The following is a 66,999-nucleotide window of genomic DNA, read 5'->3' on the forward strand; positions in this document are numbered from 1 at the left end:
TTCTATTTCTAGTTTTAAAATATTTTGTGGTTCCCAACATAAAAATGTTGCTGCTGGCCTACTATGAAACCTTATTTAATCAAAGAGTATTTTTCTTTTAATTTTTTAGCCTACAAAATAAGTTTATAGGAAATATAAAGTCTGGGGAGCCTTGTTTTCCATTTCTTAACTTCCCTCATTTTTGGGTCTCAATTATTTCCTCAACTGTTAAATAATTGCTAAGATGCTTCAAGTGTTAACACTCTAGGATTCTATAAAGGAATAGAAATCTGTTGAGAAAAAAGTACTATTTGATACTGCAAAAGTAGTTTCAGAAAGTCTCAGATTTTCTTTGTTTCCATAAAAGAAAAATGCAGAAAACACTTATTTGAGGTTTTATTGTTGCCATATAACAAGGTGAAAACAGGTGAAAGGCTAGGATTAAGAGTCTGAATATTAGCTACAATACATAGAAGTGCATGGTTATGGAATTGCAATTTTGAGTTTGTTAGTTTTTCTGGGGCAGCGGGAAGAGGGAAGATATTTGTACTATCTACCTCAGAAGACTGTTGTGTGCAAAGCACTTTGTAAACCTTAAAGCACTATAAAAATACAAGTTGTCATTATTATAATTGGAGAGTTGTATCTTAATAAACAAACCAATGGTACAACTCAATAAAAGTTTGAAAAAACTCACACAACAAATTCTTTATTCCTTTTTGTTGCAGAAAATAAATACAGGTGCATATTTTATATGCTTTTCTATAAAAGCATTTCTACAAAATGTCCTTGTGTACAACAGTATAATCTTTTGGTTTTTAAAGGTCAAATATCACACAGATTAATTTATTAACATCTTAAATCAGGGGTCCTCAAACTTTTTAAATAGGGGGTCAGTTCACTGTCCCTCAGACTGCTGGAGGGCCGAACTATAGTAAAAACAAAAACTTTGTTTTGTGGGCCTTTAAATAAAGAAACTTCATAGCCCTGGGTGAGGGGGATAAACGTCTTCAGCTGCTGCATCTGGCCTGCGGGCCATAGTTTGAGGACCCCTGTACTTAGATCATCTGAATCAAGCAACTTTGAAAAAGGGGTGGTGTATGAGCCTAAAATATTTTTTTTAAATAGTGACCTAAACTAAAACAAGGTATTTCCTCCTACCCCCTTCTATTCTTAAACATAAGGGAGTAGGGAATGCGTTTTTTAAAAAAATATTATACACAAAATCCCCCTCCCCCAACCCCACCTAACTGTTAAAAATTTGGTCTATCCTTATAGATTAAGAAATCAAGAAAAAAAGGGGGAGTATGGGAAAAAAAAAGATAACCCTCTCCACTCCCCCAAAAATGTTCCTTTGAAATATTTAGAATCAAGCATGATACTTCACAGTACATATTCTGTACATTTCCAGTTTGGCCCTTGTTAGCTTAAATGAAAAACAAAACAAAACAACAACAAAACATCAGTCATCCAAGCCTATATTTCTGAACAGGTAAGACATAGATTCTCCATTGTGAATTCGTCGAATGGCTTCAGAAAGGATCATGCTAATATCCACGGTCTTAATTTTGGGGCACTGGAGTTTCTGTATTTCATGTGGAATTGTGTTGGTAACCACTACCTGCGAAGAGAAACAAACCAAATATAAGACCAAGAAAATTACTTAATTTACTCTTGAATGATAGTCTTATTTTTTATTTTCAAGGGTAGCCTTAATGGAAGTATATCAACGTCTTCTAATAAATGACTTATTTATATCTTTATCAAGTTTGTATTCATTAAATAATTGGTTCCAAAATATTTTCAATTGAATGTTGGAGGGGATGCGGGAAAACGGGGACACTGATGCATTGTTGGTGGAGTTGTGAACGAATCCAGCCATTCTGGAGAGCAATCTGGAATTATGCCCAAAAAGTTATCAAACTGTGCATACCCTTTGATCCAGCAGTGTTTCTATTGGGCCTATACCCCAAAGAGATACTAAAAAAGGGAAAGGGACTTGTATGTGCCAAAATGTTTTGTAGCAGCCCTGTTTGTAGTGGCTAGAAACTGGAAAATGAATGGATGCCCATCAATTGGAGAATGGCTGGGTAAATTGTGGTATATGAATGTTATGGAATATTATTGCTCTGTAAGGAATGACCAGCAGGATGAATACAGAGAGGCTTGGAGAGACCTACACGGACTGATGCTAAGTGAGATGAGCAGAACCAGGAGATCATTATACACTTCGACAACGATATTGTATGAGGATGTATTCTGATGGAAGTGGATTTCTCTGACAAAGAGACTTAACTGAGTTTCATTGGATAAATGATGGACAGAAACAGCTACACCCAAAGAAGGAACACTGGGAAATGAATGTGAACTATTTGATTTTTGATTTTCTTCCTGAGTTATTTTTACCTTCTGAATCCAATTCTCCCTGTGCAGCGGGAGAACTGTTCGGTTCTGCAAATATGTATTGTATCTAGGATATACTGCAACATATTTAACATATATAGGACTGTTTGCCATCTTGGGGGGGGGGGGAGGGGAAAAAACGAAACATAAGTGATTGCAAGGGATAATGCTGTGTAAAAATTATCCTGGCATGGATTCTGTCAATACAAAGTTATTATTAAATAAAATTAAATTTTCAAAAAAAATATTTTCATTAAGACTTTACTTATAGACAGACACTGAACAGGCACACCTAGAATCTCTGGCAGCAAGAGAAAAAGAACATTATCCCTTCTAACACCTCTAGGTACTGAGAATATCTGATAGGAAAACTGAATTTTCCCAATACCTAATGCTTAAAAGTTTCATACTTCACCATTTTTTGGTGGTTGCAGAAAATTGGAAATAAAATGTGTGCCCACTAATTAAGAGATAGCAAAATACATTTTTAATAGCTATAAAAACTGCATTGCTACACTGTAAAAACTCCCAACAAATGAGAAATTCTGAGAAACACTAAGAAAACTTATATGAACTAAAACAGAAGAGGTTGAAACAAGAACACAATATATACAATGTCTATAATTACATAAAAGAAAACACAATCAAAAGGCAACAAACTACAGGTATAATGCAATGATAATATTGTTTCCCAAGAACTTATCAGTCTTATGAAGAACAATTCTCTCCTCTCAGTAGAGAGATGGAGATTTACAGAATGTTGTTCTAGAAAAAGCTGTACACATTTGTTGCTTGCATTTTATTATTATCCACTCACTCCTCAAACCTTCTGTAGACTAATGCTATGCTTTTTAAGGACACAAAGAAATCTTTAGTGTTAAATCCAATGGTCTTTTTTTATTCTTCTTGACCTCTCACCCTTTTGGACACACTCTTACATGCGTTTTCGGTTCTCTTCCTATCAAACATCTTGGTTCTGTTCCTATCAAACATCTTTCTTGGTTTGCTTTGTAGGATCTTCACTAATGTGCCATCCATTCTGTAACATATGTCTCAGAGAAAGATCCTGGATTCTGGTGTCTTTCTATTATTTTTTTAGTGATTTCATCAGGTTCCATGGATTTTTTATTATATATATACATGGATGACAACTAAATCTGTTTCATCCATAAGTCATTCACTACTTAGTCAAACCACTCCTCCAGCTATCTTATGAACATCTCTGAGTGTCCCAAAGCACCTCAAAATCATTAAGTCACAAATTAAGCTCTATATCTTTTGCCCTAAATTGTTTCTTCTTTTCAACTTCCTTATTTTCTGATAAGGGAACCATCATTCAAATCAGAAATCATTCACAACTTACTACTCTCACTAATACCCAAATACCATCAGTTGACTAATCCTTTCTTCTACCTCAATATGGTAAAAGAACATTTATGACCTTTTCTCTATTCAACCCCAACCACTTTTGTTCAGACCCTCATCATTTCTCGAATTTCATCTGAATTATTTTCAGTAGCGTCCCAATTGGCTTCCTTTCATCTATTTGTTCTCCTCTCCTACTAGTTTAATTCTCCAAAGCTGATATTCTGAAACCAAAGGTCTAACTATGTTAAAGAAGTGTTAGTAGCTCCCTGCTACCTTTAGGATAAGCTATAAACTCTTTTTGACATATAAAATCTCTTCTTACATTGACTCCAATTTATCTTTCTAGGTGGATTACACTTTATTTTCCATTTCACACATTTGCTCCAGTCAAACAAGACCACTTACTCTTTCCTCTGTGTTCTCTTCTCATACTTACTTCTAAATATACCTTTTAGCTCTCCTATATAAAGAACCATCCTTTACTTAAAAAATTTTTTTTAATCTGATTTTTTTTGGGGGGAAGGCAATTGAGTTTAAGTGACTTGCCCAGGTTCACACAGCTAAGAAGTGGTAAGTGTCTGAGACTGGATTTGAACTCAGATCCTCTTGATTTCAAGGACGGTGCTCTATCTAGATGCCTATCTTCCCTTCCTGCCCCCAAATTTTTTAGGAAAACAAGAGAAAGCAGTAAAATAAAACATATTATTATGTACTTTTCCATATCTACAGACCCCAACCTTTACAATGTTTCTCAGCTCTTTTTTTTTTTCAGACAAGCTTGGTCATTATAAATAAACACGATTCAATTTTTCTTCTTTCTATTCACATTCTTGTAATCTTGTCTTTCTGTTTATTTGCTTCAGTTTGTAACAATTCACATAATCTCATGATTCTAAGAATCCTTCCCATTCATTACAATGTAGTAGTCTTATTATATTGATGTACCACCAATTTGTGGTAGGCATCTGCTTTGTTTCTAGTTTTAAAGAAATGGTTAGTTTTCTTAGTCCACGTGAGATTTTTCTTTTTGTCTCTGACTTACGGTTAAGCTAGCTATGGAATATTTAGTCAAAATGTACAATCATTTTAGATATTTTCACAGCACTATTATAATAAACTACATTCTAGAATACTATCTAGTCCTTAATCATTACTACAAATTTGCTGTGGGTTAGGAAACCAGTTAATCAAATTTATCAGAGTACCAAACATTTAAATAAGTATCTGGGCAAGGGCCCAAGTGGCTCTTGTAGAAGTTCTCTCCAGTAGTTCTTCCAAATGTAGAAGCTTCATCCTGTGACAGTTTAGCTGCTCAAGCGTTTTTTAAAAAAAAACTTCCTTCTGCTTCTCAGTTCAGATAAGTTGCCAGATAAAAGAGAGATTGCTATGACTTTGCTATCCATTAACACTGTTTTTCTTTTTATATTTTGTGTAACAAGATTTGTTAGACCAAGGGAAGAGAAGTACTTTTGCCAAAAATAACCTTTTCTGATTCTTAAAAAGGAACTCAACAAAACCTTTGAATGTATTCTGAATAAATAATACAGATTTAAGTTAATACAAATAATACAGGACAATATAGATTTTTCCACATTACCTCAGTTGAGATTTAGATTAAACAAAATGTTGAAATACTATTCTCAATTTGTGAAGCAGATTTATTTACCTCATCAATAGCAGATTCTTCTATTAATCGGGGAGCATCTGAAGATAGGAGACCATGGGTTGCCATCACAAAGATCTTATAAGCTCCTCTTTCCTTCAGTGTTTCTGCTGCTGCAAGAAAGCTGTCAACATCATCAATAATGTCATCCTGTAAAATTATACATAAAAAATGCATATTAGTACATTCTTTGTGATGAAATCAGAGAAACAATTTGGAAATAGCTTGTTTTACAATTATTTTAAGACAAAATATTTTATAACATCTAGACAGTCTCCACAGGAGTCTACATGGAACTTCAGTTATCAAAAATGCTACTATAATTTAACAAGAACACACAAACACTACTTTAACTTAGCAACATGGCATGTTTATTTGAAGTACCAGGTAGAATGTATATAGAACAGTGAATCAGTATCTGATAACTCAAAGGAAAAGGAATTAATAAACTAGAATTAGCTCAATCATATTGAGCATTAGTAGAGTAGATGTATGATCACAGTAGGGATCTAAACATATAGAGAGTAAATAAAGGAAAGAATTTTAAAAGGTAATCACTTTAATACATTTTTTCTTGAAAGAACTATATATAATTATTGTTGTTTGTCCTTCGAAGATAACGTCATGACATGCAAATGAGTTGTCTCTTAAGTGAGAGTGGGCTGTACAAAGTCACCAGCCTCACTTTCTCCTCTTATCTGGCTACATGAGAACTGTCCCAACTTTGCAGAAAATCTTAAAGAATATTATAAGACAATGAAATTAATTTTTGAAACAATGTTATTTCATATTCATGTCATATCATGTTATTTTAAAACTTATTTATGTTTTTAAAAGTAATTTGTTTTGGAGTTAGAGTATCTTGAAATTTCAAAGAAAAATACATTGGTTTTTATAAAATCTTTCTTTTGGTAAGAATGAGCAAAACTTACATTTATCAGAGCTCATACTGCTGGATAGTATCATACTAGTCGAGTCAAAACTAAATAAATCAGGTCCTTCATTAGAAATTATAAATTAGCAATAGAAATTGTTTGAAATATCATGTATTTTTATCAATAACTTAGTTATTGCTTTAAAATTTATGAAAATGGCTTCCTCACAACAACTCTGTCAAGTAAGCAGAATGTGTTATTTTTTTCTGTCCAAAGAACAAGGGATAGACTAAAAAGGGAAATTGAATTTGGAAGCCAGGAGAGACGGGTTTGAATCCTGACTTCTCCACACTCACTGGCTAAATGAACACAGGCAAGTCATTAAAGCTCTGAGTCTGAGAATCCTTAGATGTAAAATTTTTGCTGTCAGGCTCAAGCGAAATAATGAGGTATGCAAATCATTTTGTAAATCTTAAAAGCAATTAATATACACCACCTACCATTGTTACAGCTGACTCTCAGAGAGATTAGGTGATTTAAGATGAGTTGGCCTATTAATAAGCTGGGGCTTGAGCTCAGATCTTCTAACTATAATCAATGCTTTTGCCCATTGTACTATATTTCCTTCTAAAAAAGTTTTTAAACAACTTCATACAAGAATAGTGTAAGAAAAACAACATCTTTTTCCTAAAGAAATTTTTTTTTAGCTGTTTATTCCTCCTAAAAAACAAAAACACAAACACAAACACAAAACAACTAACACCAACACCAAGTCTAGGCCAGTGATAACCATAATCATGGATTACTACATTTCAGTTACCCAGCCGAACAACCTGGGACTTGGCTCATATTCTACCCTCATATCCCAATTTCAAGGACAAGGGAATTAAAAATATAAGAACAGACTCCTAGCTAGGGATATAATATACCTAAGAAAAATTGGCAAGATATATTCATTGGTGGTATTAAAATCTTATCAACTGAGTTTTAAAATAAAAGGGATGGAAAAACACATCTCTATCTATCTTTCTCTTCATTAAACTGTCATAAAGAGTAGCTACAATGAAGGAATGTCTATAAATGTCCCAAGTTTAGGCAATTAAAAAGAAAAACTAGAGAACCTAATTCAAGGGTAGGTAGGATCCTGTGGACTAAACTGCATATATGAAGACATAGCCAAATGAAAATTTATCAAGAATAAAATCCTAAAATTCAATGGGAACTCCCCAAAGATTTCTAAAAATGTGTAGATAAGATGGAAGCAAGGGCAGGTAATCAGGATGAAAATGAATGTGGTCCTGCAAAAACAGTATCAGAACTGTTAAAACTCAGAAAAACCTGAGACTGGCAATGGAAGCTCAGAATAACATAAAAGATGGGTTATGTGGTTGGTGTTTTCTTTGTTTGTTTCTTTGCTATACTGGGATAAAGAAGATGACAAAAGAAGAAAGATGCAAGTTTGCTGTTATTTAGCTTCTGTTTTATTTGTTAATGAAAATGACTTTAAAACTGAAAATAAAAAAATAAAAATGCAAAATAAGGACCTCATTGTCCTTGAACAACTGAAGTTACCAGGTCCAACTGAACAACCATCTCAGGTACTAAGAGAATTGGCAGAAGAAACTGATGAACCAATCGTCAATGACATTAAAGATGAAATCCATACCACCTCCTCCCCCGTCAATGAGGGAAAGAAAGCAAATGGTGTTTGCCATTTCAAAATCACCTTTAATTTATAGGCAGATCAAAGAAATCTAGAAAACACAACAGTGATTATGTCACGAATAGGTCACAGAAGATCAGTCTTATTTCCCTAAAAAAAGTTACTTAACTAGCAGATAAGAATAATGCTAAAGACACAGTATATGTAAATACTGACAAAAGTATGTCTTGTTATTTTTGTGGAAAAATGAAAGAATAGAAAGTAATATAATATGGTAGAGAATAAAACACAATAGAGAATAATATAATGTGACAGCTTTCCACTTTGATAAGCTAACATAATGTAATGGTAAGGCTGAATCCTGGATAGTCTACATGTATAAGAAGAGAAAATAGCTTTGTGATAATGCTGGAAGACAACTCTTAACCAAATAAACAAAAGTTATTTACCTCAGCAAGCAAACCTGTCAAAGACTAAGTCTGGAGATTCAGATATATAACAAAGACTAAAGGTAGCATAGATGGAATGTGGATATAAAAATAAAAGGGCATCTATATTTTCAATATATGATTTCTTTAAAAAAAAAATCATCTATATTTATCATTATTATTTCCCTTACTAGAAAGTCATCTCTTTTGACAAATACTTAAAGAGGCCAGGGATAGGAGTTTAAGAATAGTTCTGCAAAACTAATCAACACATAAATCAAATTTGGTAGTCCAAAGAAAGTAAGGAGAGATGTATTTTTACATCTTTTTGGTGAGGGAGAAGAGGTGCACAGATCAGTGTGGGGTCATTATCATTTCAAAGCATTCAGTTTCCATTTCTTTTGAGATATTCTTTCCATTTATGTTGCTGTAGTCATTGTCTATATTTTTTCTCCAGTTGTGTTATTTCACTTTACATCAATTCCCTTAAGTCTTGTCTTACTTTTCTGTATTCATAACATCATTCCATTATATTCATGAACCATAATTTGTTTAGCTATTTATTCCCAAATAATGGGTACCTACTGTTTTTATTACTTTGCTACTATAAAAAGTCCCATATCAATGTTTCGAAATATAGGAATATAAAACTGAGGGTACTGTGGGAAAAGGTAGTTTTCATGAAGTTCTAGAATTTTCAGATAACTATCATCTGAGTCTTTTTTTATGACTGAGTAGTGCTTGTAATGTTCCTATATCAATTTCTCTCTCATTTCCTATCTTTTACATATTTATATTATAAGATTAGTAATGAAATGACTGTGAGTACATCTTCTATTGATTGCAATCCGTTTCTTACTTAAGCAAATGGCTTTCAGGTAGTTGGTATAGTTAAAAATTTTCTATATTCAACTGAGTAAGAAGTTTCCTCAAATTTAGCCTGAGTTAATCCTCAGAATATACACACAAACCATCACTGGGTCCTTAACTTTAAACTTTTCCAGTCTGTAAGACTTGCCAATGCCTAAGCCATAACAGGTCAGCTACAACAATCAATAAGGCATTTTGAGTAGGACTTTAATGAAATATAATGTATGCAATATTTAATTAGGTGAATCTATTATGTATACATATAATCCTTAATCTCTAAGACAATTACATATATTTCTAAAAATTTTAAATTATAAAGGGCCTTCATCCACATACCACAATAATCGCTATTCTTCCGCCTACATCACCAACAACTGTGATGGGTGGTTTTTCTTTTGGAATCAACACTGAAAAAAAGAACAAAATCAAGAATTAAAAACAGAACTTCAGAAGAATAAGAAATATACTGGTATACAAATGTTGTTTTCCTCAACCAATTTTTTGTACAACTGATTTCCTTTCTTATCACAATTTCAATTTTACAAAATATAATAAGTAATGGTACTTACTGCACCAAAATGAAATAACTAATGGTACAATAAATTAATTTCAACCCTCACAATTTATTTCATCAGAATTTTTTGCTAAGGATATCAACTAATACATTTGTCACCCAATCATCCATCCATCCTTCCTCTTTCTTTAATACAATACAACTCCAGAAATACTAATTTAATAATCATTCTTTTAATTCAGTTTTCTAGATAACTTTCAAAAATGATTTTTCTGTCATAGTGCTATAAGAAAACATAACTTTTAAAATGAAATAAACTAAGATCAACACTTAACAAAATTGTTAGAAGAAAATGAAGACCTGAATATGATTATGATAGAATGCTCTTGTTCTATGAGAGATTATTAGGAGGCTCTCAGAAAAACCTAGAAAGTCCTCCATGAGCTCATGCAAAGTGAAACATACTGTCTACAAAGTAAGAGTAATGTTGTAGGATGAACAACTGGGAATGATAGCTATTCCCAGCAATACAATGATCCAAGACTACTCTGAAGTACTAATGATGAAAAATGATGTCCAAAGAAAGAATTGTGTCTGAACAAATTGAAATATGCTTTTTTTTCTTTTTTAAACTTTAAATTTTTTCTTGATGTTTTTCTAGGGGGAGGAGAATGTGTTTTCTTTCACAACGTAACTTTTATAGAAATGTTTTGCATAATTTCACATGTGCCTTCCCAAACAGGGTTGTAAGGGGGGTGGAGTAAGAAAGGAAGGGAGAGAATCTGGAATTCAAAGTTTTTTTTCTTTCATCATATTTTATATTTTCATATACATGTATAGTTTTAAAAATTCATCTTTGTAAAACTCCATTCCAAATTTTTCTCTCCCCCTCCTTTATGTCCTCTCTCAAGACAGTAAACAATCTGATAAGTTAGCTATATGCAATTCTTTTAAACATATTTTCATATCTGTCATATTGTGCAAGAAAAATCATATCAAAAGAGAATAAGAAAAAAAAGCAATCAAACAAAAACAAAAAGTTGAAAATACTATGCTTCAATCTACATTTGGTCTCCATAGTTCTCTCTGGATGTGAATGGCATTTTCCATCCCAAATCTATTGGAACTGCTCTTGAAACATCTCATTATTAAAAAGAGCCAAGGCCATTACATTTGAACACCATATAATCTTGTTGCTATTGTGTACAATGTTCTCTTAATTCTGCTCACTTTACTCAGCATCAGTTATATGAGTATTTCTAGGCTTTTCTGAAATCAGCCTGCTTATTATTTCTTATAAACAATAATATTCCATTACATTCATATATCAAAAAAATTTAAGCCATTCACCAACTGATGGTTATCCACTCAATTTTCAGTTCCTTGTCAATACAAAAAAAGGCTGCTGTAAACATTTTTGCACCATGTGGGTCCTTTTCCCTCTTTTATGATCTCTTTGGGATACATACACAATAGAGATACTGCTGTATTGAAGGATATGTATAGTTCTATGTCCTTTGGGAACTGGAACTCAAAAAATTTTAAAAACGAATGTAAAAAAAATTGTTTTGTATGTAATTGGGAAAAATGAAATATATTAAAAAGAAAGAAAGAGAGAGAGAAAAAGAGAGAAAGAAGGAAGAAGGAAGAAAGAAGAAAGAGAGAGAGAGAGAAAGAAATAAAGAACAGGGGAGGGAGGGAAGGAAGGGAGGGAGGAAGGGAAGGAAGGGGGAAGGGAGAGGAGAGGGAGGAAAGAAGGGAGGGGGGAAGGGAGGAAAGAAGGGAGGGGGGAAGGGAGGAAAGAAGGGAGGGGGAAGAGAGGAAGGAAGGGAGGGGGGAAGGAAGGGAAGAAAGGGAAGGAAAGAAGGAAGAAAGGAAGGGAGGAAAGGAGAACCAGAGATAGAGAATGATTTTTTTCCTTGTGGTCACTGATTTAACCTGTGGCCCAGAAAATAAAAAAGAACACAAAATGATTTCATAAGTGGAATTAAACTGAGATTTGCATACATGTCCTTAGAACAAGGATTTATGTCATAGTTTTGTAATTCTAGTCATGTACTTAATCTGTACTTATCATTTAGTACATATAAATATTTGCTAGATTGACACTAAAATATTATTTTTGCTTTTTAATAAATTTGGCAATATAGGGAAAGAAAGGCATTTTCATTAAGCATCAAATATATCATGTGATAATGAATTATAAATTGATTTTTTCCATTTAATTAAATCTTTATTCAACGAAATAATGTATAAAAATAAATCTGAGAACTCAATTATACATGAAAGATGATGGGATATTCAGCCTTAAATATATACACAAAGCACAGCTATTAGATGTTATTCCTCTCTCCCTTGCCACTTACTCCTGTCATTCCTACTTTGTCCCTTGAGCCATTCCTATTATTGGCCTAAGGGAATGATGGATATTACTATTTTCAAGCCAATGAGAATTTCAGGCACAAAAACAAACAAAAACAAAAACAAAAACCCCCACAAAACACCAAAGCCTTCCCCCCCACTATAAATTGCTTTAAACAAGCACATATTTTCTATTTCTTTATTCTCTTCTCTAATTGACTTTCTACCTGACTCACTAAAGCAGCTATATCAACATTATCTTCTTTTCTCAAACTTCCCATCACATTTCTTTTCCCATGTCCTCTCAGCTGAAGACCTAGTTTCACCAAAAATAAAGTAAAATAAAAATTACATAAACTCTTTCCTCTTTCCTTTTCTAATTTACATCCTTTGGCCAAAATCTTCCACTACCTCTTCTTTCCCTAAGGCCTCTGATGGCCATTTATTTTGCCTACCCCTCTATAAGGCTGTTAGGTTAGTGCAGTAAATAGAATGCTGGCCCTGGAATCAGGAGGACTCATTCATTTTCATGAGTTCAAATCTGGCCTCAAATATATACTAACTCTGTGCAAGTCACTTAACCCAATTTGCCTCAGCTTCCTCGTCTATAATTTGATCTGGAGAAGAAAATGGCAAACTACTACCTCTGTCAAGGAATCATGAAGAGTTAAACACAACTGAAACAACAGAACAGGTACTCTCACATCCATTTATTCTTATCTTGCTATCAAACTGTCTCTATTATCATTCTATCCCCAAAGTCTTTGATTGTCTCTTGTGTAGAAAAACTCCCTAAGTCTCTCTCAACTTTGAAAACCCTACTATACTTTTCCTTGTCAACTAAACTCTTTGAAAAAAACTCACTATTTGATGTTTTGTCTCATTTCATTTTTTCCTAAACTCTTCATAATCTTATTTCTGACTCATCATTCAACTGTCACATTTAATGGTCTTTTTTCAATCTTTACATTTTTCAACCTCTCAAAGTTTTTGACCAACTCTTACATATTTCCTCTTTTCTTGAATTTTTGTCATACCATTCAGGGTTTTAAAAATTTTTTTAAATATGTCCGACAATGCCTTCTTAGTCTATCTATTTTGCTGGATTTCTGTCCATTCATTATCCCAAGACTCTGTTCCAGATCTTCAGTTTTTTTCTTTCTATATTCTCTCTCGGTCACCCTTTGGCCCATTTCCCATGGCCTCAATAATCGCTTGTAATTTGATAATTTGCATACCTATATATCCAATCAGTCTTTCTTGTGAGTTCCAGTCTTCTACCACTAGTTGTCTATGTAACATTTTGAATTAGATGTCCTATTTAAGTACCTAAACTCAAGATGTTCAAAATAAACTCCATATCTGCAAATTTCCCTATAATTGTAGAGGGTACTCACTGTCCTCCCAATAAATATGTAATCACATATGTAATCAGTTGATAAATATTGCAATTTCATTTTTTTTTAAAATTATAACATTTTATTGACAGTACATATGCATGGGTAATTTTTTATAACATTATCCCTTGTACTCACGTCTGTTCCGACTTTTCCCTTCCCTCCCTCCACCTCCTTCCCTACAGACAATCTTATACATGTTAAATATGTTATAGTATATCCTAGGTACAATATATGTGTGCAGAATCGTACAGTTCTCTTGTTGCACAGGAAGAATTGGATTCAGAAGGTATAAATAACTTGGGAAGAAAAACAAAAATGCAAGTAGTCCACATTCATTTCCCAGTGTTCCTTCTCTGGGTGTAACTGATTCTGTCCATCACTGATCAGCAATTTCATTTTCAAATCTCTTATACTCATCCCTTATTTCTACCAACACAAGTACTAACCTGGTTCAGGTCTTTATCTAACCTCTCAGACTCTTTACCTCAAGTCCCTTCCCACTGTATTCCATCCTCCAAAAATCTGACAAAGTAATAAAGCACAGGTCTTACCATTTCAACCTTTTAATATAATAAACTCCGAGCTTTCTTATCAACCCTAGAATTAAATAAAACACTTCTGTTTGGGCAATTAAAGGTCTTCATGATCTGACTTTTTACTGTCTTTGTGGTCTTCTCATACATTATTCTGTTCTACACACACATGCTATGGTCAATTCATCTTGCTGATCCTCATACATGACACTCCATCTAGCATCTCTGTGCTTTTGCACTAACTGTTCCCATGCCCAGAATGATTTCTCCTCAATTCCACCTTAAAGAATAACTGGCCTTTATCACCATTTAGCTCCAAAATTAAATTCTACAAGAGGGTTTTCTGCTTTCTCCTCACTGCTGCTTTTTCCCCATTTTGCTTTTTCTTTATATCTCCAGTATTTAATACAGTTTCTGGTATTTATACAAGTAAATGCTTGTGGACTGCCAATAGAACATAAGATTCTTGATAAAGACAGAGGCTATTTAATTTTTTACTTCATATAGAATAATGCTTGAAAAACATTATACTTGCTGCCCAAAGGAAGGAATGATTAATATATCAAGAATCATATGAAGCCTTTTAAGAATCCCACCCTTGAACTATGCTCAAAAAGTTATCAAACTGTGCATACCCTTTGATCCAGCAGTGTTTCTATTGGGCTTATATCCCAAAGAAATCTTAAAGAAGGGAAAGGGACCTGTATGCACAAGAATGTTTGTCTCTTTGTAGTGGCCAGAAACTAGAAACTGAGTGAATGCCCATCAATAGAAGAATGGCTGAATAAATTGTGGTATGTGAATATTATGGAATATTATCATTCTGTAAGAAATGACTAGCAAGGCTTATATCCCAAAGAGATACTAAAGAAGGGAACGGGACTTGTATGTGCCAAAATGTTTGTGGCAGCTCTGTTTGTAGTGGCTAGAAACTGGAAATTGAATGGATGCCCATCAATTGGAGAATGGTTGGGTAAATTGTGGTAGATGAATGTTATGGACTATTATTGTTCTGTAAGAAATGACCAGCAGGATGAATACAGAGAGGCTTGGAGAGACTTACATGAACTGATGCTAAGTGAAATGAGCAGAACCAGGAGATCATTATATACCTCAACAACGATACTGTATGAAGATGTATTCTGATGGAAGTGGATTTCTTTGACAAAGGGACCTAACTCAGTTTCAATTGATCAATGATGGACAGAAGCAGCTACACCCAAAGAAAGAACACTGGGAAATGAATGTAAACTATTTGCATTTTTGTTTTTCTTCCTAGATTATTTTTACCTTCTGAATCCAATTCTCCCTGTGGAACAAGAGAACTGTTTGGTTCTGCATACATATATTGTATCTAGGATATACTGCAACATATTCAATATATATAGGACTGCTTGCCATCTAGGGGAAGGGGTGGAGGGAGAGAGGGAGGGAAAAATTGGAACAGAAGTGAGTGCAAGGGATAATGTTGTTAAAAATTGCCCTGGCATGGGTTCTGTCAATAAAAAGTTATTTAAAAAAAAAAAAAAAGAAAAAGAAATGACCAGCAGGATGATTTCAGAAAGGCTTGGAGAGATTTACATGAACTGATGCTGAGTGAAATGAGCAGGACCAGAAGATCATTATACATGTCAACAACAATACTATATGATGATCAATTCTGATGAATATGGCCATCTCCAGCAATGAGATGAACCAAATCAGTTCCAATAGAGCAGAAATGAACTGAACCAGCTACACGCAGCGAAAGAACTCTGGGAGATGACTATGAAGGGAATTGGGGGAAAGAAGGGGAAAATTGGAACAAAAGGTTTGGCAATTGTCAATACTGTTTAAAAAATGCATGTAACTTGTAAATAAAAAGCTATAATAATAAAAATTTTAGAAAAGAATTCCACCCTTGAAACTGATTAAACAAGTTGTGACACATGAATGTAATGAATTATCAAAATTATCACAGGACTACAAGGAACAATGAATATGATGAATACAAAAAAGAACAAAATAACTTCCACAAACCAAAGTATGATGATGTTACTTTGCAGATGTAGGAAAAAATTATGACTGCATTATTACAGATGGAAGAATAAACAAAATTTAAATTGGCATGTTATGAAATTATAATAACTAAGACTGGTCTCTAAGAAAAGAAATGAGAATGTTAACTCCTCTTCTATGCAAAAGAAGGGGAGTAAATATGGAAACCTGTGTATAATGCCAGATTTACTTGATATGTTATTTAATTTTGCTGAACTGCTTTTCTTTCTCTTTTTATTCTTGTATTAAGAGATAGCTATTTAGCAATTTGGAACTATGCTCAAAAAGTTACCAAACTGTGTATACCCTTTGATCTATCAGTGTTACTACTGGGCTTATATCCCAGAAAAATACTGCATGTGCCAAAATGTTTATGGTAGTCCTTTTTGTAGTGGCTAGAAACTGGAAAATGAATGGATGCCCATCAATTGGAGAATGGTTGGGTAAAATGTGGTATATGAATGTTATGGAATATTATTGTTCTGTAAGAAATGACCAGCAGGATGAATACAGAGAGGCTTGGAGAGACTTACATGAACTGATGCTAAGTGAAATGAGCAGAACCAGATCATTATACACTTCAACAACAATACTGTGAGGATGTATTCTGATGGAAATGGATCTCTTCAACAAAGAGAAGATCTTATTCAGTTCCAATTGATCAATGTGGACAGAATCAGCTACACCCAGAGAAGGAACACTGGGAAATGAGTGTAAACTGTTTGCATTTTTGTTTTTCTTCCTGGGTTATTTTTACCTTCTGAATCCAATTCTTCCTGTGCAACAAGAGAACTGTTCGATTCTGCAAACATATATTGTATCTAGGTTATACTATAACATATTTAACATGTATAAGACTGCCTGCAATCTAGGGGACGGGGTGGAGGAAGGGAAGGGAAAAAAATCGGAACAGAAGTGAGTGCAAAGGATAATATCGTAAAAAATTGCCCATGCATATGTACTGTCAATAAAAAGTTATTAAAAAAAAAGAAAAGAAAAATTATCCAAGTTAAAAGAGAGAGAGAGAGATAGCTCTCTGGGAGAGAGAGGAAGATGGGAAATGTAAGTGAAGAAAAAAAACAACCAATATATCAAGAATAATTTAACAAATTATTAATATTCATTAATTATTTAACCAACTGGCTTGATTTGATTATTTAATATTTTAATAAAATTAAAAATTAAGTATTTTTAAATGGCCATTTTTTGTTTAATATCCTAAGCCTGATTTAAAGGCTGGATTCTTTCCATATAATATCTAAGATGTGAGGATCTCTATGTCAATTTTTAAAGTAGGGCTACAAGAATTAAAAAAAGACTATTTAAGGTCGAAAAGATAATAAACCTAAATAATATTCTTTCCATCTAGAATGTTCAAATAAGTCATTAAGGTCAGATTTTTGTGGGGGCAAATAAGAAAATACTGGTAGTGCAAAAAAAGAACAGCTTCATTTTACTTAAGTTATTTGAGGTTTTTAGACTACTCAATTCTGCTTCTTTAAATAATTCTCTTCCCAGTGATTGCTTTAGGGACCTTAGCACACAACAGGGTATAAACAGTGGAAAAAGGACAAAGTTTAGAATCAGAAGATCTGAGTTTAAATTCCATTTTTGTCATTGCTTATGTGGCTGTTCAATGGAAATTATAGTCAGGAGATCTGAGTTCAAAGCCTACCTTAGACTTACTTCCTTTAGGACTTTGAACAATTCATTTAACCAAGTTTCTTCTACTACAAAGGGAGAAGGCTATTTTGAGGTTCGGATCAGCAAAAGTGACGAAAAGAGAGAGAGAGAGAGAGAGAGAGAGAAAGAGAGAGAGAGAGAGAGAAATAAGATGTCTGTTGGAGAAGCTATAGAAAGAGGCTCAAAAATGCACAGAATGGATCCAACCATTTAGGAAACAAATTTGGAACTCTACCAAAATCACTAAATTTGTGCATACTTTTTGACTCATTACAACATCCCTAAAGAAATCAAAGTCAGCAAGAAAGAGCCCAAATATAGAAGAATTTGGCTTTCTTTGTTAGACAAAAAACTGGAAACAAAGTAGGTATCCATCATTTGGAAAATAGCTAATTTTATAATGTTGGTTGGTTGGTATCCTTTATGCTCAGAGAAGACCAAAATGGCATCACTATAACAGGGTCAATATGTAGTGTATCTGACTGCTGCTATTCAAACCAATACAAAATCAGAATGCTCTACCCCTTATGCAGCAAGAGAATTAATTATATAAATATGTTTATACATATTGGATTTAACATATATTCTAACATGTTTTATCACATATAGAATTGCTTGTTATCTAAGGGAGGAGGTGAGGGGAAGGAGGAGAAAATCTAAAACACAAGGCTATGCAAGGGTCAATGTTGTCATATTATCTATGCATATGTTTTAGTAGGGAAGTAAGGATGAGAACCCAGATTGCAAAAATCTGAGTCAGTGTGTTGTGAGGAAATAGAGTGAGTATATTAAGAAGTTTGCTATTGAAGAAGAAAAGACCAATAAAAAGATAACATGAGGAGGAAGTAGGGCAATTAAGTTTCTGGTATAGCCAATGAGAATGAATCCAGTTCTTTTTCCTCATGACAGCACATCAAATATTTTAAGACAATGATAATATTTTCCTAGCTTCACTCTAGTAAATCTTCTCTTTCTGGAATAATTTCAGAAATTTTCTTCTTTGGGGAAGCTAGCAGAAAGGGCTAGATAGATAGGGCTTGGGGTGGGAGAATGTAAAGTAAAACAAAGGGAATAATTTATCATTAATGAAGCTAAATCTTAAACAGACAAAAATGGGTAAATGGCATCAAGAAAATAAATAAGGGAATTACTCTGGCGCCAAGTCACGTTTTGAAACTAGAAGTCAATTAAAGGTAAACAAGCACATATTAATGAAATCACTGTGACTGGAATGATTTAAAGAGGTGGGGTTTACACAAAAAGGCAAAAACAATACTTCCTATCAAGGAACTAATAATATAATAGGATAAAAACATGTAAATATGGTACATACCACATACATAGAGTATACAAAGGACATGACAGGCTCATACTTCCTCTTAGGTGAAAGGCCACTTATAAAAGGTAACATCTGAATTGAACCCAAAAAATTCCAGGAATTCTAAGAGGTAGAAATAAGAACAGGAACATTCTAAAAGTGACTGACAGCCAGTCATAGAAACGTCACATTTTAAGGAACTACAAGAAGAGTGTAGCTGAATTGTAGAGTATGTAGGAGGAGGAAGGTATACTTGGGAAACAGGTTTAAGAATACTGGAAAAATAGGATAGGGCCAGATTTTATCAAGATTTAAATTTCACAAAAAAGACTTTATATTTGATCTTGGAAGTAACAGGAAATCACTGTTTGAGCAGAGTAGATGACATGTTAAAAACATATACTTTGGAAAAATCACTTTGGCAGATGAAAGGAGAGTCTTTATGATAGGGAAACCATTTAGAAGATTACTGAAATAATCCAGATCAGGAAAGTGGGGGCCCTAAAAAAGATGGTAACTATGTCAGTGGAGATTTATTACATAAGGAATGTAATAAATATAGAAACAATAAGATTTGGCAAATGAATTACAGATGAATTTCAGAACAAGAGTGAAGAATTTGAAATGACACCAAGATTAAATAAGCCTGAGAGGACAGTATTGAGTTTGATAGTAATAGGAAAATTTGGAGGAGGTGGCTGGAGAAAAGGGGGAGAAATTTTGAGAAGAAAAATGAATGAGTTTGGATATGTGTGTGGGGCCTATGAGACACCTAATTTCAAATGCCCAAAATAGGGTTCAGGAGAGAGATTAAGGCTGTATATAAAGATGCAGTTATCACTTCTCCAGAGATGATAATTGAACCTCTGGGAGCTCATGAAATCATCTGGAATAGAACAGTACTAAAAGACAGCAATATAACAAAAACCAGGAGAGGAAAGCTATTCAAGAGAAAAAGGGGATCAAGTGTAAAATGCTACCGAGAATCAAGAAAATGAGAGCTGAGAAAAGACCATGGCATTTAGTAAGTAAAAAGATCATTATTAACTGTGAATAAAGCTAGGAACTACTGAAGGATTTTTAAAGAAGAAAAGACATATTTGAAGGTGAGAGCAAAGCAGTAGTAGATAAGAGGCTGAAGGTTAGAGAGAATGGGGATGATAGTGGATGATATGATAGACAAAAATAGGAACTGAGATCAAAGATGTAGATTGTGTCCGGCCATGGCAAGAAAAGTCTCTTCAATGAGGGAGGAAAAAGTGGAGGAAGAAGTCTGAATGACTGAGATGAGAAGAAAGGAAGAACTGAGGGTTTCAGATGAATGGACTCAATGTATTCAGTAAAAAGGTAAAGCATGAAGCAAAGTTCTCAGCTGAGAGGATCTGGAGAGGGAGGGACATGGAAAGCTTGAGAAGAAAGTTTAGGAGTAGCTGCTATGAAGAATTAAAGTAATAACAAATCATTAAGAAAAAAAGCAGAAAGATTACCTTGTTGCAATAAGGGCCCAATCAGCATGGTTTCTTGTCTGTCTCCAGATGCAATTAGCAAGTAGAAGGTGAAAAGGATGTTACAGACATCCTGAGATGTTGGCAAAAGGGAAAAAAAAGTCTAAAAGCATTCAGTAGAGGTAGGAAGTGAAATCATTTACTGAGAAAAAAAATAGCTGATTGAAGATGAGGGCTTGAAAGAGAAAGTTTGAACAGCCCATATTGTGTGAACTGTGACAAAGACTTGGAGATGAACAGAAAAAGTGCCATGAAATCGTTAAGGCCCAAATGTGATCAGAAAACATATAGGACCAAATCAACATGTCTTCATGATAGCTCAAAGAACAAGATGATAATTGAAATCTAAATCCTTGGAATTCAATATCCCCCATGATCTTACACAATTGGAATCTTTCTCTTACTGCTCCCCAACATGAAATCTTAGGTCTTTTCTTCTGTTCTTAGTTCCTCTCAGTTAATCTAAATCCCAAACTATTCTTCTAAGTCAGCTCTTCCACAAGAGTCACCCCAATAAAGCTTCCTTGATTATTTAATACTACAATAATTTTTTATTCTTTCAGTTTTTGTTACACATAGCCTTAACTATATACGTCATCCAGCCAGTAGCAATATAAATAATATTACTTTAAATTGTCCTATAGTATGAAATGGAAACATAAAACCTTTGCTTCTAGGATAAATTAGATATTCAAAAGTAGAGAAAACACCATCTTTATTTTTGTGCCCTTCCCACAATACTTGTCATAAAGTAAATATTAGGTAATAAATATGTATTGATTTGAAAAAAAAATTCCCTTGAAAAGAAAAAACAAATTATAAAGAAAAAAGGATAGACAAACAAGTGTTTGTTCTTACTGGGAATCTCCAGACTAGGATGTATAGCAGCTATGTTTTTGACTGTAGGTGGGGAATGTCTCCCATCCACCAAATCAGATTCAGCATCCTGTGCTTCTCCATGAATCACAGCAATTCCTAATCTCAGTCTTTCGGCAAAGGATTGAGCCCTGAAAGCAAAAATTAAAAATAAATTTAAGGTCAGTCAGCACCAGCCTACTTTCTGCTAAGTTTTAAGGAGGAAAAATATTATTTTAAAAGAAAAAGAACTGGCACATACACATACACACACACACACACACACACACACACACACACACACACATACACCATATTACATTTAAATATTACATGACATATATACACACTATATATATATACACATACACACACTGACCAACTGTCAGATTTACTGTTGGTTTTTTTTTAATCTTTTAAAGGAAATTTTTGAGTTCCAAATTCTCTCCCTTCTTTCTTACCCATTGAAAAGACAAACAATATATTATACATGTGGAATCACAGAAAACATATTTCCATATAAGCCACGTAGCAAAAAAAAGCATGAAAATAAAGTTTAAAAAATTATACTTCAATTTGTAGTCAGAGTTCTTCAGTTCTCTCTCTGGAGGTAAACAATATTTTTCATTTTGATTCCTTTGGGAATTATCTTAGATCATTATATATATATAGTAGCTAAGTCTTTCATAATTGATCATCACTATAATATTGTTGTTGCTATATACAATGACATCCTGATTCTGCTCACTTTAATCTGCATCAGTTCACAGACATCTTTCCAGGTTTTTCCACCACCCTCCTTTGTCATTTTTATCAACTACTGTCTTTTTTTTTTTTAATTTAAATTTTATTTTATTTAATAATAACTTTGTATTGACAGAATCCATGCCAGGGTAATTTTTTACAACATTATCCCTTGCACTCGCTTATGTTTTGATTTTTCCCCTCCCTCCCTCCACCCCCCCCCCCTCCAAGATGGCAAGCAGTCCTATATATGTTAAATATTCAACTACTGTCTTGAGACCAGATTTGAACTTATATCTCTTGTGACTTTGGGTCTAATAATCTCTCCATAGCACTAGTTAGCTGTCCTAATTAGGCTTAGACTAACATCTTACTCCAAATTCCCCAATACATTCTAAAAAGAAAACAGTCAATGTCGGAGGAACTGTGTGAAGTTAAGCATACTCTTACTGGTAGGGGTGAAAATCAATTCATTTGGAAAACAATTTGGAATTACACAAACAAGCCTGATTAAAATATTTACATTTGCTGCCCCAGACCTTATGACCTAAGGAAGCTTTTGATAAAAAAAAGTTCACATATATTACATTTGCTGCCCCAGACCTTATGACCTAAGGAAGCTTTTGATAAAAAAAAGTTCACATATATTTATAGCAGCATGTCCATTGTATATGTCCATTGATTAGAGCAGGGATGGCCTAAGGCAACCGCAGGTGATGATGAGCTGAAAGCTAGGTAGAAGACCCTCCCAATGCTTGAGTTCTATAAGGCGATAATGTGTTATGATCCAGGAAATGTTATAAATATCCAAATAGTCCTTGGCAGAAAAGATTTCTTATCCCTGGAAGGCTGAATAAATTGTGATACATTAATGTATCATAATTACCACAGTTATAGAATGATAATGTGCATAAGAAATGATCAATGTGATAAAGAGAAAAAAATTTACATAAATTGATTCAGAGTGCAATATACAGAATCAAGAAAACTATGAATAATTTTAGCAAAGTGAACAGTAATTTCTCTCTCTCTGAATGTTGCAAAATTACAAAGAAATTTTAAAAGATGAGAAAACTTTCCTACCCTTTAGCAGAAGTCTTTTATATATTGACCACATTTTCAGACATTTTTTAATATATTGAGCAGTTATGTTAATTTAAAAAATTTTTGACTTTAAAACAACTCTCTTTGGTATATGGTATATATGTTTTCTGGAAGGACAAGAGAAGATATGGGGAGAGAAATTATGATATAAAAATTTGAAATAAAAAAAAAACTAAAAGAAAAAGAAATCAAAGGCATAAAGAAATGAGACGAAGAAGAAACTTAATTTATTTGCTGACATTATGATTTATTTAGAATATTTCAGGAACTTCCCAAGATATTAACTGAGATAACTAATAGCACACTAAAAAAACCTATAAAAAAATCAGTAGAATGTCTGTGTGCCAAAGCATAATTAATAACCATACAATCAATTTTTAAAATACTTCTTAAAGAAGTATGCTACAAATGTTTACTTACTTAATGCTACACAAATCAAGCTAGCAAAAGGATACTATACAGTGTAAAATAAAATAACAAAAGGGAGGAAATGAGGAGACCAGGCAAGCTGGACGAGTGGAAGGAAGTCTTACAAATTGAATACTCTCTTAACTAAATCCAAGAGGAAAAAAAAAATCAGATCCAGAATAGAGAGAAAGAGAGAGGTCTAGGGGCACTAGAGTTGGAGGTCTATCTAGAGGTTTCTAGCCCAGGAACTTAATCTGAACCTGATAAAGTCTAGATTTAGGGAACCAAAATGAGATTAGGATTTCTGGTGATCATGGAGTTAAATGATAAGGTCTAGTGGCAGGTTTGGGGTTCAGGGAACCAAATGGAGAGGTTTGGCTCCCCTGAACCCCCCCTTTGGATTTGGCACAATGGGAGTTTTGGGGAACCCCCTTCTGGCAGTGCAGAGATTCTCTGTAAAGGAATGTACAGACCCAAAAATCTAGATTGATAAAAGAGGTATATTATATTAAGGTTAGAAATCCTGACAGAGAGGCATAAAGTCTGGTTAGGGGATTAGATGAGGGTAAAGAGAGGGTAGCACCAGAAAAGAATATCCCAATGGACAGAGGCTCCTTGGCATCCCAAGCATGACATAGCTGGCATGTTTGGAACCTCTGCAAAGAGAAGATTCATATAGGAAATGAAACATTACAGAGGCTAAATTATTTGCCAAAATTCACACAGTTAAAACAAAAGCTAGAATTTGAACTTAGGAACTCTGATTCCAAAGCAAGTACTCTTTTTACTACACCATGCTGATCTGGGAAATTACTAAAAGGAAAATATTATGTAAACCTTACAGTGTGAGTTACTCTCATTAAGTCATAACCAAAGCTCTCAGGAGTTATGAGGAAATCTATTTGGAGAGGGAAGGCAGCAGAAAGATGCCAGAAATATACTCAACTATTTATAATTTGAAGTAATTTTGTGAACATATACTAAAATCCTAATATGTCCTTAGAATCTGAAACTCTCTTTTGGCACTTTGATTAAATAGAAAATGAATACTATAAGATACTTGAATTATCATTAGAAAACTCTAACCCCTATGTACACATAATGCTTCATTTTCTCATTCTTCTGTACAATGTCTTCTAATAATATAAACATACTCATTTTTGGATATATTTCTACTAATTAATTCAAGTTAAAGCAAAAATATTTTAAAAGTCAAGAGATTAAAAATTTTTTAAATGTCTAGATTTAGAGCCTTCTTGATCATTAAACAGTAAGATACAACTATGTGCAAAGTACTTGAGATAAACAATTTTTATGAAGTTTTGTTCTATTACAGCAATGAACATACATATGTAGCTCACCACATAGAACACTGCAGATTTGGGTTCAGCTACAGAATCACTTAACTGTGTGATCCGTGGGCAAGCCACAATCTCTATTTACCTCAACTGTAAAATGGAGATAATAAATGTAGTTGCTTTGCAAATACTCAAATGAGAGTATTTGTAAAGCATTTAGTATAATACCTGGAACATATTAAGTACTATGTAAATGATTATTTACTTCTATTAACACTGGTCTGACTCTAAAAAATTGACTTTGACTAGATAAATCAAGCTGGTTTTTCCAACTTTAGTTAATTATTTTTAAGCAGAGTGCTGGATGCCATGTCATATTTAAGTATTTCATTTTTCTTCTTATATTTTTAATTCTATAGTTTTAAGAATGAAATGTTTCTCAAAAAAAAAAAAAGCAACACAAAAAATTGTGATTTTAAAAGAGCTCACTTAATGACTTTTAAAAATACTGTAGCCATTGCTAATGTATTAAACACTTCCAAGAATCATTCAAGCCCAAAAGAACAGGAACAGTTGCACTGAAACACAAATGAAAGGGTCATATGAAATAAACTAATGCCAAGACTCAGAAACTACTGCTGCTTGAGTCTAATTAATGAGGAAAGACATTATTAACTCAAAATTCCTCGACTTAAGGTAAAGGCATCTTGAAGTTGGAAGAACAGCAAGATCATTTTTCAAAAAGGGGCGGGAAGCCCTCTGTTATAAAAAGAAAAGAAAAGAATCAAAGAAACATGTCAAGACAACACAAAAACCAAAGTACTGAAAAATGAGAAATGGTCATGTTTACTGATGAAATTTCAAGGCTATACCAAAACAACTGTCAGAATTAGTCCAGATGAGCCTATTAAATCTAGGTATCTTCATCAAACCACAAAATATTGGGATGCTCCCTTTTTGTTCCCCACCCCAAAAAATAGCTAGGGGAATTTTTTTCCCTTTAAGAAGTCCTACAAAACTTGTATACATTGAGGGAATAATAAACTCTGATAAATAATACTGACATACTGAGAAACAGAATTGTTCTAGAATTACAAAAATTCCCAAACACAGAATACAACATAATTTTGTACTATGTCACACTTAACTAAAAGATTAATAAATTTACAAAAGAGATGAAAATAAACATATCAATGGCCTGGAAACTTGTAGAAAAAGGAAGATGAAATATATACTGAAAGCTTTTTAAATGTCAATCAACAAATTTAATTATTTTATTTTATCTCGAGTAATTAACATACCATTGTATTAATACTATTAATATCTTCCTTAAGAGAAATTAATAGATCCTACCTACCTCTTGGCTGAAGCTGGTGATTTGGCTACAATCACTGCATTCCTGTAATCTGGGATCTGTGGCAAATAACAAATTTCATTGTTTACTGCCGTGTCAATTATTGATCTACTTAAGCTAACAAATCAACAATCGATAAAAATGAATAAAGGATGTATCTTGTTATTTAAAGTTTCATCAAGAAGCCTCAGGAATGTAAACATTTAAAATACATTTTCTCTTGAAAATGAAGAAAAATTTTACCTGAAAAAAAGTTCTGCATCTAAAAACATCTTTAAAAAATATATATCATTTACAAATTCAGGAGTAACAAAATAACTGATAAATGGAATTATTAAAAAATATGCTCTAAATTTAATCAGAATACTTTAAACCAGTCATAGTAATCTCCCACTAAATTAAAAAAAAGACATTTTGCTAATTATTTTGCTATTCAATTTTTGTGAATTTAGTTCCTTTCTACTATTATTTCAGAATTTAAAAGCAACATGAAAAGATGAGTCACTGGAACAATCACTTATTTGCTGTAAGAGGAAACTGGTCATTATGATAATTAACAATTCTCTTGCATCCTGACAACCGAAGAATTCCACAGATAAAAGGTCCTTTTTTATATCATCTAGCAACTGGGAAGAGGAGTCAGGAGAGACTAAGAACAAAGATAATCAGAAAGAAAGCGAAGACTCATTTGTACCTACTTATAATGCCCCTCCAAATTATTCTCTAAAGAAGCAAGTCTCTCAAAAGACTAAAGATCCAGGTCAACTGTGAAAGGCTGGGAGGGAGAAGTGTAATCAGAGGAAGTAAGTAACTGAGAAGAAATATTCTATTAACAGCCCCCAAACCCATTCATAGTCAGTTTTTCTTGATTTAGCTTAAACTGTTCTCTCTGTATGCTATTTAATACTCAAAGTTTCCAAATTCTGAAATTTCTACCCTGATCATGGCTGATGTCACAAGAAGGAACAAAAGTTGCTCAAAGCACTAAACTAGCATAAAAGAAGCAAAATGAATTAAACTCATATTTATACTATATAAGCATTCATTTAGTTAAAGGAAGATTCTTATACTTTTAACAACTGTCAAAACTCCATGTATTAATCTTACATAATACTAATTCTTAACATTCATTTAACTTTATGTATAAATTCTGACAACTGTTCTAATATTCTGAAAAAAAGTACTAAATCTTAATATACATGTATATGAACAATTTCATTAAATGTGATATTTCACTAAGCATGCATAGACAAGGAAAATCTAGAAAGATAACAAAATAATGAAAATCCAAAAAAGAGTCCACAAGACCAAAATACCTATTAACTACAACCACATGAAGTTTTATCTTCATGTATTGTTGTAGGAACAAAGAAATGAGATGAATGAATAAAGTTTTGACATTTCGTTCACTGAAGGATTTACATGTAAATAATTGAAAAGCGAGTATAATTGGTTGGGTGAATGCATGTTCAATATTTTTTGCACTGATTTTATTCATTTTTTAAAATAATAGCTTTTTATTTTCAAAATATATACAAAGATAGTTTTCAACATTCACCCTTGCAAAACCTTGTATTCTAAATTTTTCTCTCTCCCTTTCCCCCCATCTCCTCCCCTAGAGAACAAGTAATCCCAACATATTGTTGTGCCACAGTTCTCTTTTATTATCCTGACTCAGTGTCCCTAATTATTTGGACTCTGTTTCCAAAATCACCCCTCCTTCTTAATCAGAATAGTTGATGGATAAAAGATCTTATATTTTAGAATATCAGAATGCCTCTCCTAATCCCAAGCTATCAGAATATCAGATGCCATCTTACTAAGAAACCTCTCCCCATCTCCAGGGTGCTTCCCCCCATTATGTCATCCCCATTTCTGTCAGAGTCCCATTCTGCTCTCAGCACTCTGACTCTGGCCCTGCCTCAGTCTATCCCCTGTATCTGAGCCACATGTATATATGTCATTGAGAGCTCACATTGCTTGCTGGATTCTTGGAGACAATAGTCTCATTCAGCCCTGTGACCAAACCCCATTTGGTCCCAGTAAATCTCTCCTTTTCAAATAAAATATTAAATACTCTCTAATCTCTATCTTGCCTCAGTTTCTCTGGCATTACAATATGTTAAACATTTTACAATGATTTTAAAAGAAGCATATCACTAAGTGTGAGTTACCAATATCTATCTTCTTTTTTAAAAGAAATTTAAATAGATGTATTTTCAATTTTATAAATGTTGATATTTATTAAAATAAAAAATAAAATAATTATAAAAATTCACAATATTTCTTACTAAATTACTAAACTCTTCCAGGACCATTAGGTCCTGCTATTAAGCAACTTAAAGGCCTTATATGTATGAGGTTATTTATGAATCATTTTACTAAGACAAAAACCACTGTCAAATAAAAATTAGAAATTATGAACAATTTTCAAATTACTATCAGAAAAATCTGAGTCACATGACAAACTATTTCTAGGAACATTTCTATTTGCATAAAGTATATGGTGATCCAAAAATCTTAAGTGCTCTGGCTTAGTCACTTAAAACTGCACTAAAACTTTTATAACATTATTTCATAGTTAGATTAAATGATCTCTAAGTCAAGATTAAATCTTAAAATAGTTTTTCAATCATCCCCCTAATTTATAACTCCTTGAAACAGGAACTTGTAACCTATAACAATCAAAGAGAAATTTAAGTTCTGGTCACTTCTTCGTTCAGCATCACAAAGAAAACAACTTTAATCCAGAAAACAGTCTGCATAGTAGCCATGAATCTAAAAAATAGCAGAAATATTTCTTGCTTCAGAAAAAAACTGAAAACTGGATTTTGAGAGGTCATTTTCCCATTTATGAATAAGCTCTCTCTACTTAATTTTGTCTGATTCAGAGGGGCAAAAACCAAGAAATATGATTATTTCCATTTACCAAAACACAACTTAAGTTTTAAATGTTAGTAGCGGGACTCAAAAAGGCTATAAGATGGAGATGATACTGCTCTATGGAACTATCTGAGAGAAAACAAGTAATAACATGTATCAGGAGATCTGTGTTCAAGTCCTGACTCTAATACCAGATGTTCAAATACTTTTTCCTTCTTGAGCCTCAGATTACTCATACATCTATAAAATTGAGATAATAATTGTACTAATTCACAGGATACTTCTGAGGAAAATATTTTATAATCTTTAAAGCACAACATAAATTTGAATTAATATTGTATATTTTTCACCTATCTCCATCTCTATTTTTATATTTTCATTATATGTCCATCTCTCTCCCAATATTTTTTTTTTGGTAACCCTCCTTTCCCCTCCACTATCAGGCAATACTAAAGAAAAAGAATGTCTCTATTATTTCTTGTATTATTCTATTTCCCCCCCTTATTATTAAAGTTTAAAGATTTATTTTTCTCTTTTTCTAACAAAAAATCTAAATTGTTATTCATTTATGGGCTTTACATTAAATTTTTTCTATAGGTTACTAACTCTCAAGAGGAAAAACATTTCCTATTCCTGAGAATTAAATGCTTTTTACCTAAAATAAAAAACTTGTGGAAAAACTGTAGTCTTAAACATGTACCCTAAAAATAAAAGTAAAAAGGATGACAACTAAAGAATAAACTTGGGGCAGTTAGGTGGTGCAGTGGATAGAGCACCAGTCCTGAAGTCAATCGGATCTGAGTTTAAATCTGGTCTCAGACACTTAACACTTCCTAGTTGTGTGACCCTAAGCAAGTCACTTAATCCCAATTGCCTCAGGGGGAAAAAAATAAACTGGCAATGAAATATATAAAATCTAGCATGCTTAAAAAAAAAATCAGGTCACAAAGGTGAATTTCAATGAAAAACTTTAGAAGAAAAAAGTACTCCAACAGGGCGTGTCATATTTTGCTTCCAATAGGCAGAATTTAATAACCCACAGAAGATGAAAATTACTCTTTAACTATAAAAAATAATGACGTTTAGGCTAACTCACCTCTTCTTGAATGTACTGTAATAAGAATGGAGAAGCTCTCAGATTATCAACAGGAATATTGAAGAAGCCTTGTATTTCTTTCTGATGTAAATCCATGGTGATGAGATGAGTCAAACCTTTGAAAATAAAGCAAATATATGTCCCACAAACTGACTACTTAAAATGGTATTAACATTGAGAAAGATTGTATTTTAAGTATAATACTATTAAGCATATTATATTTTCTTCTTTTAGATAGTATTTTTCTTTTAAATCTATCTAAAAGATAAGACTTTCCTTTTAAATTAAAAAACACCCTAAAATACTCAATTCAATAAACAATAAATCAACACAAATTCTCTACTAGTTTTCATAATAAACTATTACTTAAGCATCATTTCAAAGGTCAATTATGAAATACAATTGCCAACCATTATTAACTAGAGACCTTATTCCCAGGTGTGCTTTTAAAAAATGTATGCATTGATAACCAGCAGAGTGAAATTGAACTAATAATTTATGAAATAGGGGTTAGACATGTGCAGTTCTTTATGTATTTGCTAGGAAAACTCATGATGGTAGTGGGAAGTGAGGCTGTAATCATACTTTAGGCACAGAGGGTACAACAATAAATGTAAAAGGAATAAAGAGGCAGATAGTATAGGGATGAGAGGGTAGGATGTCGAAGGGAAGTAGGTAGCATGGGGAAGAGAATGGGGAGGGAGAAAAGCATTCATATAACCATGGACTGGAGTTGGGAACACTAGACAGCATGGACCCAATAGATAGGGGAAGAAAGATGGGGCAGCAGAAATCTGAGGTATCATTTTAATAGAATTTTTTTAGGAAACTAATTAATGAAAGCAGTGATCAGAAGCAAAATAGACTTTTGGGACAGGATAAAAAAGATTGAGAAGAAACAGAAGAAAATGGGATAAAGGGAAAAATAGTCTGGTTTAAGGGAAATCAGATAAAACTACATAACATGAGGATATTAAAAAATGCTTTAAGTTATGTTTTTGTTCTTTCTACCCTCTGATTTTTCCTTTACTGCCAAGTAAATAGATGCTCATTGAATGCACCGATTCAAAGAGAAAAGGTAGAAGTCAAATTATCCATTATATCATTTAATAACTTCTGTAAATAGGACACATAGGAAAGGAAATGAAAAAAAAGCCAACTATGGAATTATGAGTGTTGCCATCCTTTAGCCTGGCTAATCAAGACTCTGGGTTAATTCCAAGATCTAGCAAAATCTGAAGAAGTGAAGCAGTGGAAAGAAAGGAGAGAATTTGAAACTCGAAAACAAAAAGGAAAGAATACTTACTACTAATAAAAGATTTATCAATATATGTCTTTTTCAGTACATTATCTGTCTTTTCTTTTCCATACAGCTTTTTAAGGTTGTCAGAAAAGCAGAACTCTGCATGTTATATTTTGCATGTTAAATTTTATTCACTTTTTTGAAAAGAAAAATTTTTATTACTTTGAAATGTGTTAATGTGACTATTTTATTATCTTTTGTTTTGCTCCAATAAAGTCCATATAGTCCATATGTTTAATAAATAGAAAGTAAAGTTAACAAAAACAAAACAACAACAAAAATCCACACTCCTCCAGAATAATGATAAACATTCATTGGTCTTACCAGCTTTGCACATCATTGAAGCCAATAACTTAGAAACAATAGAGCCTCTTTTTCTCATCTTGCATTGCTTGCTATATGGAAAATAAGGAATCACTCCAATAATGCTTTTGGCACAAGAGGTTTTACAAGCATACACCATGATCAAGAGTTCCATGACTGTGGTATTCACATCCCTACAATAAAAGATTTGTAGTTTTCTTATCTATATGTTAAAACTCAGTTAACTACATTCAAGAAAACATCTATTAATATTTCACAGTTACAAAGTATCCATAAAACAGTGCTTATAAAAATTACTATTCTGGAACTTACATTCTAACATAATAAACAAAAATTGAAAAGCATAGGTTTAGACCAATACCATATATTATTTCACAAAACATCTAGTACATATGATTAAAGATCATACTATGAAAACACTAGAAGAGAAACAGATCATATAACTCTCACAGATATGGGTTGAAAATATATTTTATTTGTTTATTCATTTATTTTTATTTTTAGTTCCAAATTTTCTGCCTCCCTCAAAACTCCATCATCCATTGAGAAGACAATAATAATACCCATTACACATATGAGACTATGCAAAACATATCTACATATTAATCATATTTCAAGGAAAAAAATAAGAAAAACAAAGGAAAAAAAGTTCATCAGTTCTCTAATGTGGAGGTAGATGACATTTTACATTATGAATTCTTTAGAGTTGTGGTAGATAATTATACTGATTAGCTACTAAATCTTTCACAGTTGATTATTTTTACAATATTGCTGTTTTATTGTGCAGATTGCTCTCCTGGTCACTTCACTTTATATTAATTCATATAATTCTTCCTAGATTTTTTTGAAACCATACTCTTCATCATTTCTTCCAACACAATAACATGCCTTCGCATTCACAAACCCAAACTTGTTCAATTACTCCCCAACTGATGAGGAAAATGAGGGCATTCCCTCATTTTCCAACTCTGTGCTACCACAAAAAGAGCTGTTATAAATATTTCTGCATATTTGGCCCTTTTTCTTTTTCTTTCACTTTCTTGGGCCAGTACCAGTTTTTGCTGGATAAAATTGCTCTCCAGAAGGGAGGAGTGGTCTAGTTCATAGCACTACACACAGTATTCACACATCTTCTAAAAGTGATATTCTTAACCAAAAAAGGGAAAAATGACATTTAAAAAGATAAAACGTACAACTTTATTTACATGAAGCTGAAAAGTTTCTGCACAGACAAAATTAATGTACCTAGGATAAGAAAAGAAGCAGTCAAATAGGTAACAAAAAGGTTGTATCAAATTTTTGTTAAGGGTTGCGTATCCAAGCTAAATAAGCAAGTAATAAATATTCATAAGACTAGCTAGTAGCCAATTCTTGAGAGAATATGATAATAATAAATATACATCTGACTAATTATCATTTCCCGATAGTAAAGGATCAAAAGAATTGCAAGATGTTAAGAGAATGCTCCAAATTACTATCTAGGGAAATGCAAATCAAAACAATTCTGAACTTTTACCCCCATATCCTACAGCTTCTCAGAGATGACAAAAGATGGCAAATAAGTAATGTTGGGAAAAATTGTGACATACTGAAGCACTTTTGGTATAGCTGTGAAGCAATACAGCCATTTTATAAAGGAATTTGGAATTACACAAATAAAAGGATTAAGATGTCCACAATCTTAGAGAGTCTAATACTGGGCTTATACAGCAAAGTATTTTTAACAGCACTTTTGTGAAGTAGATGCTTATTGAGTGGAGAAACGCAAAAGAAATTGTGGTTCAATTCAACATTATTAGGCTATAAGAAATACATAGAAACATGGAAAGATCTACATGAACTGTTGCTGAGTAAAATAAGCAGAGCCAAAAAACTATACAGTGACTAAAGCTATGTAAAAGGAACCACATACACATATATGTGTGTATTATGAATTTTGAAAATGATAAAGAATAAACATGAATCAAAAAAAGAGCTAAATGACAAATATGGAAATTTGTTTAGAAATGCACATATTTAACCTATATTGGATTGCTTCAGGAGAAAAAAAATTTGGAACACAAAGTTTTGCAAAAGTGAATGTTAAAAACTACCTTTGGGAAAAATAAAATATTATTAAAAGAAAAAAAAAAAAAGACTAAGAAAGGACGCTCCCAACTCATCCCTTTGCAGAGGTGGGAGATCCACAGGTTTTACACACCGTATGTATTTTCAGACTTTTGCAATATATTTGATCAGTTGTGCTGATTTTTTCCTTTTTTTTTTTTTGGTCTTAAAAAATACTATTTGTTTTATGAGATGGCTGAGGTAATGGAAAAAGGGATTTCAAACCATGTTGATATAAAAAAAAAGATAGTAATTTTTTAAAACTATACTACATAATAGAGAATGGTACAGGTTAAGAAATAGGCAGAAGAACTCAAATTCAGCAAAGAATATAAGGGAAGATAAGCATAAGGAAAAATCTTTTGTATAGCAATCCTGCTTAACTTTGAGGAAACACAAAGTGAGTTTTCAGAGAAGGAAGACTTAAAGATAAGAATATATATAACAGTAATATTAGAGCACTAGAGTTATTTTTGACTTCAAAATATTAATCAAAACATAAGCAAAGCTAAAACAACAGATTGGTGGAACAAACTTAAATTTAAAAGATTTGGAAAAAATTTAGAAAGATTTGGAAATATGTTTTAACAAAGACGCAAATCACAGGAGAAAGCATCAAATTGTACACCATAAGATTTTATTCTAATCCCAGTTCTTCCAAAGATAGATATCTGGCTCTTGGGGTTTTTTTTGTTCTTTTAAATTAATTTATTTTGTTTTAGTTTTTGTCACTCTTAATTGGTTTGTTTTCTTTATTTCATCTGTTACATGCCCATACCATATCTTAACAACTAACATGACAACACACATGCTACATAAATGGAAGGGTCTCAAAAATAGGGGATTCCATTCCCACTACCAACTTGGCACCTTGTTTTTATGATAATGACTAAGAAAGAGGAAATTTAAAATCTAAAGAGGCAATAATCTTCAATCCCTCTATCCCCTAGTTCTTAATCTGGGGTCAATGAACTAGTTTTTAAAAACATTTTGATAACTCTTTTTAAATAGATGTAGTTTTCTTTGTAATCCTATGTATTTTTTTAAATTTAAATTGAATTTTAAAGTATTTTGATAGTTTTCACCAGACTGCCAAAGGAGTTCATAACATAAAAAGGTAAAATTCTGTTTTAAGATATCCATTCTCTGACAATTTCCTCTTAACCTAAATCTTACTAAAAGAGATTAAAAACCTTTTATAAACTAAAATGGTAGTTATTGATCTGCATTACCATAAAAGTGAAGAAGTAAAAACTTTTGCCAAGGATACTATGGTTATGGTAGGATCAAGCCACTTTAAAAGAATCTCTTGAGGATGTGGTAACCAGCAAGGGATATTGTGATACCTTTATTCCTAACACATAAAAAAAATCTGAAACTTTACCCAAAAGATAAAAAAGTCATGATAAGGATTTCGCTAAATACTTAAATATGTAAAATCATATAAAATTTTAAAATAAGCCTAAATGGAATAAAGATTATTTAAAACATATATTTCTCACATTTTTTCAACATTACTCCCCAGATTATATATATACCCATTCGTATATAAGATGCTCCAATTTTCAGAGCTTGAAGCAAAAAAATAAGAAACAAGAGGCTTTTTGTTTAAATCACTGTTTTGAATAAACAAAATTCATTTGAAAAGGCATTTTATGACATATACATGTGTATATTCAGAGAAGAACAAAAAAAGGAAAAACGAACTTAAATGAACTATGCTATATGTGTTTCAAAATACTAGGTTTACACTCCAAAGTCAAACTATTAGATCCAACAATGAATTAAATAATCCTTAAGTATATTTGGGATGATATTATAATTAAAAAACAAGAATCAAGAACAGCAACAAAGTAAAACATAAATTGCGTTAGCACATTCTTTTGTAATCTTCTAAATGAAAATCAGTTGCTTTCATTTTTGCTTCTGAAGAAAGAATAAAACAACTTTACTTATTTTTAAGGTTCTAGCTTTATTCTAAGACATGTTAGCAAGCTACATTATAAGTAAATATTACCCCCAAATACTTGAGCCAACTAGTAATTCCGTACTAAAAAATTTAAAAAGCAGAAATTTACATAAAATTATAATACAAAGCAAAAAGAATGCATGTTAGCTCCTTTAATGCAAATACATCAATGTATTTAATAGTATCTCTTTCCCCTACTTCTTAAAACAAGAAGTCATAATTCTTCTAAGACGCAAATCATCTTATAGTATTACTGCGCAACACTAAACAAAGTAGTAACTAAAACATGTATGCCAGTTGTTACTTACTTTGAAATAGTTTGGATGATAAAAACATCTTTTCCTCTGACAGATTCTTGAATTTGAACTCTTGTTTCTAATTAAAAACACAAAAAAACTTTAATATTATTTTTTTAAATACAAAAATACAGTCTCTCAGGATTACTCTATTATACAATACAAAAATTGTAAATATAATAACTGATTCACAGGCTTAGTTATCACAGTATTGATATAAAACAAAGAGGATAAACATAAAACTCTTTAACACTTTTATGAAAATCTAGGGATATAAGTGTTGCAAATTGTGTCAATATGATCTACAGAAAATTTCTTTATCTAGAAGAGTTCCCCTATATTAATGAAATCAAAAGTCTAATCCTCATCCCTAAATTATTTTTTCTCCCTACATTCAGAAGGAAAAAAAGAACTCAATTACTTGTTATCTTAGAGAAGATTTTTCACTTTTGACAAAGGGGATCATGCAATTCCTCTCCATTATTTAATTACATCATAATGCTCTAGCCACATTATAGAAATGCAGGATGCAAAAACCAAGTATTTCATAAAGTGTTATCAAAGGTACTACATATTACAAAGTTGTAATATCCCTCAAAATTTGTTTAAATGTATTCATTCACTGAATAAGCAACTTTCAAGCCCAGGGTGGTTTATGCTATGACCTAGAGATAAAAAGATAAAAATAATTCTGGCTTTTAAAGAGTTTATGATTTACTGGGGAGAAATAACATAACTGATAATGCTATGTATAAAATGCAAATGAACATATTAGAGAACTCATATATCCTGTAAACAAGAGTTGGGATCCTTGTGATTCTAAAAGAGATAAATTCATTGTTTTATAAACAAATCTTTTGTTACTTGTATGTTTGTTGATGACTGTTTAATTCATAATAAACTAGGAAAAAACATTTTAAAGGCAAGCCTGGGGTAAGACTCTGAAGGTCTTTAAAAGCTAAAAACAGGAGGCTTAGGAGCTAACTAGTTCTTTGGGAACATCAATTTGGCAGTATCATGGAGGATGGATTGGAGAGGGGAAACTAATCATAAGGTAGAAAAACCAATTGAGAAGCTCTTTCAGGAGGCTATTGCAATATTCCAAGTGAATGTTAAGATCTATCTATACCAGCAAACCACAACTAGTCATGATATTATCAGTAAGATATGGTAACTGACTGAATATGGATGTTGAGAGGAAGAATCAAGAATGATTTTGAGATAGCAAATTTTGGTGACTTGAAGGATGGTGGTACTCCCAATACAGTCGTGGATTTTAGGAAGAGGAGAGAGTTTAGGAGGAAAAACAGTGAGTTATGTTTTGAACATGATAAGCTTAGGATGACTATTGGACGTCAATATGAATATCAAGAGTAAGGAGGACTCAAGACAGAAACTAGAACCCACTCAAACAAACACAAACTAAAATAACTTCCAGATTAACATACCTTTTAAAATGACAATTAAAAAAAAAAATCAATGCCAGTAGAGTTGTGAAGGAAAAATGCAAAATTCTAATATACTACTATATATGACACTATGATTTGATACAATCTTATGGAAGGCAAAATAGCACAATATTATTCTAAAATGTAGCATATTTATTAATAAAGTAATGTCACAGCCATCAATTGAGATATTACAGGGAGAAAAAAATTTCTACATATAAAAGTAAAAGGAAGCATGACATAGAACTATCTAGATTCAAATTCTGTCTCTCGAACAATCACTTTGTCATCAAGGGAAACTTAGATGGTATAGAGCAGGGGTCCTCAAACTATGGCCTACGAGCCAGAGGCGGCAGCTGAGGACAATTATCCCCCTCACCCAGGGCTACGAAGTTTCTTTATTTAAAGGCCCACAAAACAAAGTTTTTGTTTTTACTATAGTCCGGCCCTCTAACAGTCTGAGGGACAGTGAACTGGCCCCCTATTTAAAAAGTTTGAGGACCCCCTGGTATAGAGAATAGTGCACTGGGCCTGGGATCAAGAAGACTTGATAAAACACTTGGTTGTGTGACCCTGGACAAGTCAGTTCATCTTTTTTGTTTGCTTGTTTCAGTTTCTTCACCTACAAAATGAGGATAACTACCTCAAAGGGTTGTTGTGAGGATCAAATGAGATATTAGTTAAACCTCACTAAGCATAGTCCCTGGCATACAAGTAGATGCTATATAAATATTTGGAGCAGTTAGGTGGTACAATGGATAGTATCAAGCCTAGAATCAAAAAGTCTTTTTTTCCAGTTCAAATCCAGTCTCAGTCATGTACTAGCTGTGTGACCCTGGGCAAGTAACTTGACTCTGCCTCAATTTCCTTATCTATAAAATGAGCTGGAAAAGACAGTAATAATCTACTCCAGTATCTCTGCCAAGAGAACCCCAAATGGGGTGGCAAAGAACCAGCTACGAATGAAAAATAACTGAATAACAATATAAATGCTTATTCCTTTCACCTTTCCAGTGTTTCAAGCAATTCTATAAGACTATAAATTACTAAGTAGGTGATTTATATAACCAGGAGAAAATTCCACATTGAAGTAAAAATTGGAAATAGATTTTGAGTCTTACTATTAATATATGGTTAAACTGTGTTATAGCACTGAAATGGAATATTATTATGTTACAAAGCAACAAATATGAAATAATACACAAAGAAAAACCTATATGAAGAGATGAAGAACAAAGACGCAATTAGAACATATTCATTATACAGAAAACTGCAAAAAAAAAAAAGGGTCTAAAAACAGGTGCAAATATAAAGAAAAAACATTTTTTCTTCTATAAATATTTGCTTCATTTGTATCAAACTAATTATTGAAGTTTATGGCTTTCTTATGATTATTATTGTATTTACCTACCTGACTCAGGGTGTTTTGGTGATAAAACTGTTTTTAAAGAAGTAGTTATTGCCTCATTCTAACTTTGTTTCCCTTACAAGCTTAAGTATCAGTAAGCAATCAAGATTTTATGTGCCATTTCCTAGTTGTTATTCTTAAAATCTCAATTATGCTTGTCTTCATATACCCAGCTTTAAAAAAACAAACAAACAAACACTAGTTGACTTAATCAGGGCAAATCACTGAAGCTTCAGTTTCCTAATCTATAAAAAATTAGCTGGGAAAAATCTGCTATCTCACAGGATTATTACAGAATTACAGGACTCAAATCAGCCACATACAAATCCTAATCAAGTCAGTTCCTGTTAAAAAACAAAATAAAACAAAAAAATATCATTGGCTCTTCCCACAAAATAGCAAATTAAATTAGAGGAAATTAAATTACTTATAGAGCTCTGAGACTGTCTAGCCCAATTTCTATTTCTGACATAAGAAAACTAGGGCACAGAAAAATTAAGTGACTTGCCCAACGTCACAAAAGTAATAAATACCAGAGCTGGGATTCAATTTCAGGTCCTCTGATTCCAAATCTTCCCACTATATTAAAAAATAATTTTGTTAATACATTTTCATAATATTTATGTGGCAACTGTTGTAAAAATGGTGAACAAAGAATAATATAATTGACTAAAATTCACTAAATGCATAATTGATTCAAGCATTTTCACTAAACTGACAGGTCATTTTAGTCAGTTAACTGACCAATTAAGCACTTACTTTATGAATAAATTGGAAGCAGCATAGTAGTGGAAAGAGCAATGAATCTAGAGTCCACTAAGTTCAGATTCCCCTCAGACACTTACTAGTTATGGATTTTTGGACAAATCATTTAACTTCTTGGTGATTTAGTTTCTTCATCAACAAAATGAAATTGGATTCAAAGACCTTCAAAGAACTTTAAGGTCTATGTTATTATAATATAGCATCTCTTAATGTCCTAAGCAACTCTGTAAGATAAATTGCAAAGAAGGAACTGATCTGCATTGGTAAAGAAGGTACCTAACTAACAGATGTCAATGCTGATGAAATTATATATTTGGTTCAAAAAAAAAATAATCACAGATACTTAATTATGTACATGTCTCCTCCAAGGAAATGTAAGTCCTTGGAGTGCAGAGGCTTATTTCATTTTTGTTTTTGTATCTCCAGTGCCCAGCACAGTACTAGAAACATAAAAAGCCATTTAACAAATGCCTATAGATTGCTATCATATTTTGATGAAGTGACTTACCAACTGAGTCAAAATATTCAAATCAGTTATTAATATAGAGCCTAACTCAATGATAAAACCAAAAGAAATTCATAGCAATCAACTATGTCACAGAGAAATTAATAGGATAAGAGCAGAATATGATAGCTCACCTCTATTTGGTTCCTGGTAAACCTGAACTTTGCCCATTTCCACCCCCAGCCTCCTATAAAAGAGAGAAGGGAAAAGTTAAAAACAAACAGAAAGCTCATTCTTGCCATTAAAAATTAATCCATGAAAGATCAAATAGTAGAAATTCTGATAAAATTAAATATAATGGGAAGCAAACTTTCTAAAATTATATTGGAATATAATGTATGAAGTCAATTTTAATGAGAGAAACAAGTTTTCCAAACAGTGACAATGCTAATACTTTTTTTACTTAAATGTTAGAATATTTGGAAATATAAATCAATAACATTTAAATATACCACCAATAACTATATCAACTTTTAAAATGTTATCTTTAAATAGTCATTTGAATCTTAATATCAATGTTGCTTTACCCACTGTTTAAGGTATTGTTGAATAGGTAGCAACAGCAAATTTAATACTCACTCGGCAATTTTCTTTGAAAGTTCCATACAAGATGAATTGGAATTAGCTGAAAACAACACCAGGCCACCCTTAGGTACATTCATGATGGTTTCTAATTCAGAAGGTGCCACACAAAACATCAAAACCTCCTTGTTTTTTTCAATTTCTAGAGTACTGGAAAAATATGTAATATATTTAGAGTTAATATATGTAATGAAATACTGCATTTTCATATAACAAATTATGATCATCAATCCAAGTGGAAAATACATCAGGACTTTAGAACTACTAAATTCATTACATGTCTGCAATACAAAAATTTTATTATTTCTCAATATTCAAAATATTCAATGAAGGATAAATTATAAACTTACAAGAAAAGTGGAGCTTAAAGAAAAGCTCAATTGAACCAGTATGTAGAATGTAAATCTTGCAGAAAAGTATTTGAATTAAGGAATGGAGTTGCTGTCATTCTCCAACATCAAAATTCTTCCTGGATCAACAATGAAAAATAGAAAAAAATCAAAAATAAGCTTCTGGAATGATTTATCCATAAATAGAGAATTGAGTTATCTAAATAAATCACCTGATAAATACGTAGCATCACTTTCTCATACTATTTACTTAATTTATAAGTACTTATTGAATATTTCTGCCATTTATCAATAGTATGACTCTGTAAAGATAAATTTCATTTACGTGTTTACATTCTAATAAGGGAGAAAACTATATTCAGAATAGTCCTTTACTGTCTTCAAGTCACAAAATGAATTAATAAAACAAACAAAAAAAAGGGTTTAGGTATGATTTATTTTTACTTTGTTTATTTTAAAAGATAAGAAAAAGGAGGGAGAAAGGAATACACTATGAAAGAAATGAGAAATAAGATGGAAGAACCAAGTTTTTTTTCATACTTCAGTATAGTAGAAAAGTACATAAACACATTGGGGGGGAGGGGGAGAGGATTGTTGGGAACAGTGTCATAAACTACATCTCAAAAGACTCACTATTAATCTCAGTCTAATAAAGGAAGGCTCTGAACACACACCCCTTCTACCCCCATCCTCCAAAAGCTGGTGTTGAAATAAATGAAACAACAATAAAATAAAAAGGGGCTAATAAAAGGAAAGAGACCAGAGCTGTGGAAGAAGTAGTGGCTAGCAAAATAAACTTCAAGTTTGCAGGGCAGAACATAAATGAAAGATTTAAAAGAATTAAAAAAATGATAAGAACCAGGGGTTAGGATCTCAACTTTACCTTACAATTTTACCTTATAAATGTGTATTGAAAGGGGTGAGGAAAGAGAAAAAATTAGCAAGTTATGATGGGTTAACATATACAATTAACCATTATAAATACTAACAGGAATAAGATAGACTCACCCATAAAAAAGAGGATAACAATGGATTATAAGACTGGCATTTGAAACACAAGTTCACATAAAGTAAAAACAAGAATCTGACACAGAATTTAATATGCTTCTTAAGAATTTAGGGAAAATAAAGATAGTAATAATGATCTCACACAAGACAAAGAATCATGGTTAAAAAAGATAAACAGGAAAAATGACATTAATGCATTCCACCCATCCATGTCTAATGACATAGAACTGATAAATAAAAGTTAATCGAAATACGGGGTGAAATGGATAGCAAAAAAGGGATCTCACATATGTACCTATTCTTACTCCTTTCTTTCTCTCTCCCTCTGAAAAGTATGAAAGGACATAAACAGAATTTTGCAAAAAGTCAGACCTTTGCCTATTATTAAACTGAAAAAAAGAAAAAAGTGATGAGTTCCAGAGTCAGAGCCAAGCCATGAAGTAGTTCAAGCTTTCCCAGTTTCCCTCAAAAACCACATAAAATCAAACTTCTGAACAGTCTGACAGAATGAAACCATTCTATAGGTCAAGATAAATTGGCAGGGCTTCAAGAAAGGTCAGTTTCACTAGGGTGAAAGGGGTATTCAGCCCAACTCAACAATGTCTAGGAAAGCCAATGAAAGAATCTTAATCACAGCAGATCAACAACTGAGATCCTTAGTCCTGGCTCAGTAACAGAGCTGACCAATTGGGCAGTCTTCAGTCTCAGCACAGAAGGCAAACTGCCAGTCCAGAAAACCAGGCTAGAGAGAGCAGATAGGGCGATCATCCTCTGATGTGAGCAAGACCCCAAACATAAGGGGCCCCTGTGCTCAAAAACCAAGACACAGAGTGGCACAAGAAGTTTGGATCAGTACTCTCTATACCTCAAGAATAGAGCTCGACTTCAAAAGCCACAAAATAGGAGGGGAAAAGACAGAAGGAAAATGAGCAAGAAACTGAAAAGGATATTAGCCATAAAAAGTTACCATGATGATAGGGAAGACCAAAATTCAGATAAGGATAAAGTGCCCACATGGGAAATCTCAAAGGAAACACAAGCAGGACATTATTTCAAATTTCAAGGACAGCTAAATTTATTATGCACTTTAAAAAAAGGAAGTTGTATATAATGGACTCATATTTTTCATAAATAAAACTTCCTGTTCTATATTTTATCTAGAAATATTCTTTTTCCCCTTCTTTTTTAGTGTTCATTAAATTCAGAATAAAATAACAAATTATGGTCAATAATGGGCATTTGAGGAAAAGACAAATTTAATGAAGACTAATCCCAAAGAATTGATAAATTCAAGAACAAATCACAGCTACATTAGGTAATTTCTATGTAGAAAATAATAATAATAATGAAGTACAGATCCAAACTTTTGGATGCAACTACACTATTCCTTAAGGGAAAATGTATAGTTTTAAAATTTTTCCAATGAAATAAAAACTACTGGGCAAAGCAATGGAAAAATCTAGTAAAAGCTACATATATAAAAAAAAAACAGACAACTAAACATAAAAATAGGAGTTTAATATTAGAACTGGGTTTCTGTTTTTTTTTAAACAAACTATTACCCAACTTGTTTAAAAAAGGGAGGAAAATCAGATTGCCGATATCTAAAAAGTTAAAAACCTACAATAAATAAAGGAAATATTAGAAATTATTTTGTCCAATTATGGGTCAACAAATTTGATTAATTTAAATGAAATGGAAGAATATTTGTAAAAAATATAAAATGTACCTTGATTTTCTTGTGAAATATGATTAATGTGGAAATATGTCTATAAAATTGCACATATTAAATACATATTGAATTACTTGTTGTCTAGGGGAGGGGGAAGGTGGGAACAGAGGGAGAAAAATTTGGAACACAAGGTTTTGCAAGGGTGAATGCTGAAGAACAGCTTTGCATTTATTTTGAAAAATAAAAATCTACTATGATTAAAAAAAACAAACTAGGCATAGACCAATATTTCACCCCACATGCCAAGATAAAGTAAAAAAATGGGCATATGAGTTAGACATAAATAATAATATAATAAGTACATTAGAAGGGGGAATAACAGAAAAATTTACTTATCAGATCTAGGAACAAGAGAACAACTTAAACAAAGACAGAAAGGATCACAGAAAGTCCAATGGATAATTCTGATTACATGAAATTAAAAAGATTTTTATTTCACAACACACAAACAAAACCAATGCAATCAAAAGTAGAAGAAAAGCAAGAAACTGGGAATTTTTTTATATTTTAAAATAGTATTTTATTCAAATACATTGCAAAGATAGTTATCAATATTACTTTTGCAAAACTTTGTCTTCCCCTCTTCAAAACAATACAATATTGGTTAAACATGTGCAATTCTTCTAAACATATTTCCACATTCTTCATACTGCATGAGATCAGAAAGGAAAAAACAACAATAAGCCAACAAACAACGAAGGTGAAAATACTATGTTTATTGTTCTATGTTTATTGTTCTCCATTGTTCCAACTCTCTCTGGATGGCTCTCTCCATCCCAAATCAATTGAGTAGCCTTGATTCACCTCATTGTTGAAAAAAGCCAACTCCATCAGTTGATCATTACATAATCTTGTTACTCTGTACAATGTTCTCCTAGTTCTGCTCACTTCATTTAGCATCAATTCAGCAAGTATTTCCAAGTTTTTCTGAAATCAGCCTGCTGATCATTTTTTATGGAACAATAATATTTAATATTCCCTTTTATTCATTTACCATAACTTATTCAGCCGGATGAAGAAACAGAATCTGGAGGTAGCCCTGGAAACACCATGAGCAAGTCTCCATTCTCTATGTGCTACTAGTACTCCCAAAATGCTACTTTTCCCCATTCCCCTGCTCTAGAAACTACCATGGCTCCCTACTGATGACCAGATCAAGACCAAACATTTTTTGTGTGTACTAGATCTTCTAGCTTTAAATCTAGGACTACAGATTTGACTGCTGGACAGCAATAGAACCCCCAAGCTGGAAAATTATCTTTTCTAAACTAGGGCTGCTGTAATGAATTCAGTGTTCAGAACAGGAGAGTCCCCAGCCTCCTTTCAATATCAGAAGTCTATAGATCATGACACCATGTAGTCTGAACCCCTCATTTCATAAATGAGGAAACTGAGTCTCTGAGTTGAAGATTTACCCATGGTGTCCCAGACTGAGAATACTGACAGAGCACTTTGGCAAAAGGCTCCAGAGAGCCATCTATGCCAGGGACTAACAGCGTGTTCACCATGGGCAGTGCCACTTTTTGTGCCTGTCTTATGTCCCTTGTGGGCACGGAGTCAAATGTATAAAAACACAAGCAATTCCCCAATCTACAAATGGTCAAAGGACATTAAATGGTAGTTTTCAGAAAAATAAATCAAATAAATCAATATTTATGATAAAATATTCTCAATCATTATTGATGAGAAAAATGCAAATTAAAACTCTGAGGTAACCACCATTTGAAAATTGACTCACTGCGTTGTTGGTAGAGTTGTGAGCTACTCAACCATTATAGAGAATAATTTAGAACTATGCCCAAAGGGCTATAAAAATATGCATACTTTAATTTCCCCATCAACTACTATTAGGCTTGTATCCCAAACAGAAAAAACAAACAAAAAATGTTGGAATCCTTACTAACTGCTAACTAATTAGAGTTGATCTAATCTTACAAGAAGATGTTTTGGGCAGAACCTGAAACAAGGTACTAAGTAGAACTAATTAATACAAGGCTTGTGTTCACACCTTTACTCATTGGAGTTCAATGAGTTCATACCTCCCTTGAAGCTCTTTGGGCCAGAGAGCACTAGCATAAATAGAGCTTCAATGGGCCAGTCAAGGAAGTTCTTCAGAGTGAAGAAGCTACAAGTCGAGATTTCAGCGGAGTTACGCCAGAAGCCCTCTCTCCGAGGCAAGGCAGAATATTTTCCACTTGGCTGGCTGGTGGCAGAAGAAGTTCTTCAGAGTGAAGAAGCTACAAGTCGAGATTTCAGAGATTCATTCCATCTCTGTGCTGGTTGGAGGCAGAAGAAAGCAGAGGCAGAGGCTGAAGGACCAGACCTTTGGATTTGGCGACATTTGGAGGGAGCTCTTGGAACCAAGCAGAGAGATAGGCCTCTAAGCTAACTGGGCTATATTGGAGATAATAAAAGATCTGAACTTTTATCACCTGGCTGTGTTTTGAGAAGAAAAAGCTCACCACAAAAAAAAAAAAAAAAACTTATATGTTTACATAACAGCTCTTTTTGTGGTGGCCAAAAAAAAAAAAAAAAGAAGAAATTGAGGGTATGCTGAAAATTGCTGAACAAACTGTGGCAAATGACAGCAATAGAATACTATTGTGGTGTAAGAAATGATTAACAGGATAGTTACAGAAAAACCAGAAAGACTTATAAGAATTGATATAAAATTAAGTGAACAGAATCAGGAAAGTACTATACACCATAATAGCAGTCTTGTAATAACTATCAAATAAATGGAAGTGAGTCAAGATGAAAGCAGCTAGGTGGTTCCATGGATATAGTGCTGGCTGTAGAGTTTGGAAGACTCATTCTGCAGAGTTCAAATCTAGCCTCAGACATCTACAAGCTGTGTGACCCTGAACAAATTACTCCACCTTCCCAAATGAATTGTCTAGTATTCTTGTAATCAGCTATGATCTTATAATTATTACGATTATATAACATAAATATTCCATAAACACGAAAATTGTCAAATGACTTTCAAGCTTCCATCAATTTAATAAGTCTGAAATGGTTGGTGTTCAGAAAGTGTTCCCATTCTTATTCAGAAATGACGATGTCAAATGGTCAGAAGAGTCACAAATAGTATTCAGTATCCTAGATTCTTGAACTCTCTAGTGTGATGAACACTGCTTGGCTTATGTATACTGAAATAACAAATGCTACTTTAAGCAACACTCTGCTTCCTTCCTTATTTAATAATACATTTATTTTTAATATTGCCTTTGTGTATAACTTTCACCACTGCTACTTTTAAATGATGAACTGATAATTTGGCTAAATTAAGTTTTATTCTTTATTTTATATTGTTTACTTTGCTTAGCTATGATAGCAAGACTCAGCAAAAGAATTGTGGACATTATGATATACTTTTCTTAGAGATTATAAGATAACAGTATTTTGGGGATCTTTGAAGGAATCATGGATATCATCTAGTTCAATACAAAAAAGGAATTAAGTTTCCCAGGGAGATGAAGTGACATTATCAGGGTCACACAGCTGGTAAGGAGTAGAACTGAAACTACAATTGGGAGTTTTTCAAATTGTAAACTCTTTGAGCAAAGAAAGAGTTTGCATACAGGAGTTGCTTTAATAAGTCTAGTCAGATTGAACTAAAAACCTCAGAGGTGAAACCTGCTTTGGTAAGAAAGCAAAACAGAGAGAGAGAGAGAGAGCGAGAGAGAGAGAGAGCGAGAGAGACAGAGAGAGAGAGAGAGAGAGAGAGACAGAGAGAGAGAGAGAGATTATTTTATACTTAATAGAAAGTACTCATCCTTTTTCTTAAGACAGTAAACTCCCAAAATAAGCACTATCTTTTGTTACCGTACTGTATATAGGAAACACTCAATTTTTCTTGAAATCAGCATAATGACTAATTTTCTTTCTACAGGTATCATTTTGAAACGTCCCAAGCTAATTCAATTATGCAAAACTCTAGCTTGTAATTTTTAAAAAGTAATTCCTGCTTGTTTAAGGGAAAGTTTCAAGTAAATGTTGGGTGAATATGGAGAATAAGCTCAGGAGATGTCAATAATAACAGAAGCATACCCTCATCAGCTAAGACAAGCAATATTCATGGAAATAAACATTCTTGATTCACTAAGATATCTCCCTCAAGTAGAAAATCCTTTTCTCTCAAACCCTGAAATACAATAATGAGTTTATATCAAAAATTTCTCCATGATTATGTAACTTCTATTCCTTTAGAATTAAGAGAGAAGTTGTAAGAGGTGATCAATGTGGTAAAAACAGCATGGAAAGATCTACATGAACTAATGCAAAGGTGAAAGAGAATGAAGAAAACAATATACACAATAAAAACAATGTAAATGGAAAAAAGTAACACTTACAATAAATAAAACAAAAAGTTTTTAATCTCCTGATCACAACTCTGGATATATAAGGCTCTGTAAATATCCTCTTCTCTTTTCTCTTGGTGATCTCATCAGCTTGAATTATCACCTCTACACAGAAAATTTTCTCCAATCTCTATCTTGCTCCTAAAGCACATGCTTTCATTTCCAACTGCCAATTAGACATTTTGAACTGGATTTCCCCAGGCATCTAGAACTTACCATGTCTAGTAAAAAATTATGTTATATTTCTCTCTATACCTACCTACCTTTTTTGCAAATTTCCCTACTTTTTTTAAGAACAGTAGTTTTTCATGGGTTTTTTTTTTTGGGGGGGGGAGGGAAATTGTTTTTTAGTAATAGGGAAATTTGAAAGTGAAAAGGGTTTAGGAAAAAAAATGAGTTCAGTTTTGGACATGATGAGTTTAAAATACCTATAGTTCTATCTGTTTTGAGATGTCCAGAAGGCAACTGGAGATGGGAAAGTAAAGTTTTTGAGAGAAGCTATAACTGGATAAGTCGATATGAGATTCTGTATACAGCTGGTAACTGAAACCAAAGGAACTGATGAGATCACCAAGTGAAACAGAGAGGATACAGAGAACTCTAGGGAATATTCTTTAGCCACTTCACCATGCTTCTTCTTGTTTATAAACACCTTTAAAAAAATAAGCTGTACAAAATATTCATATACAGTTTTCTTTTTTCCTGTTCTGTTTTTTATATTCATATTCATTGATGATAATAATAATAAATTCTTTTAAGTTCTAAAACTAGGTGACTAAACTCAATGAGCACATATTTACAAAGTACTAACTATACAGTATGTGCCATACATTGTGATAAACAATAAATTAGAGATAAAAGTTAAAGTCTCTGTGGTTGAAGAATACAAATTCAAACAGAAAATATACTTATCTAATTGTGTCCTTTACATCATTAAAGTCATTATGTAAATAGTTCTCCTGATTCTTATTTATATGTAATTATAATGTGTACAGAATGAAGACAGGGCAGCTCTTCTCTCTCAATATTCTCTCAGTAACCTCATCAATTCCTATAGGTTTAGTAATCCTCTCAAATCACTCACTGATCTATATATCTATGTCCAGTGTCTACAGGACCTTCAATTCCTCTTTATCAATAGTCTCCTGGAAATTTCAAATTGAATATCCCAGAGCCACCTTAAACTCAGTATGTGCAGTGATGATCAACTATGATCAGCAATACAGTGACACAAGACAAGCCCAAGAGATGTAGAATGGAAATTGTCATCTATTTCCAAAGAAAGAACATGGAGTCTGAATGAAGATCAAAGCATATTATTTTGATTTTTTTGTTTTGTTTTATTTTCTTCCCCCTGGTTTTTCCTTTTCGTTCTGATTTTTCTTTCCCAACATGATTAATATGGAAATATGTTTTAAAATGATTATATATATATATATATATATATATATATATATATATATATATAACCTACATCAGATTGCTTGCTGTCTTGGATGGGGGGAAGTAAAAGAAGAAAAATTTTTAAAAATGAATGCTGAAAACTCTTTATTTAAATAAGAACAAACAAAACTCATATCCAATATAGAACTTATTATCTAAACTTATTAACTAAACCCACCTTCTTCTAAACTTATTTCTGTCAATGACACTATCATTCTTTTAAATCTTTCAAGTTTACTGCCACCCATAAGTGGGATTTCAACCTCCATTCTCTTTACTCCAGAGCCAAGTGAGGGAAGAGGGGGAACAAGTCCAGAACAAAAGGAGTAAGGACCAGAGATTATGTGAACTGAGAAAAAACGTGAGATGTTATGGATGCAAAACAGACAATTGGTAGGTTATAGAAATAGCATTACTCTCCTTTACACATTCTCTGCTCCAGCCAACCTGGTCTACAGTCTCATAGGTCAATAACTTACCTTATAACTTTGGTAACCCCGCTTTCTCTATAGTAGCCCTATCTCCTATTCCCACCTTCAATCTTTTCTTAAAGCTATGATTTCTCCCTAAATTACATTAATTTCCTCCAGGATCAAAAAAAAAAAAAACCAAATAAACAAAACACCAAACCCTTTATTTAATCCTACCATCCCCCTCAAATTATTATTCCTTTCATAAACTATTCAAAAAGCTATTTGTATTCTTTAATCTTATTTAGTTCCCACTCAATCTCGTTTAATCAGACTTCTGACCTTATCATGCAAATGAAACTGCTTTCTACAAACCAATAATTGCTGAATTTAATGGCTTTTTCTCTCTCTTTATCCTTCTTGACCTCTTCACAGCATTTAACATTGCTGATCATTTTCTTCCTAAATATTTTCTTTTCTCTGCATTTTCATGATAGAATGTGGCTTGGTAGTAGTCCTCTTCTCACTGCTTAATTCTTCATTTCTTCTACAGCAACATCCATATTCCATCCCCTACAGTGGTTGTATCCCAAGATTCTGTTACTTTTCTCTTTACAACATTTTGGTAATCTCAACAGTTTGTCAGGGTTTATTTATTATCTTTCTGCAGATGACTTACTTATTTATCCATTCTATATCCAGTCCCTCTCCAACATCAAGTTTCATACTAAATTGCCTTTTGAAATCTTCAAAGTGAATTGTCCAACAGGAATCTCAAATTCAATATGTAACACAACCAAAACAGAACTCAACCCTCTTCTACTCGCACCCCCAGCATCCCCTTGAAACTATATGTCTGTTTCTGTAATGGATACCACTATCCTTGCTCATGGCTTAGACCTGGAAGGGTAAGTCATTTAATGCTACCCTCTCACTTTACAGATGAAGAAACTGAGACCCAAAGAGGTTAAGTTATTTGCCCAAGGTGACACAGATGGTAAGAGTCAGAGGTGAAATATGAATTCAGGTCCTCAGATACCAAATCCAATACTTATTTTTCATTGTATCTATTTTCCATTATACTTACACAGTCACTGATAGGTCAGATCCTCATCATCCCTAAACTGGACTATTCCATTAGCTTTTCTAACTGATTTCCTTACATTGTCTACTACCTCTCCAATCCATGCTCCAGATAGTTGCCTGTGAAATTCCTAAGCACAAGTCTCACCATATCACTCCCTCTATTCAAAAAGTTTTAGTGGTTGCCTTATTGCTTTTAAATTAAAAGACAAGCTTCTCTGTTAAGCACTTAAAACCCTTCATGTTCTTGATCCAGTCTTATCATTCCAGGATTGTTATATAATACATTCTTTAACTGTCTGTTCCAGTCAAACTACCTATTTCATATACAACATTCCGTCTCCTATCTGCCATGTGTAGAATGCATTTTCTCCACACCTCAGCTCTACTTTTTAGAATTCCTAGCTCATAATATACTTATATACTGTTAGTAAAGTTGCAAATTGGCCCAACCATTCTGGAAAGGAAATTATGAATTAAATTTTTTAAAAGGTCACTATAATGATCACAGACTCTAACCCAGGGATCCCATTGCTAGGTAAACACTCAATGGTCAATGAAAGAAAAGTCTCTCAGATATTAAAAAGTCATTGTTGGGTCCTTAGATCTTAGTTCTCAAGGGCTGTGTCACTTTTTTGGGGGGTAGCAAAGTGCTGGAAACAAAACATTCTGAATATCAATGAGAAAATAACTAAACAAATCGACATACAAAGATTTAATACAATACTATCTGGGTAAAAACCATCAAGACATAGTAAGAGTTCAAAATGCTTCAGAAAGACAAACTGATGGAGAACGAAGCAGAACCAAGAAAATTATACAAGATTCTAACAATTCTAAATAGACCAGTAAAACTAAGCATTTTTTAATTATATAGATGTAAAGTATTACATACACTGTCACACAAATAGTTAATTTTGCTTAAGTGCTCTGATGTCTTTCTTTTTAAATCTATATTATAAGGGCCGGCTCACAAACCAGGAGATCAATTATAAAAGTACAACACCATAAAGAAAAACAATTGAAAGACTTAAAAACAATGATCAACAAAATGACCCATTACTACACCTAAATAATAATGATGAATCATGCTTCTCACCCTTTGACAGAGAGGCACTGGATTAGAAGGAGATTCATTTTTAGACATAGCAATGGCTGCATTTGTTTTGAGTATTTTAATATTACAATGGGAGGGACTTATTCTTGTGGGGAAGAGGGAAGAGGAATTTGTTAGGGAATGAAAGACAGAAAAGATGGAAAAGAGCATCAATGATTAATCATTAAAAAAATAAGTAGAAAAGGCACATTTAGCAGAGCAGTACGGGAATTACATTAAATATGAATTATTTCCCCTTTCTAAAAGTTGTACATAGTATGACAAAACAATATATAAAACAAAAGTTCAATTTTAGATATATTTCTCTTTCGTTATTCTTTGTAGACTGTACATTGTATATATGTATATAATATGTAATATTGTATATTGTATATTTGTTTATTCTTGTTTATATTTGCCAACTTCATAATAAAAAATTTAAGAGATGTAACTCATAGGAGAATAGTCATATTCTGGAATGTGACATTAAAAAAACAAAAACAGAAAACAAAAGGCATCAATAAAAAAGTAAAAGGGAAAAAATAGTCACTAGCTCCAATAAATGCTCAGCTCAAATGCCTGCTACTTCTCCAACTGCTAATGTCCCTTCAGATTACTTTCAATTTTGTTTGTATATATTTTGTATTTACTTTTATGTGTAAAGTTGTTTCTCTGCTACAATGTAAATTGTATCATTTACATTCACAGTAAGAAACAATTTCTTATTTTTTTGTCGCTATTCTCTGGAGCCTGACACAGTAGTTGGAACAAAGTAAGCAGATACTTAATAAATTTTCTAACTACAATATAAAAACCTAACAAAAGTATTTAAAAGTAATATGAGAGTAAGAATTTCTAGAATCAAAATATAGCAAAGCAGTGTGAAAAAATGCTAGACTTGAATTGGTTTGAATAATATAGTCCCACTATCTACTGTATGACAAAAATCACACAACTCTTTAACACAGAAGATAGCATTTGTTTGCTATATACAATAATTATTACTGTTATTATTATCAAACTTTCCCTCCAAAGTCCTATAATAATTGGGTTTTCAAAGGCTATATTATTGAAGAACAGTCTATGGCAATTTCTACCTTGTTGGAAAGGCTTCAAACATGCTAAAGATAATAGATTATGAATGCTGTCTAAATACCTACTTTACTTAAGTATGAGCAGCTTATTTCCAGCAAGCTGGCCAGTTGGTGAATTCTTTAGCCATAACAATTATTATCATGAATCCCACACAAAAGATGCTAGAGAACAGCACTGAAGAAAATAAAAACATCTTTCTTCATATTAACAAATTAACATCAAAATGCTACCGTTTTTGGCTGTTTTCAGTCCTTGCCTTCCCTAGCTAATTCACTAATTTGAATTAATCAGTATAACTAACAATGCTTCTGAGCGCTAATGGAGAAGCCATGACTAAACTTAAAAAAAAAAAAAGTTACAGTACACATTAAAAGCAACTGAAGTCAGTCTGGTTCCTAAATCCATTGCCATTCTATACACTGCACTACTTAGCAATCTATCTAGAAAGTTACTGGGGTCCAAAGTCAAACCTAAAAACAATATTGGAGGGAATCAACAAGGGTGAAATGGTAATCAGGGCTCAGGGAGCATCTCTCAAGACTTTACATTGTCAAGTTATTACCTAGCACTAGGGTTCTGTGAATTACTTTAAAATATAGTTAGAAACTATTTCAATATAACTAGTTTAAAAAGAAGGTAGGCTGCTCAGTCCATAGAGCACTGGACTTGAAGTCAGAAGACCTGGCTTCAAATTTGGGGTCAGACATTTCTTTAGCTGGGTGACTCTAAATATGTCAAATGAGCGTTCTTATGAGTAAAAATAGGGATAATAACAGTACCTACCTCCCAGGGTGGCTGTGAGGATCAAATGAGATAAACTGTATTAAATGTTTTTTAAACCTTGCATAGCCTTTGTAATATAATTTCATTTAAAATCATTGTTTGAAGAAGGGGATCTTTACGAAATTGCCAAAAGGGTAAATAATATTAAAAAGGTAAAAATTCTGGACCTAGAACCTTCTAATCCACCAATCAACATGTATTTATTAAGAATTTCCTTCGTGCCCGCAGGGCATACAAAATACAAAAGTGAATCAAATCTCCTACTCCCCCAGGGTTTACCTAGGGAGAAAATCGGTCCCAATTCCAAGATAAAGGTATATCGCCCAGGAGCAAGGAGGGGGGTGTGTACCCAGGAGCAAGGAACTCCCTCCCACTCAACCCGCCCCCAGAGAAAGTGCTGAATGAGTCATACAAATACTAGCCATTACGATTCTAGATGCAGGGGGTGGGGCATCCCTGCCTTGGGGACCCCTATTCACATTCTCTAGGAATTGAAGGGCCCCCGCCTCTTCTTTTCTAGTAAATCAATGTCCCCCTCCATTTTTCTTGATCAATGAGGGACCCCCCCACCCCCAATTCTCTTCCTCTTCTCAGTTCCAGTGAATGGAGAATCTCGAGCAGCCTCGGCCCCATCCCCTCCCGGGGAGATGGAGGTGGGGTAGTAAGTCGGCTGGGGAGGGAGTGCCCCGGACCCGCACCTGTCCCGGTACCCGGCCAGTCACCTGTCCGCCCGGCCGCTCCTCCTCGTACTGCCTTCGCTGATCCGAGCCTCCGGCCTCACCCCGAACCGGCCCCGCTACCAGCAGCTGCAGCCGCCGGTCGCCACTGGAGCCGCCGCCACCCAAACGAGAAAGCACCGGGTCCTCAGTTGGCGACTCTAGCAGCAAAATGGCGGCTCTGAGTGTGTGAGTGGCGCCGGCTCAGCTCCGGGAGACCCAGGGGCGGGGCCAGGGCGCTAGGAAACCCCGCCCCTAGCGCCGGCCGGAGGCTGTCGCGAGGCTGACCGCGAGGCCAGCTTGTGGCTGGAGGCGGGCCTGAAGAGGGTACTTGGAAAGGGGAAGGGGAGGGGCTTCGAGGGGGCGGGTCAAGGAGGGAACCTGGAAGGGGTGGTAGGAGGGCATTTGGGAGAGACGGGATGGAGGAAGAATTGGGAGAGAAATGAAGGAGAGCCGGAGGGAGAAGCAAAGAACTCTTGGAGATAAGAGTGAATAAGTGACTCTGAAAGAGGAGAACGGAGAATGAAGATCAGAGAGTACAAGGAAAATAGGAAATTTCATAGCAAAAGCAAAGGGAAGGAATGAGGAGCAGGGATGCTGAGAATTGAGGTGGGAGGAGTTTAGGGAGAGTGTTTGGCTGGGATTGAATAATACTTGCCCTTAGTACAACATCTTGTACTACAGAAAAAGAGCAAAACACAGTCTGGAAATGCAAATTGATCAAAGTGTACACAAGGTGCACCAGGCTGTCTAGATCCGTAGGATCTAGATTGTGGATAAATTTCAGATGTCTCTAAACTTGTATGGGGGGAGAAGGGGTTACCTAATTCTTTTTAATGACCTCTCAATAAAATGTAGTATTTCCTAAGATTGTTTTTTTTTTTTTTAATTCTGAGAAGGAATCTGTAATTTTCCCTAAACTGCCAAAGGGGTCCATGACACAAAAAGGTCAAGAATGCGTTATTTCCCCTTGGAGTTATGATGGATTTCCTCCCCCCCCCAAAAAAAAGAACCCAAAGAAAGTAGAAGTGATTTGTATTATACAAATCCTTCATGGAGCAGGTGTAATGTGATTTGGGGGTCCCCTGACCTTGGGGCTTCTGTTGAGGTCTAGCTTTGGGGTACCTAAATGAAATTAGGATTAAGTAGTGGCAGGTTTGGGGTACAGATTCGGCGCAAGTGGGTCTAGTAGCGGTGCGATTTCCCAATAAAAGCATTTATTGGCCCAGAGAGCTAGATTGATAAAAGAGGTTTATTATTAGATAAGCAAAGTTAAAGTATAGGTGAAGGTAGAGATAAGGAGGACACTGGACAGATGGTCTTCACATGGTAGCCTCTCTGTTTGGAATGTTTGGAATCTCTGCAAAGAGGGGTTCCCAGGGTGACCTTTTTATAATAGGAGACTTAGCTGGAGGGGCTTTCAAGGGGCTTTCTGATGTAGCCCCAAAGTTGGCTCATATCTGGGTGGGGCTGGGAACAGGTCAGATCTTCTATTGGAATTCAAAGGGACCAGGATTTGTGAGTTAAAGGGCAATTTGCATTATTAACTAGGAGAGGGTGGGAATCTAGAAAGGAATCTTTCCCGCATCCTGTCTTTGGTCTTCTGATTTTGGAATCTACCTCAGGAAACTGAGCACTCCCAATCTATCAGAAGATCACCCCTAATTTATATGGAGATTACTTCCTAGACTTAACCTCCGGGCATAGAATTAACCTATCTATGACTGGAAGCAGTATAAGTGTATCTCCTTCCTTCAGTCTCTTTATTGGATTCTCTTAGAATTCCGTCTGCTTGGTAATAGCTTCACATTCCTTTTAATAAACTTTGTCCCTTATGGGTTCAAGCCTGCAAATTCTTTTGAGACACTTCTCATCACGGATCTGGAACTTTTGGGATCCCTCCTTCTCAACCTCAACGGAACTACAAAGGAAGCAATTGGTAGAGCAAGCTATGTAGAGCAGGCCACAAACTGCATTTTGCTTGATTTGGACTTTGATGATTCATATAGCATTAACATATGGAATATTCTTTGGCTGGAAGAAGTAAAATGGTAGTAATAGTCTTAAATTAGATGATGGTGATAAACGTTTGTAGCGAAAGGAGAGCTGATGTAATCCTGCATTGTGGTTTTCAAAGCTGCTTCTGTGGTCCACATGTTTAGGCTGTTTGGATCTCTATCTCTTTCTTTCCCCTCTGTTTCAGCCTGTGCATTTCTTCCTGATTTGGTTTTTATGGCATAGTGGAATACAACGAAATAGCACTAAGACCAAGAGTCTTTCCTGGAGTTCAACACTATGATAGAAAGATAAATAGATAGATAGATAGATAATGCAGAGATTTTCCCCTCCAGGTAAAACTCAGGACATTTGAAAAATGTTAAATAGGGAACGTTTTAAAACAGTACTAAAAGAAAAAGCAGAAAATGAACAAATACCGAAAGTGACTTCTATTCAAATCTTGCTCTCTATTTGGAATGCTTTTTACTGGTAAATATGTCATCTTTTTCTGGTCCTTGAGAGTAAAGGTAATTCTGTTTTGTTTTGTTTTGTTTTGTTTTTCACCTTTCACCAAGATTATACAATTATCATAGCTATAGTAACAGAGGCAGGAGCACAAATGGAATCTTCAGTACTTCAGGCATATTCATCTATATTAATGAGATTAGCCTCCCCCAAAGAGCTGGGAATAAATAGAGTACTAGGTTTAGAATCAGAGGATCTGTGTTCAAATTCTGATTTGCTTCTTGTTTTCTTGGTAACATTGGGCAAGTCGATTAATCTTTGGACCTGTTTCTGCCCCTATATATATAGTTTGGTAGTTAGATCAGTGATTCTTTCTATAAGGTATGTAAGTATGAATTTCAAAAGTTGAGCAGCTAAATTTTGTTCTCCACATATGCACTTTATAAATCATAAATTAGAAATTATATTTTGATCTCTACGACCAATTCAGCTCCTTCTGAGCTTATAGTTCATGTTATGAACTGTCTGGGCAGAAATAAAATTAATTAACCTCCATCAGACAAAAAAGTAACTTCCTCTATTGGGAGCTCTGGTGAGGTAAAGAAAGAGGAGGTGGGGGAAGAAAAGGAAAATCAAAATAATCCCAAAATTTGATCTGGAGGCCCAACTACTAGTAATCTTTATTGCAAACTAAAATGTTTACTGTGCCTCAATTCTTCTCAGCAAAGAACACTGTACTCTAAACAAACAAACAAACAAAAAATAAGAACCACTAAACTAGATGAAAGCAAGTCCTTTCCATCTCTAAACCTTGAAAATGAGGGGCTTGGAACAGGTGGCCTCTGAGGTCTCTTCAATCTAGACATCAATTGTAATGCCGGAGAAACTGAGGCAGGAGAGAGATTAGAGAGGTTTAATATTTTATTAATGGGAGAGTAAGATTGACTGGACAGGACTCATGTCTCAGATTATCCAGTCAGACAGAGATAAGTATACTGGGACCAAGGAATCCATATTGGTCCCAGGGCTGGAGGACCCAAAGAATCCAGCGTCCAGCATACAGCTGCCAGATGCCATTCTCCAGCCATGAATGGAAGAACCCCAACTTCTTAAATACCTTTTTGGAGACAAAGAAGAGAAAGGGAGGGAAAGTTTTTTTATCAGGGAGGGGAAGCCATAAAACCTAAAAATTCCAGAGACAAAGAAGTAAAGATATCATGGGTTGATCTTGGAATATTCTAAAGGAATATTGTAAATCCCTAAAAGAGTCAGGAGAGCTACTCTTTTATCTTGCTAATTTACAACCCGAGAGCGAATAATCCTTAGTTTTACTGGGTCAGAGACAGAACAGTTAAGGTAACTGAGATAGGGAAACTGAGTCAGGACAGTTAAAGAAAACTGTGGCATAACACTATGATCCTCTGAATATTAATTCATATTAAATCACATGTTAATGTGATTTCTGAACCACCATTTCTTGGATGACAAGAGAGGCATTACAGGAATTAAAGAGATCACATATTTTGGTTTTAATAAAAAGGTTGATAATAGTGCCTACAAACTACATACCAGTGGATTTGTCCAGGAAAAATTCAAGATTGGATTATTAAAGAGATGGTTAATGAACCTCTAAAAAAGGAAACTCATAATGATCACAAAAAGGTTCTCTAGCTGTATCAAAAACAGATTAAACATTTAATTTCTTTTGACAATTACTAAACTAGTAGATTAAGGGAATACAGTAGATATATTTAACCAAGATTTTAAAATTGTTTCTATAGAAAAGATGAAAATATGTGGATCAAATGAAAGTCTGGTTAGATGGATTAAAAAAATGTTGAATGGCCAGATTAAGAGTAATCAACAATAGTTTGCTGTCAACTTGGAAGTATAACTGGAATGTATCCCATGGAGTATTTGCAGAGATGGTCTTACAGGCCCTACCATGGAGTAGACTGAGTTTCCTTAGACAAATCTGGAGAAATGTGCTGACTCTACCAGATTTGTTAACTTGTTAACTGACTTTTTTGATGATTCATCAATTCTGGGTGATTTGCTTGGTTTCCTCACCTCCTGAAAGCTGAAATGGAGGTAGAATTGATCAAAGCTGGACTTGGTTAGGTAAATCCACTTTATGGATTTTGAAAGGATCAATAAACTTAAAAACTCCATTCTCTGGCTGATTAAGTTATAGTATATTAAAGTAATGGAATATTATTGTTCTATAAAAATGAACAGGCTAATTTTATTTTATTTTTTGGGGGGGAGAATACAGGCTTTTTTTTTTTTTTAAGACAATTTATAGCATTTTATTTTATTTTTTTTAATAGCTTTTTATTTACAAGTTATTTGCATGGGTACTTTTACAGCATTGACAATTGCAAAACTTCTGTTCCAATTTTTCCCCTCCTTCCCCCCACCCCCTCCCCTAGATGGCAGTTTGACCAATACATGTTAAATGTGTTAAAATATAAATTAAATCAATATTAGTATATATGTCCAAACAATTATTTTGCTGTACAAAAAGAATCGGACTCTGAAATAGTGTACAATTAGCCTGTGAAGGAAATCGAAAATGCAGGCAGGCAAAAATATAGGTATTGGGAATTCTATGTAATGGTTCTTAGTTATCTCCCTGAGTTCTTTCGCTGGGTGTAGCTGGTTCAGTTCATTACTGCTCCACTGGAACTGATTTGGTTCATCTCATTGCTGAAGATGGCCAGGTCCATCAGAATTAATCGTCATATAGTATTGTTGTTGAAGTATATAATGATCTCCTGGTCCTGCTCATTTCACTCAGCATCAGTTCATGTAAGTCTCGCCAGGCCTTTCTGAAATCATCTGAACATTTAGAAAAGCTGGGAAAGATTTACATGAATTGATGCTGAGTGAAGCAAACAGGATCAGCAGAACATTGTACACAGCAACAAGATTGTGTGATGATCAAGTATGATAGACTTGGTTCTTCTCAGCAATTCAGTTATCCAAGGCAATTACAATAAACTTTGGATAGAAGACATCATCTATATCCAGAAAGAGAGCTATGGAGACTGAATATGGATCAATACATAATATTTTCATTTCTTTTTCTTCTTTTTTTTTCTTTTTCTTCTGATTTTTCTCTCTCAACATGACTCATATGGAAATATGTAAAAAAAAAAAAAATGTATAAACTAAAACCCCCATAAAATAAAAATTTAAAACTATCCATTCTCTGTCTCTTCCTTCAACTCTCTAGATGGCATTATTTAACTCGGGGATTTCCCATATGACCTGGCATCTACCTCAGCATCCTGTCTGCTTATTTCCTTGTGTCAACTTGATCAGGGGACTGAACTAGACAAACTTGCTTGCTTCTGGACTAGCCCTTCTGCTTTATGCTTCTTTGCCTGATCACAGGTGACCAAGCAGCAACCCCAAAATAAACATATTTAGCCTTAGAGTCAGGCTTATAAATATGTAAGTTTAGAAGATTTGGGTTCCTCAATCAGTACCAACTGCATTCTAGTGATTCTTGGAGGAGATGGCGTTGGATAATAAGAAAAGCCTAAATTGCCCTAGCCTGGTTTGAGTCTTGTGTTCAAGGAACAACATAAAGACTAGTGCCATTCGATGATATTATTTGGAGGGGACTAAGGTGTAAGAATGATGGGATGCAGCTTCTAGGGGAGATATAGTAATAACCCTAACATCTGGCTTTGGGAGTGCTGTAGTTTCACAAATATTGCTGGCTGTCAGATAACAATCTCTTGGTCTATGATAAAGTTTTTAAGATAATAATGAGCATAGCAGACCATTCCTCAAATTCTTCTGTAAGCCATAAAATTTAGCATATCAGTAATATGAAGCACCTGCTCCAACTTTTTCATATAAATTTAATTCCTGCTAAATTCTTTTGGAACTTAGCCCTCTTCAATTGGAGTTACAATTATAATAAACTGTGCCCCTTGACTTAAAAGATGGGTCGAGTCTAAAAATTCTTTTGAGAAACCTCACAACACTGGTCTGAAACCCTAACCTTTTGGGGATTTTCTTTGAACCCCAACAATAAAACTGAAATGGTAGGAAGGGGACATATTACAAAAGACTTTAAAAGCCAGAAGATTTTTGTTTTTTTATTTGATCCTGGAGGCAAATCATTGGAGTTTTTGAGTAGAGAGTGGAAAAAACATGGTCAAATCTGTGCTTTAAGAAGACCAACTTGACAGTTAAATGGAGGATGGACTAGAAAGGTGACACTTGAAGCATGGAGACCAAATAGTAAGCTATTGAAATAATCCAAGTGTGAGGTGATAGGCCCTTATCACATATTGCTAGACATATAATTAAAGAATAGTTTCACTTTTAACATTCTTCTTGAAAAATAAACCAGAACAAAAAAAATTAAATTGCAACTAAATGGAAGGATGACTCACAGATACATCTTAGAAAAACAAAGAAGGCATTCTATTTTATTCTAGAGGCTATGAGAAACTATTTCATGTATATTTGATTATGTGTTGTGATACTAATGATAAGTTTTGGGTTAGAGCCTAGGATCTAAACAGAACTGCCTATCTAACTAAGGAATGTGGAGCAATAAAACCTGTTGTAATGTTCTTGTTTGGTTTTCTGGAGGTCTTGGAGCAGCCTTAGTTTCAGTAATCACCATAAGAATAGCCAGGTATTAAAGTACAAATCCTATATTATCTTCTTCACAATCTAGTTTCCTTGCCTGGGGCCTGGGACATCTTTCTGGAGAGCCTGCAGGAGTCTTGGTTTCAGTGGAGAAGCTAAGTAGGCCAAGCCAGCCACCAGTGTGTGAGTAGTGTGAGATGAAGTGAATGAATCTGTCTCTCCTTGGCTCCAAGATCTTGAACTCCCACCTCCAGTTCGCTTGTCTTCTCTGGCTCTGAGAGTCCCAGCTTATATGCTCTACACTAGTGTGGTGTTCTCTTCTTTAAAATATAATGGTTCTCTCTGGAAGCAGGCTTCTTGGGGATGTTTTCTGGAGGCAGCCTTAGTTTCAATTCAGAGTTATAATCACTCCAAATGCAGCCAGGTGTTAAAAGTTCAGATCTTTTATTGCTTCCTCCAAAATAACCCAGTTAGTTTTCTTGGTGGCCTATCTCTCTGCTTGGTTCCAAGAGCTCTTGCAGCTTTGTCCTTTGCTTCTGCCTCTGCTTTCTTCAGCCTCCAGCCAGCACCAAGGTGAAAGTTGGAATGAATCTGACTTGCCTCCGAGAGAGGGCTTCTGCTTACTGGCCTGACTGGCTCACTGATGCTAGGTGTAAAAGGTTGACTCCTCCTCTGAGGGAGGGGAGGTGTGAATTCACAAAGTTACAAAGATAACTTTGTGAATCTCCCATACTTGTAAACTCCAATGAGTACTTAAATACATTAGTGAGTTAGAGAATTTGCTAAGTACCAAGCTAAATTAGGCAACTGACTTATCACTTTGTAAGGATCCAACAACTGAGTATAAACCAATCACTAGGAAACCTTTATTTGTTGTAAGATTAAATCAATCATACTGAACTTAGAGAACTATTAATCACCATGCTAAACTAGATTACCACTGTCTTTATCAATTCCACTTAGCACTTTGTAAGAATCCTTGTTTCAAGTTCAGAGTTCTAGCCCATAATACTTCTGATCTATTATTCCTTATTTGTCTCCTACAAAAAAAAAGGCCGTTAGCCTACTAGCTAAGCCTCAAATTTCAGTATATAAAACTCTTTATAATTTATAGACTCTCTTAGAGACCAGCTATGGTATTAATAAATTATTTTGTGACAATAAGGGAATCTCTTTTAATTCTTTCAAACTATGAAGCATGACTTTTACATACTTCAATAAATATTTGCAAAAAGTCCACCATGAAAATAATTACAGCTTTTGTTTTAACATCAATTACTGAGGTTGAAGAAAAGAAATTCTCCAAAGGATTTACATGATGAGAACTTCCCAATCAAATCACTGCCATGCTTTGATATTTGAAAAGTTTAAAATAATAATGAGACAAGGTACAAGTTTTAATTTAAAAAAGCTTTTTGATCCTAGTCCCTTGAAGTATTATGTTCATTAGGCTACTGATACTGTTGTGCCTCAGTTATCCTTTATTGTCTGCCTCAGTTTCCCTAAATTGCCCTGCCTCCATTTCCCCAAATTGTCCTGCCTCAGTTTCCCTAATTGTTCTGCCTTAGTTTCCCTGAATTGTTCTGCCTCAGTTCCTTGGATTGTTCAGCCTCAACCCCCCTGGTTGCAACCCCCATTCCTACCATTAGGACTGAAATAATTTGGGTTGTAGCTGGCCACTTTGGCATTCCAAAAGATAAAACTCCAGATATCGTATCTCAGATACTTAATTGGCATCCTCTATCTCTAAATTCCAGATTTTCTGGCTCTAGTTGGTTACCTCCTAAGTGCTCCCAATTTTTAAGAATTTATAGTCCTACCTCCCAACCTGTCAGAACCAGATTGATGGTCTCCTTCTTGAAAATTCCCACTCTCAGTGTTCTGACTCCACCCTTGCCTTTGTCTATCCCAATAGCTTGAGAGCGACAGATATAAAAACTACTGGAATCTCACATTCAAAGCTGAAATTTAAGCTGATGCTAAGGCTAATGCTGCTGCTGAATGTTTTGAAACATCAGCCCTGGGACCAAAATGGATCCTTTGGTCCCAGAAAATCTCTTCTTCTCAGAAATCCATATAGATTATTAAAAACTCTCTAATTGCTATCTTGCTTCAGTTTCTGTGGCATTACAATATTTGAGATGTGGTGGCTAGATGTAATTCTAGGCTATTAAGGCTCCAGAAGTCAGGCTAGGGATAGACCAGATTGCCCATCATTTTTCCACTCATGCCACATGTGAACCAATGATTGTATGTTTTATATAATACATAAATGCCTTATATATAAACTATATAATGGCAGCTAATCTTGTTTATGTGTTCTTATATTAGCAATATGGTTGGAAGTTGGAATATAGTTAGAAGTCATTTGGAATGACAAGCTGTAAATTCATGTTGCACCTGCTACAAAGGCTGCCTTTGGGCAGAGAAGAATCCCCAGTTCCTACCTGGTAGTGTTCCTTAATATAGTAGCCGTTAGCTAGCTCAAGATTATTAGAAAGGAGAATAAAAGAAACAGAGATTTTATCCTGAAGTCTCATTCCCCAGACCAGAAGTCCTTAACTAGATTTCAAAGGAGTATTTGAATTTCATTTTCTAATATTTTGATAGCTACATAATACTCTAGCCTTCGCTACCTGAAGATCAAGTATGTTACATTTTACTTCTCCCGCAGGGTTCGATAATACCTTTAAGGGGGTAACCAGTCTCTCTGTCATTGACTTCAACCTCCATTGATAGTATTCTCTCTGTTTTAGGGGGTTGTTTGAATACCAATTCCATTTAACCACTTAACAGTTGGATTAACTTTTACAAAGGAATATTTACTTCAAAGATATAACAATAACAAACATAAAACACTGCTCCCCAACCCCTAATACCTAGGAGACTTCATTCCCATTTGTACCACTTCAGTCTCTGGGAAGAGGAAAAGGTTTGGGTTCAGAACTTAACTCAGTTTTTTACATAGCACAATCCCACTAAATTCTACATCCAAAGTCCTCTTTGGTCATGAGTACCAGATACCATGTTTTTTTCAAGACTTCCTTGTTGTGCTGGTAGCTTCACCCAACCTGCAATCTTGTCTTCAAAATTGTTATGGCTTGAATTCATGTTTAGGGACTCTACAATCTACACTTAGAGCAGACAAGGATAACCAAAATAGAACAACTCCAGGCCTTTTTCTTGGTGCCATAGAGACTATCTGAACCATTCAGCTCTCTTCATGATGCCTATGTTGCTGGACATTTCCTTTTCCTCTCCTTCCTTCTCCCCTTTCCCCCCAGATGTCACAGGAAAGAGAGAGCAAGTGCTAGTTTGTCTCAGTCGGGTCAGTTTAGAGACAAAGCTTATTCCAGCTATGAAGCCAATGGAAAGTTTATTCCTAGTCATGACTGTTCCCAGTACTAATAGGGGAATGCAAAATGACTGACTTCTCTCAGAAGCTAGTCCCTGGTATCTATCATGTGGGTGCCTCCATATTAGGTGATCTGTGATTACATAGATTAAAATTTACTTACATGTCTTTCAATATAATTAGTTTCTTTTTTAAATTTTATATCTTTAAAACCATTATCATGAAAATAAGCCCATATGTTTCATGAGACTGCCAAGGAAGCTCCCTGACACACACAAAAAATTTAGAATCTTTATCCTAGAAGAGAATATTGGAAAGATGTCAAAATAAGGTGGGAAATTCCACAGGCTCTGCAAATGTCTCCCACAAACAAAACAAAATGTCACTTTAAAGTGAATATTGGGGCAGCTAGGTGGTGCAGTGGATAGAGCACCAGCCCTGAAGTCAGAAGGATGAGAGTTCAAATTTGACCTCTGACACTTAACACTTCCTGATTATGTGACCCCGGGCAAGACACTTAACCCCAATTGCCTCAGCAAAAAACTAAAAACAAACAAAAAAAGTGAACTTTGAGCAGCAGAAATAACTAAAAGTCATAGTAAAATAGTTGTCCAAAGACAACTTGAGAGGACTTTAGAAAAGACCTGACTACAAAAGGTTTGGCACAAAGTTTGGCACCTCTAAGGGACTCTACAGAATTAACAAACAACAAGCTCTGGTAGCACTTCAGAAAATTTCACCTCACAGACAATGTCAGAATAAGACAATCGAGTAGGGAAAGACTGAAGGCTCTTCTACTGTTGAGGGATGCCAGACCCAGTTGTGCTTACCAGCTGCAATCCTGGACTTTGTTAGTGTGTGAGGAAGAGTAAGCACATAGCTATTACTGTAGTCGAGAGGAAGGGACCCTACTGGCTGTGAGCACTTGCAGGAATGTGGAGCACCTGATTTCAGTTTCAGGGTAGAAGGGAGAACTGAAGTTTGCAGCTACAGGAAGAACTGAAGGGAGGAAGGCTGTTTGTGGTCACAGTATGGCCCTTTTGTGGCTTAGGAGCAGAGATAGTATGAAAATACTATCATACATACTTTTCATACAATAGTACTGTGTTTCTCCAAAAATAAGACACTGTCTTATTACTTTTTTTGGACAGAAAAACACCAGAGGGCTTTTTTTGAGGGGAGGGCTTATTTTAATGAACATTGACAGCAATTTTAATAAACAGGTAAATGTGAACAAAAAAAAAAGTACCTTTATTCAATAATGATCATGTCATCTTCTTCAACAACATCATCATAAGTGTCCATACCCTGAATTCTGTCCTGGATGTCTTGCGCCTCTGTTTCCTTCAGAAGAAGTGGACCCAATGTGTCATGTCCAGCAATATAGCTTTCTTTAAATGAACATGTAACCTGCTCGTAGTGCCTTGGCGACACAG

At 34.0% G+C, this 66,999-nt stretch overlaps 1 protein-coding gene across 1 annotated transcript; it reads right to left on the bottom strand.

Moving 5' to 3' along the window:
- Positions 1–362: 362 nt before the first annotated feature.
- On the bottom strand, positions 363–55,371 carry PRPSAP2 (phosphoribosyl pyrophosphate synthetase associated protein 2). Its single transcript, XM_051996690.1, has 12 exons — positions 55,135–55,371; positions 41,399–41,517; positions 41,046–41,198; positions 40,601–40,653; positions 36,353–36,419; positions 31,970–32,142; positions 30,343–30,458; positions 26,367–26,422; positions 21,459–21,607; positions 9,586–9,656; positions 5,417–5,563; positions 363–1,600 (listed from the first exon to the last, which is right to left on the bottom strand). The coding sequence occupies exons 3-12, from the start codon at positions 41,162–41,164 to the stop codon at positions 1,442–1,444; spliced, it is 1,110 nt and encodes a 369-aa protein (XP_051852650.1). The 5' UTR covers positions 41,165–41,198; positions 41,399–41,517; positions 55,135–55,371; the 3' UTR covers positions 363–1,441.
- Between the last annotated feature and the right edge of the window lie 11,628 nt (positions 55,372–66,999).

Source organism: Antechinus flavipes, chromosome 1 (assembly GCF_016432865.1).
Source record: "Antechinus flavipes isolate AdamAnt ecotype Samford, QLD, Australia chromosome 1, AdamAnt_v2, whole genome shotgun sequence".
NCBI classification, from domain to species: Eukaryota; Metazoa; Chordata; class Mammalia; order Dasyuromorphia; family Dasyuridae; genus Antechinus; species Antechinus flavipes.

Excerpts from the sequence above, each read along its gene's own strand:
- PRPSAP2 (XM_051996690.1), bottom strand. The coding sequence starts at position 41,164 with ATGTTTTGTGTGGCACCTTCTGAATTAGAAACCATCATGAATGTACCT. Across the intron at positions 40,654-41,045 it reads CTTTCAAAGAAAATTGCCGA|GAGGCTGGGGGTGGAAATGG; the intron begins GTGAGTATTAAA and ends TCTCTTTTATAG. Across the intron at positions 32,143-36,352 it reads ATCATCCAAACTATTTCAAA|GGATGTGAATACCACAGTCA; the intron begins GTAAGTAACAAC and ends CTTTTATTGTAG.